Genomic DNA, 69,431 nt, shown 5'->3' with positions numbered 1-69,431 from the left:
CATGTAATCACAGCAGATTACAGATACTGCCCCAGGGCATGGTGATAACGTTATACTAAACTGATAAGTGAAGAAAATTTGGGGGTGGACATCTGCAGTCTGGCCAGGCTGTTGTGGCAAAGGGATGGGAACTGTGCTTTTTGGACCACACAGGGGGAACTCCTGAACCAGCATTGCCACCACTTGAAGAAGCCGTTTTGATGGGCTTGGTCCTCCCTGTTGTCTTTTGGTTGGGAGAATGCAGTTCACCGTGTGGCTGCAGAAATGTTTGTGCCACCCCAGGCGCGGGTGATGGAGGGAGGGCATGCGTGGCTGAGTGACGAGTGTGCCTGATACTGCTGGTGACAGAGCTGCGCTGACACAGTCATAGTGAAAACTGGCTGTGGAAGCTGGCCTGGCTGACTACAAACAAGTCACACCTTTGCAGTTGATGTTATTGTTCAGCATTAATCACCAATTTAAACATCTGCATTCTTTTTTATAGCTAGTACCTTGGGTGATGTATTATGAAATAGAGGCAGCTTCTGTCGTATCACTTGGTAATCCCTGCTGAAGTTATTTCAGCAGGATTTGCTTTGTGTACGTGGCCCTATGGGGGAACACAGTAATGATTATATATTTTTTTTTTAAGACTTTCAGTTTTTCTGTGTGCGTATAAACAGACTTCTGTCTCCTGTGCTGTGTTCAAGTCTTGGTATTTCTGATTCTGAATAAGGTTTAACTCTGAGCATAAGTTTCTGCTGGAATTGTCCCACTCTGTACCCTTGCCAGGTGAAATTGTGACTGGTGTTGTGATACATCATCAGAGCTGAGGAGGAGTGAAGTCTGTTGTGTTGTTGTGATCACTTCTCTGAGTGGAGATGATCTCTGTTCCCAGAGAATCTCCGTTACAGGCCTCGTAGCCTACACTGCAACCTCTGTTACTGTACTTTTTTTTTTTTTCCTTTTATACTACAAATTCACTTGTAAAGCAGGTTTATTTTCCATCACTGGAAGTGTCGAGATAACAGAAGGGATTTCCTTGTTTAGTCAGCCTTCACCGGTTGATAAATGCAAGGAAGGCGTGATGAATGGGACAAATGCCTCCGATACACGGAGGGCGTAGTCGTAATTCCATTAAAAATGCTTGGACCAAAATGCTATGAAATAAAAGTAATGTGTCCCCGGGTTAAATCTTTAGGGTTGCTGTTTTCTGGTCACAAAAAACTTTAAATGTTATGGCTGTGGATTGTAAGGGGACATTGTGAAGTTAATGTGGTAACAGTGTGCTAATTGTATTAATGCTGTTGCTCTATTAGCTTGCCTTGAGGGAAGAAAATGTAGCTTAATTAGTGGGTGGGATTTTTCCAAATCTTGGCCAATTCAGCTTTTTCTGTTATCTCCACTTACAGTTAAAAAGTAAATTGGCTTTTAGATGTTCCGTTCCTGCATTTTACTGGCCCGAGTAAACTGCAAAATTGGAAGTGTTTTCTTTTTGTTGATAACAGCTTGCTTTGTGGGTTTATGTCCCCAATACACTTCATGTTGACTGATGGAGTTTGCTGCTGTACGTGATACTACAAGCAAATTCATTATGAAATGTTAGCCCAAGCCCCAAAGGTGCCTGCAAGCTTCTGAATTTACATAAACTTGAAATCCTTGTAAAAGGAGGAAAAAGGTTACTGCTGTGTCCAGACCAAGATACTGACCAAACGATGCAGTGCTTGTGGTATTGCTTACAGAGTAGCATGGTGCATGGATGTGTGTTATCTGTGTTCTCCTTTAAGGAAGAGTAAATAGAAAGTTAATTTATTTTTCACATGCAAAGACAGCATTTCAAGGAGTCTACCCTGCCAAAGAGCTGACTTGGATGCACAGGGAAATGAAACCACAAAGCCTAACGTCTTTGCTCTGGCTGTAAAGAAAAGCCCTTGTGCTCCTTTCCAAGTACTTCAGATCCAACTTGCCATGACTGCTTCCTGCTGCAGAGACAAAAGTTAGATTTAAGTGGAATAAAACACCGCTTCTGGTAAGAGAAGCTCCTTTAGAGCATCCTAGTAATCTTACTAGTAGAAGTGGGAAACCTCAGTCTGTTATTTCAGACTACTGAGATGCTACTGCATTGCAAAATCACGCAGGGAAATCTGGTAACCTGGTGGGGGATATAGTTTGCCTTGAAACCTAAAAATGGGCAACCAGGTTGCAGGCTAAACATGATACCTTTTATCCAGATTCTCTTATCTTTATTATGCTGAGATGTGTTTGTTCTCTGAGCTGTAACTTCTGGGATCTGCGGGCTTGGCAAGATAACGGGCAGGTATTCATTGCAGGTTCCTGTTACAGAAATTCTCCACCAGAAGTCCTAGCAATGCTGTCTTTGTATGAGAGCTCTTGGGGGGACATGGGGGAAGGAGGTATCTTTACCAAATTAGCTAGTGCTTGGTAAAACTCTCAGTTTAGGAAAACATGCTCTAAAACTTAAAAATGGTGTTAAAGCAATGGGTAGGGGTAGGTAAAATGTTTTGGGGGGTGGTGGTGGTTGCACACCCGCTCCTTTCCCTCTCCAGCACCCTGGCTCTAAGGTGCTGTAGGTGCTATTTATTGTTCTCTGAAAAACGTCTTAGCTTGGCTTGAGTTAATGAAAAGCCTTTGGTTCTTGCTTGCTTCTGCAATTTATTTTGAGAGGCTTCCTCCTGGGTAGCTGAATTTGCTGCCCCGTGATCCTGTGACCATGTCCCTGCATTCAGTGTTGAGATTTGCACAAGTGTCTGATTGTTGCTTCCCTTTCTCTCTGCTGCCGCGGCTCCTCCCAGGGCTCACCCCTTCTCGAATTCCTTTAGGTAAGATATTCTTCAAGGCTGCTAAAAGATAGGGTGTGTTTTTTTTTTTTCTTTCTATGCCTTACTCTTGCAGATGTTAAAGGGGAAGCTGATTATTTAAGCCATGCCTACACTTTTGACACAGATTGAGAAACCTACCACAAACCAATGCCCTGTGATTGACTTTTATATCACAGTTGCAGTTTGCACTTAAATATTTGTGTGTACTGTCCTGTGTCTGGAAAAACTAAGTTCTGGGCTGTGACTGTTAAATAAGGGAGGAGAGGGCTGGCTCTTACCGCTTTGGTTGTCCGCAGCAGCCTGTGTGTGGACAGTAAGTGCTTAAGAGCCAGGGGTGTGCTGCTCTTGCACGGTGTCTGTTTAAAATTGTCATTTAACTCTTTCCTCCTTATTCTGAACGCTTCCGAGCAGCAGTTACTCCATCCGCCACTCGATAAGTATGCCAGCGATGAGGTAACGTAGCAAACACCCGTTGTCTCCTTAGTGGGGCTGGGGGGAGAGTTCAGCTGACTCCGTCGTTACTGGGTTTTTGGCTGTGACTTGTACAACTGGTTCCCTTCTTAAGCAGACCCCACTCGAGGTGTGGGGTAACCACGTCCTGCAGTTAGAGTAATTCAGGGTGGGTTTTTTTTTTTTACCCAATCTCATTTTATGGTTATTAGTCCAAGAACAACACAGGTGTTAAATGCAGCGTTGCAACTATTACCAAAGTCTAATTGAAATTTGCATCTTTCAGGGATTACAGTCCTTCTCTCACAACGTATGGCATGACCATTGCTAATTCCGAGATGAATCCTAACTTGAACCCTCTGTCTCCAGCCTGGAAGCCCAGTGCCCTCTCACATTCCCTTGTGCTGCATTAGGTGGTGATCTCCTTGCAGGAGAAATGACTGCCAGGGCTGGATGGGGCCCACAGAAGCCCTCTCTCTGTTCATCCTCATTACAGATTGACAGAGATTATTTTATAGACACAGGTAGAAAGTGATTCTTTGGAACCAAAATAACTTAGATGAGGCTAGTCATCTCCCAGTGCTCCCACAGCCTGGCCTGGGGAGAACAGCTCTGTGTGAGTAATCGCCCAGTCCCAGTGCTCGGGGCAGAGCCCTCCCCTGGAATTGTTTGCAAGCCAAGAAGCTTGTTATGTTGTCACACAGTTGACCCGGGTTTCTTGCTAGAAACAAGAAATCCTCCGAGTAACTTTATTACACTGTGGTTTTTATGAGTATTTTATGATGCAAATGATCACTCGTGTAGTAATCAAACTGCCCATACGTACAGGCACGTGGCCCTTCCCCTTCCTGCCTGTGGGATGTAATGTGGGAAACTGAAACTTCTATTTTAAACCCTTTTCAGCTTTTCCTTTCCATTAGTTAGGACAGCATGCTTTTAGTTGGAAGCCTGGTAAAACTTAAGAGCTAGTTTCTTCTCTACTTATCGTGCATTGATTCCCTAGTGAACTGGGACTTGTTCCCCTCGACGTTTCAGCTTGAGCAATTGAGTGGATTGCACGTGGTATAAATGCTTTCCTTCAGCGTTTGTATGTGATGTTCTTGTCTGATGTGCCCGAGAGATTTGTGCCAAAGGCTGTGCGGAGCTGGAAGTGTTCTGGGTGCTGCTTTCACTGCATGGGAAAGGCCAGAGAGCCCAGTCACGCTACGTGGTTTGATTTAATTAAGAACTAACTTGTCTTTATTTGTTCTTTGTTTTCTTTTCCTCCCCTTTCTTCAAGGAATTCTGCGACCTTCAAGTCATTTGAAGATAGAGTCGGGACCATAAAGGTAACAGTCTGCTTTGTCTTGTACATGTGTAGCGTGAAGCCTTACGCAGAAACTAATTGCTGCAATGTACGGGGGCAAATGGCCTCTCGGCTATCTGAAGTCTTTGCTACAGTAGGTGACCTTGACAAGGGGGAGTTGACTCGGTGTTCTCAGCGCTGGTTTCTCGTTATCCTAACTCTCTTCTCTCCTTTCAGTCCAGAGTGGTGGGCAGCAGGGAAAACAGCACCGATGGCCTCCACTCCCCCTCGGGAGCTGGGGACAAACCTCCACAAGACAATGCTCCTTTCTAGACCTGCCACGTGGCTTTGCACGGCTGTGCACGACTGCAAGAGCCAGCCCTCTCCCTCCTAAATCTTCACAACAGCAACAACATGCGAATCCAAGAAGGGGCTGAGAGCCAGTTGGGAGAGATCCATCATTCATTCATAGACACTGCTGCTGGATCTGAGTTAAATAAAGAGAATGCAAAGTTTTGTACACAAATAATATTTTACACTAAAGTTTGTAGATTAAATGTATCACTGCTGTCCTCTTGAGAGGGCTTGTAAGATGGAGTTTCCTTAAAGTAGCTCAGAAATGCCAGTGATGTGGATAAAAACAGGTTTTTTTTCCCTTGTCTGACATAGCTTGGAACTGATACATCTCCCTGAGCAGCGTGAGGAGGGCAGTTATTGGAGAAGCCAAGTGCATGGGCATCTTAGCTTCAGCTTCTGGCTACGGTCTGTGCTCTGGGCATGTTGTGCAGCTTCTCCCTGAGCTCCCAGGCTTCTCCTGTTACTGGTTTCTCTGGCTCCCATTGGAGTAGGCTGGTAAATGGGGTAAACAGTTGGGTTTGTTTTTTTTTCTGGGCTCCCGAAAGGGAAACTTCACTTAGCAGCTGCCTCGTTGTTACACTAATGCTCTAGCTTTAACAAAACTAAAAATCTTTATTTTTAAATGCAATGAACTTTAAAGAAATAAAGCTTGAAAACAAAACAAAACAAAATCGCTTTGGCATCGTATTAGGGAAATGCTGCCTTGGACTCTGGAACTGAATTGCAAGCCTTATATCACCTTACGCTTTACTCGTTTATGGTTTTATTTTATTTTTTTTCTATAGAGAAGACTGCAAGGGTTATAAAGCTGGATGTTGAGCACTGGAGTTTTGCATCATGCCGTAGCAGCAGCATGCTTATAAGCCAGTTCTTGTGTTAAATTCAGTGGTGCACTCCGTTTCCTGAGTGTATGAAACTTGCTTCTCCCTTCTCAGCTTATGCCTTCGTTCTTGGAGGAAGACTTTCTGGAGGCTGCTCGTGCCAGGGCCAGATCAAAAAGGCCAGAGCCGTCTCTGGCAAGATGGATACCACGTTGGAGGGACTCTGCTCTCTCTGGGCTCCTCCAGCTGGTACATCTGACTGTGACTGGACGGGTTGGCTTTTTTTTTTTGATTGGAATCCCCAGCTCTAATCTTGGTTTACAAAACCGGCAGAGAGTCATGGAGCTCAACCAGTTCCCCTGGGGGCTGGATGTTTTGCTCTTTTGACGTCTGACTTCATTGCTCAGGAGCCCAAAAAGTCTGAGTTTTCTACTTAGAGGCCTGATCTTATTCTAGGCGAGTGCCTCCACATAGAAATACCTGGAGTGAGCAATTCTGTGCCTTAGAGGCCAAGTGGGACTTACTCAGGTCTTTAGACTTATGTACATATCTGGGTAGTTTTAGTGGTTTATCACCCTGGAGGGACTGAACCGTCTCTGACCCTTCTTTAGAGAAGCAAGTTTTGACACTTATCTCCTGATTAATCTCCCTTTCCCCCACCCAGCCCTGCTCCCATCCCTCTGCAGACCTGGGGACACAGGATGACGTATTAGAAGGCAGATGTACTGGCAGTAGGTGGAGTGTAGAGTGTCGCTTACTGGTGCTCCTTGTTTGACTGGAACTGGCCTCCCCGCGAGGAGCGGAGCCAGTGAAACGGGGACTGCTGGAGCTTGGGTGTTGAACTGTTTCTCTAGACGGATAAATAGTGAGGAAACTTGTCAATAAAGCATTCCTTTGGGAAAAAATGGGGTGAACGTGCTTGTCTTGTTCTATCTAACCGTGCCGAAGTCCCCTCCTAGGTGTGTGTCATGAGCTTGTCAGGCAAATACCAACTGCCTGCGGTGACTTGAGGCGAGAAGCAACTGAAATAGTCTTTTCTATCCCTCTGGCTTGTTTGTCTGTCTCTCTGGATGCTTTCTCCTGAAGGGAGGTACTAAATAATATTTACGGTCTGACGTTTCCTTTTCGAGATGCCGAACGCCCTTCCAGAGACACACCTTGTGCTCGACCAAGGCCTAGGAAGCTGCGAGCCCACACTTTTCTCCTGAGTACCATCAGGTTGGTCCCTTTGCCGGCGCTGCAGGTGAACCAGATCTGCCTCCATCTCCCTCACGCTCGGAACGTGGGAGAGCAGGGTCGCAGGGGTGACTGAGGCCGGAGAAACTTCTAATGCGGAAAAGCCGCAGCTGCGGCGCTGGCTCGGATTTACGGCGCGATACCTCAGGGAATCGGCTTCTTGGAAGCTCTGGCGGTCGCTACTGATTGAAACAGCGTAGGGGGAGCAGCGAATGGATGACTGGAGTTGGGAGCTGCTCTCTTAAATTTGGAAGGGTGGCGGAGAGCAGGCGAATAGGTTGTGGGAGAGGCCAGCAGAGCTCTGTAGCTGCTGGGTGAGCTGTGCTTGCAGAGGAAGGATGCAGGGCTGGGTTTGAAGCATCTGCCTGATGGTGAGGGCTTGGTTTTGTTTTTGTGGGGTTTGAGGGTTGATTTGTTTTGTGGGTTTTTGTTTTGCTACTTCTGGAGTTAAAACTACGCATCTGCAGCTGGGTCTGAGAGCAAAGGGGTTGGTGTGATACCCCCCAGTCCCAGAGCAGAGAGGGATGCTGCAGGGAGCACCCAGGCTGCTGAGCTGGGGCCCTGAGCTCTGCAACAGCCTCAGGTCCGGGGGGATGCTTTGATGCTTTTCCACCTCCCGAGTCCCTTCCAGCAAGGGATCTCGGGGGTTTTGGAGGAAGGTTAATTAAGCCTTCCTTTCCTCGTTACAAGCTTGGCAGTGTTTTTGTTGCTTCCCGGTTTCTAAGCATGCTCCTGGCAGCTCTCGCGGATGCAAACCCCTGCTTTCCTTTGGGTCTGGGCTCTGGACTGCAGCGTCCCGTGCAGCATCCCTGCTTCCTTCCCTGCAAAAATCCAGGACCAGGAGCATATGAAGCCCTGGCAGCCTCCTGAGCACCTTCCTGCTCTGTTGTAACCAGAGGAGAAGGCTTTGACTGTGATATTCCTCTTCCTTTCATCCCTGGTGGGCCAGGGCTGCTTGGAGGGGCTCGGGGCAGCCTGGTGTCCCTGGGCGTCCCTCCTGCTGCCTTGGAGCCTGCAGGGGGTTTGTCCTGGAGCTTTTTCAGAGTCACTTCTCTCTCCTCCCTCTTTTTCCTGTTGCTTCCTTTAAATGAAGCATCCTGGTATTAAATCTATGCTAACGAGGCCAGTGACAGAGACCCATCAGCATTGGGATCTTCACAGGCAGCGACGGAGCCAGCCACCAAACCAGCGTCTCCTCTTTCCTGCTCCTCTGGTTTTACTACGGGATTTTCCTTTTCTTTCCTCATCCCTGGGGATTTTCTGGGCCTCCCCCGGCTGCTCCCGTGTTTTGGGGGGGGTCCATGCTGAGCGGACAGTATCGACTGGGGATGCGGTAGCCGAGGAGAGGCTTTTCCCACGGCGGTGCCACCTCTCCGGGGTGATGCTCCTCTCTCCCCACCCTTCCCGCTGCTGCAGTTTGTCTCTGGCAGCTCCGTGGTGTGAAGCACGGGGCCAGGTGACACGGGTGGCCCCTTTCCGCTGCTCTGCTGGATGGGTTGGGGAGGCAATTTGGGTCTGTAATTGGGCGAGCACCCAGCAAACAGAAGGGAACTAAGCTTCACCGGAGAAGGCAGAGCAGCAGGCGCTGCCGAGGAAGCCCAAAGCCACATTTTAGGGTGTGGTGACACATGAGAGAGACTCGGCAGTCGTCATCATCCCCCCCCACCCCCAGCAAGCACCCAGGGACAGGCTCACTCTCTTGTCTTGAAACCGAGACAATTCCCTGGAGATTTGCGATGTTTATCTCCTGCCCGTGAGGAGGAGGATGGGAGCCCTCATCCCAGCAAAGCACTGACCTCTCGCTCCTGGGAGCTTCCAAAACCCCAAAGCACGAGGTGACATGTGGTGGCCGAGCAGCGCAGTGTCCCCTGCCCTTGTTCTCGTTTTCTGCACCATAATCGCCTGGTTTGGAGAGTTTGGGAAAGTCCGGTGCAGGGCACTGGAAAGCCTGATCCTTCACAGGGAAATCTGTGTTATTTCAAAGCAGAGGGTGAGTGAGAGGAGTGCAAGGTGCAGGGGCTTCACGGGGAGTGGTGATGGTGGGGGGAAAACCAGATTGCTCCTTCCCACAAAGGGGGAACCGGCAGATAAACAGCAGAATCGAAAAGTAATTAATTGCAAAAAGTCGGGCGGAGTCACTTTTCCCTGCTGGCACCACGTCCCGACCCTCCGCCAAAACCACGGCAAGTGGGGTTTTTTTGAGGAATTTGACATCTCTGCTCGCGCGAGGGGTTGCACAACGGCTTCAGCGGCCGGGAGTTTGTGCTCGTCCCCCCGGGAAATCAGCTGCATCCCTGGCGTAGTGGGCAGCATCCAGAGGCAAGTGCTGGCCCAGGGCTACCAGCCTGGGGCCACTCGGCTCTGCCCGGTGGGTGCAAGCCTGGCCTCGTGTGGGTGCTGGGGTGGGTTCAGCATCTCCTCCTGGGTGCTGACTCCGTGCAAGGTGCCGGGTCGGTGTCGGTGTTTTGGAGCGGGGAGAGGTGCCGGGTGGCCTCTGGAGCATCAGTGCCGGAGCTGGGCTGGGGACGGAGCCTCGGCATCACCAAAGGAGGCCGAGGTGGGAGTGAGAAGACGACACAGGCGTGTGATTAATGGCGATGACTCCGTTGGCAAATGGGATCCACCATCCTTCATTTCTTTAAAACATGAGTCAGAGGCAGCAGACGGGAGGTCACAGGCCAGCGGGGGGGACGGTGGGACGAGCTGCGGTGCCCGGGCGGCGTTCCCACACTAGCACTGGGGTCACCCGCTCCGGGACACGCTAGATGGGGGAAAGCCGGGCTTTTGGCCGCCGGTGGGAAACAGCAGCATTCCCCAGGGAGTGGCAAGGAGCACCAGGAAACTTGAGCAACTGGAAAAAGCACTCAGGCTCTTGAGCTTAAAAAAAAAAAACGTTTTCCTCTAATTGTAAGCACTCATTTGTTCATTTAAAAGGGACTGGCTCAGCGCTGAGCCCGTGCGGGGATGTGCAGGCGGCAGGCTGGGCACAGCACCCCGAGAAAGAGCGCAGGAGATGAAGGTGCTGCACAAACCCCATTTAGAACCGAGGGTCCATGTGCACGAGCACGGGGAGGGGGGGGGGTGCACGGTGCCCTGGATGCCACCTGGAAAAGCAGCCAAGTCCCAAGTCATAGAATCATAGAATCGTCCAGGTTGGAAAAGACCCTTGGGATCATCGAGTCCAACCATCTACCCTACTCTACAAAGTTCTCCCCTACATCATATCCCCCCAACACCACATCTAAACGGCTCTTAAACACATCCAGGGATGGTGACGTGCTGGTGCTGTCCCCTGCCCTGCCAGAGCCCCCCGCCCCACTGCAGCCCCCTGCCCCACTGCAGTCCCATGCTGGGCCCCAGCCCTGTGCTCTCAGCCCCACGCTCAGCCCCCAGCCCCATTGCACCCTTCAGCCCCGCGCACGGCTCCCGGCCCCACGTTAAGCCCCCTGCCCCTCTGCAGCCCCATGCTCAGCCCCCAGCCCCATTGCAGCCCCCCTTTCCGTCTCCTCCTTCCCTCCCCGCCCAGCCTCGGCGATAGCACCGATTGCAGCAGACGAAAGACGTTACTATCACTCCCTGGTGGTCTAGTGGTTAGGATTCGGCGCTCTCACCGCCGCGGCCCGGGTTCGATTCCCGGTCAGGGAAGTCGCTTCTTTTTTTTTTCCCTTTTAACCTCGTTCTTACCATTTTTCGCCTTTTCCCCCGCCTTTTCCTAAGGCCCTCCCTACACACACACACACACACACCCCCCCTCCCCACCAACACCCACGTCGCGCGCCCCCCACGGCCGCGCGCCCCGCTCTGCGCCGCGCGGGGGTGTCGGCGGTGTGGCGGTGCGCAGGCGCGGAGCGCCGGCCCCTCCCCCGCCCGCCGTCGGCCTGGCCGGGTCCCGTTCGCTGTGTGGCGGCGGCTGAGGTAACGCCGCCGGGACCGAGGCGGCCGCCTCACGCCGGGAGGAGCCGCCCGCACCCCGGGGCCGGGGCTGCCCGGCCCCCCGCCGGGCCGCAGGTGAGGGGCGGGCGGGCGGGCGGGCGGCGGCGGGGCCGGGCCGCGGCGGGTGGAGGCCAAGATGGAGCTGGTGCTGCCGGCGGGAGGAGGCGGGGGGGGGGAGGAACGGGGCCGGGCAGGGAAGGGGGTTTTTGAGGGGGTGGGGGGGATAGGCGGCCGGCGAGGGGGCAGTGTCTCCTGCCCGCCCCCGGTGGCATCGGCTCGGGAGGGGGGGGGAGCGGCGGCGGAGCATCCCTGCCCGGCGGGGCGGCCTGTGCCACCCCCCCCCCCCCAACCCCGGGATCCCCCGCCCCCGGGAGGGGTGGAAATCCCGCGTCTCCCCCCAGCCCGCCTCCATCCCTGCGGCCCGGTGAAGATTTGAGGTGTGGGTGGGGGGGAAAAAAACCCAAAACCCCAAACAAAAGGGGCTGGAAAGGTGAATTCTAAATGAAAGTCATGGGCGGCGAGTGCGAGCCGTGAGTCACCGCCGCTCGCCCCGGGGACCGGGGGGGGGGGGATTTCGCATCCCCTCCCCTCGCCTTCTTCCGCTTGGGGTTTTTATTTTTTTTATATATTTTTTTTTTTATTAAAAAATATCATTTGTCGCTGCTCAGATTATGATGTGCTTAATGAGTGACGTATTAGCCAGGGGAAGTAAATCCAGCTTTTATCATGAGAAACTTGCAAAGGCAGCATAATTCTATTTATTCGTGCGGTGTCTTCTGGTCCTGGAATTAAGGATTCCGGTCAGGTAAAGCTGGTGGTTGGGAATGCAACTGGACGGAGCGGAGACAGCGGATCCGCCGATAACGCCTCGCTCTTGCTTTTATGCTTTATCGATATCTCGCCGTTACACACGCAGTGACACAAAGCCGTTGACTTTATTACCGGAGTATATTACCCTGATGGAGCCGTTTCTCCCTTGGAGAGCAAGGTGAAAGCCACCCGGGCCTGACTGTCGCCGTACCACACAGAAAAGGGAAGCCAAGCGTTTTTATCTCTCTATATATATTATTTATTTTTTTTTTAGGTTTGTTTTTATTGGGGCGTTAATTTTCCTGTGCTGTGAGACGTTGCTGTAGAGCTGTGTGTGCTTAATACTCTCTCTCCTGCGGTAAAGCTTAAAAAAAAAAACGGCATAAATTTGGTACATCACCTTACACCGGTATGGAATAATATAATTCTCCTGGCTGATGGTTGCCTCATGTCCTCGTGCTTATCTTAAGGAAACGAAAATGTTATCTGTGTGTTTCAATACCGTATTACTTTGCTGCTATTGAAGCAAAAAAAAAACTTGTAGGCCGCGTTCAGCCGGTGGCTGGCCATTTCACTGGGAAAATTAAGCTATCAAAAGTATGCAAATCGGAAAGGATTTCCTTTTGAAATGCGTCAGGATTGTACCTGTTTAAATTCTTGAATGGTAGCAGCCACCTTTTAAATGGAATTTATTCTTTTGACCACAATTTCAGTAGAAGCTTTTTCAAGTTCTAAGGGATCTGTTGGTTTCAGGCTGCTTCGGATCAGTGGTTGCGTTTCTGTTTGGTTTTGATAGAAGATGATAGAGTCTTAATCTGACTAAGGGATCCCGAGAAATAGATGCCAAATTCATGTGCATTAATGAATTAGCTCCAATAATTCAAGCATGCTGCGCTCTGGGAGGGAGAAAAGAGGGGGAGCAAAAGCTGGAGTCAAAGAGAAATTGACTTTAATGTATAGAGTGTAGGATAAAAGAAGTTTATTTTTACTGAGCAGCTTCCTGTGGTTTTCTTGTGGTGCTCTAAGGACTTCGGAGAAACTTGTCATGATGGTGGCCGTGCAGAATCTGCTTTGGGGATAACCCCGAGTTTGGAGATGAGATTTCCAGTCAAACAGCTTTTTATAAGCGTAAATAAATGCTTATTTCCCTCCCTTCTTTATTTCATCTTAGCGTTTGTCCACGGCGTTTAAATGAAAGGGGAGATGCTGCAACGTGGTCATTTTCCTCCTAGATTTTTGATGTCTTGTATTGATAAATTGCAGGCTGTAGGTTCAAAGTACTGGAGAAACCAAAGTAGAGATTTCTCAACTTCGCGGGGTGGCTGTGTGCTATATTTAACCATCTTTTATCAGTGAGTGTCTGAAAAAAAGTAATGACTTTGTAGTATGTTTTGTCTCCTAGCGGAGACCTTATATCCATGTTGATTATTCCCGAGAAGTTATAAACATCCTTCCAGCCTTTCCTGAATGCTGGGCAATCTGCCTCCCGCTCAGCTGGTGGGTTGTGTGCCTGGTTTTACGGCTGGGTTGCAGTAAGTTGGTGTGGTTTGTGGCCGAGGTGGCCCTGTCACCGACATGACGTTGGTTATGGAGTTACCCAAGGTGGCTGGAGCCTCCCAGAGACTTGTTTTGCAGCAGAGGATCAGAGCAGGAATGGAAACACAGCTGTGATACGGACAAGCTTTTCTTATCGAGCCCCGTGAAAGCATCCGTCAAGGCGGCGGCGGTGGTATTGAGATCTTCATACTTTGGAAAAAAATTGAGCGGTACCAGAATATGACTTGAGAACCTAATGGTATGAGTGCTGATTTTTTTGAGGCTTGTGGCCGAATGTGCAGGTTGTGCTGTTAGGGAGGTGGTAGTTGTCAGCGATGATATTGTTAATTGTCATATTTCTGCTCTTTGTGAGCTTCAAGAAGGATTTTTGTCTGTCTGTAAGTAATTTGGTATTAAGGATTTTGATAGCAAACACTAACAGAAGCCTAACTGGATTACTTAAGAAATCACGTTTTAGGTTAAATGTCAAAAGTTGTTGGTATGAGTCTTTCTTTTTTTTTTTTTTTCTTTTTTTTTTTTTTTTGGCTTTTATAATTTCGGTTGCTGGAATATCCTTTCTGGGGAAGTGGGCGCAAGTTAAGAATGGGAGGTGGTTCTGCAAATCCTATCTGCCTGTTAAACGACTTAATTTATAACAGCAGTACTGCAACTGGCCCGTGGTAATTGCCATATTTCCCTCTTTTGATCGGTTTGCCAGCGTTTTCTCTTTTTTAAGTATAATTGATGTTAATAACCAGATAAAAATACTGGTTTTGTATGTTTGGGAAGGGAAGGGCTTGGCAGAACTTTTCTGCAAAGCTTATACGTAGGACCGAGCCAGGATCCTCCCCGCAGCGTGCAAAATGGCATCTGCCAGCGTTTTCACTGCTCTCCCGTCAAACACGCAAGCACAGGGATTAATTTAAGGTAATTTTAATATACTAACTGATTTCCTTTGCCGTTAGATTTTAAGCCAAGCAAGTCGTCTTTGTTCGGGTCCGGAGCGGCGCCAGGGAGGGGTTGCCTGTGCCGAGGAGGACGTGGCTCTCTCCTGTCCCTTTCCACTAGCCAGCGGTGATTCCGAGGAGCGGGGTGCGCTGTTGGCGAGTCGCTTGGTTTCCGCGAGGTGACCCCCAACTTGTCAGCAGATGGCACGGAGGGGCTGCGGTGGCCCGTCCACGGACTCAGGAAATAGTTGTGTGGCCTCCTGTGCCGTGAGACAGATGGGACGTGGTGAAGGTCAGAGGGGTGAGGAACGTGGCTAACGCTGAGACCAAAGCAAAGCGTTGCGTTGTTGGGTGGTTTTTTTTTTTTAATGTGAAAAAGTTGTTTTCCTTGTGCTCCACTAATCGAAGTCATCTGAATTTAGCAATATTGGTTTAGAAATGTCCATGTAAATATTTTTTGCATATTTAACTCCCTGGCCGCCTGTCCTGGCCATCAAAGCTCTTCCACACGTTCAGGATCATTCGGTGAGCGGCTGGATGTTTGCAGAAGACAAGGTTTGGAGGGCAAAAAGGCAATCGAGGAGTGATCTTGGTGCCCCTGGTCAGCGAATGCTGTCGGCAGGTTGCCAACGCTCGGAATCTCTAAAGAGCTGTTTGTGAATTCTTACCATTGTTTTAATGTATTTTTTTATTTATTATTCTTACGGTTTTATTACTGTGTCGGCTACTATGTGGTGCTGCCGGTTGGTTAACCGGTCTTTAATCTTGGAAGACGGGAGTTTGAATGGTGCTGTATCCTAAGATTTACTTAGAGGTTCAGCTGAAGTATTTTCTTAATCGATAAGAACATAGGAGGCACAGTTGTTAGAAAGTGCATGTTTTAGCTTCGGAGGCACTTTGTTTCCCATTTCAGGCGGGGTAAACTGATACAAAAGAACCAGGACAGGCGTTCCTCAAACATAGTTTAAATATTTTTATTGAAGTGATAGTACCTATCAAAAAAAGTAGCATTTTTTTTTTCAGTGTGCATAGAATCGCTAAATAATAATAAATATTGGTGTTAGCTTGCGAGGTTTTTAGTGCATTATTGATGTGCAGGTTTTTCTCGGGAGAACGTGAATAAGGATGCTTTAGCGTACGTTCAAATTTCTTCTGTCCTGGCAACTTCTCCTAATTTGCACTTACTTTCTATCTGCATTGCACTAAAATGTGCCTTTTTAAAGTCCTTTTCTGCCTTCTTCAGTGATGCTGAAAGGCTTTCAGTGCCAGCAGAAGGGCCGACTGTAAAATTTCGGTAGGTTTTGTTTCCAGGTGCAGGTTTTTTCATCCCCTTGTGCATTGGGAACTGCTCGGAGAACTGGGAAGGGGTGAGGTGCACGGAGCCACGGCAGCTCCCGTGCGAACCGGGCGAGTCTTCTAGACCATAATTAACTTCAGTTAGCAACTATCATCTTCCCTTTCATAATCTGCTCAAATACTTTGTAAGGAGAATAGAGATTTTTTTCGATGAAAGGTTATCGGTTTTATTTCTTTTTAATAGACTTCAGTACCTTGATTTAAACATTGTTGGGTAAATGGTTGACCAAACAAAAAACCCAGTGGCATTGAGTTACCTCTTATCGGAGCACTTCTCAGAAACCTTCTTTTTTTTTTTTTTTTTCATGACGTGATATAAGTATGCTTTCATTAACTGGTATTTTGGTGATGGCCTGATGGCTTCTAACAGGTGAACGATGCCAGTAAATAATTCTTTAGATCTGATCGCAACGACGGGGAGCATCTCGTACCAAGTGGGGAGAAGTTGATAGAAGAGCACAAACCAGAGATCCAGCCCCCTGCGCTTCCCCCCGACGCCTTCTGGGCTTCCTCTTCCCTCTGAGACTATATCCTTATATATCTGTAAGAACAGCTTTTAACTGCTTGCTCTGGGAACGCTGCCCTACACCATCCTGCTTTGCTTTTGGCGCTCGCGACCTCTTAGTTTTTACCTGGTTTCATCTGTATGTTACTAAAGTTGTGTTAGGTGGCGGTGGTAGGGATTCTGCTACATTTGTGGCTTTTACAGGACAATCTGTAGAAAAAGCGACTATATCAGACCTATATGTGGATAATATTTTGCAGTGCAGGCAGGAAGAGTCCAAAGTTCACTGGTGTCATTACAGCAGCCGACTCTGCAGCTCCAGAAAGTAGGAACTTGCACAGGTTTTGTCTTTCCCCTTTTATATCTTTAAATTTTTTGGCTGTATTTCAAATGAAAATATTCTTTTTCCCTTCCATCTGTCATTACGTACATTTTTAGGTCTTAACAGGATTTTCTGTTACTGCGATGGTAATATCTTAGCAATTTTATTTGTGCTCAGAAATCGTTTGCAATTTCGTGTCATGGTTCCCGTGCGTGGTGTGTAACGTGGGCCTTTGACTGGGTCAGTCATTAAGGAATTTTCCTTATGAATCTGCTTCTCGTGGCAGGAGGATTTAGGGACACTTACTGGAAAAAGATAATTAGGTTTCAAGCTGCTTGTAGAGAGGAGAGGGAACTCGGAAGCCGAACTCCAAATGTTTTCCTGGGCAGTTCCCAGCGACAGTGTCTGCAATAACCTTCAACGTGCCGGGTGCGGGAAATTCGTTCTGCCAAGACCGGGTTGCATCAAGTGAGATATTGATAATTTCAGGTTGCTTCTAGTGCTACTTGATGGTATGCAATTAAGGGAATTTAAAAAAAAAAAAAAAAAAAAAAAAGTGAAGGAATGTCTTAATTTTTCTTCTCTGTAGTCATGATGTCAGCGTGAAAGTTGGCACTCCTGCTTCTGGTGTTTACAAGTAGGAGAAGGGGGATCAAGGGACAAAACGGGACGTGTTAAGATCTCGTTCAGATATTGGGAGCACAACAGCGTGTCTTTGGGGGACACGGGATGCTGCGGTAAGAGCAGGCAGAAGGGGAATAAAATTAATGAGCGTTGATGTGCTTTGACAAAGGGCGTGCGGGATCCTTGTGAAATCATCGGGGAATTGAAGCAGCGCTTCTTTCTTTTTAAAGTCCTGCTCTAGTTCCCGTCCACCAGGGACTGGAGATACCCAGACACAGTTCCCAGCTCGTACCAAATCCGAGGTGACCTGTTTCTCGGAAGCGATAACCAGACACGTTTCCCGCTCTAAATTTAGTTAAAGAAGCGGATTCGGTTACTGTTTGGAGCAGTGAATTGATTTAAGTTGCGGGTTTGTTCCGAGTTGCTGTTCTTTGTGAACTTTAGGAGGATTTTCCATCTGATCACTAACTAACGAGCTCCCTCGCGCAGGGATGCTGCTTCTCCGCACACACACGGTTCTGATGGGCGTCTCAAGGAGCTATTCTGGCTTGAGCGGTGGAAGAAAAATAGGCAACGAACCATGTCTTTCCTTCAGAAAGTTTCTTTTCTCATCCTTGGGAGTTGGATTGACAAATCATTAATCATTCTTTTGAAGGGCCTAGTGTTAATGCTGGGAAACAACGTTCTTGCTTCGAGGAGACCATTTTTATCACATAGCAAAATAAGCAAATGCGTATTGAACAGAAATGCTTTGCCTGGATGGTAATTAGTGAAAATACTTATCTTCCTTAGTAACTGTCTCACTCTTTCTTTCTTTTCCTACCAAGTTCCCAATTTCCACAGGCGCTCACTTCATTCTCGTTGGACTTATAAAAATTGCTTTGCTACAACGTTTGCTATTCACGGTTAATTTAGGAAAACCAGGCGAACAGAGTTAATCAAAAGGTGTTTGGAAGGTGCGTAGTTACAATTTCCCAAGCACAAGCAGGTGTTTCACCGAGTGGTTTGGATAACAGGGGCAACAATCAACACGACTTTATTTTTTATTACTGGTCCTGAAATGGGATATTTGTTGGATGAAATATCTTGGATGACGAAAACCCAGCATCTTCCGTAGTTGTCCTGTAATGTGCAATTCCTTACCCCGGTTTCCTGCCTCTTGTCTTAAAACCGCATTTCTTCCAGTGACTTGTTCTGTTGACGTCTTCTGTATAAAGCCCAGTTAGTTTCTCTTTCGTGTTAAAACTTATCTTCCTGTGATGACTTTCACTCTTCCTTCCTTGCTGTTTTGAGGCTTTTTACATATTTAAAAGCGTATTTAAAAGCATGTATATTTTTACATATTTAAAAGCATGTATATTTTTACATATTTAAAAGCATGTATATTTTTACATATTTAAAAATTACGATGTTTTTTTTAGGTATTATGTAAAAATAACCCTAAATAAGGAAAGGTGCTGTTTTGCAACTAGTTCCGTTCCTCTTAAGGATCTTCGGGAAGATGGACTCTTGGTTTGGGGGATGTGTATCAGAATAACACTGGTCTGACACTGCACTGACAGCATCACATCGTGTTTCCAGGATGACTGAAGAGACAACTGTCATACCCCGGTGTTCGTTAAGGTCAGAGGGAGGAATAAAAGCATCACATTCACCAAACCTGTAGGGTTTTATGGCTTTGTTCTCAGTTATTACTTTAGGTGGAAAGAAGACTGAGTGTGGTAATTCTTTACACTGAAACTAAAAGGCACGTGTATTGGAAATGGCAGTGATTAAATTATGCATCAGTATAATAGTGGCATTTTTGTTCTAAGCCCTCTGAAGTGGGATTCTGGTCTGAAAACTTAATTTCTAAAATCTATATGCGTTTAGATGATCAATTTCTTATTCCAATTATAATGTTAGAAAACCCAGTTACAATTAAAGTCTGGAATGGGGTTTTTCCTTAGCTGCCAGGTTTGCAAACAAAGTCTAGGGTCTGAGGTTCAAGCTGTGTCTTTTCTTGTTAATCGCTAGTGAGTTAGTGGGAAAATCAGTAGGACAAATACCGTTCTCAGTTGCTTTATTATTTCTAAATTATGGGCTCGCTTTATATATTTATTTTTTTTTAAGCAGCCATGAAATACTGTTGCCAGACTGAATGGCGGAACTGAGGACATACTTCATCGCTCAGTTTGCAGATTAAATGTATGCAGAGTGAGAGAACAGTGGAAATAAGTATCAGTACATTTACTGTAGGAGTAGTATTAAATAAATCTTTTTGTTGGAGAAACCGCACTGTACGGTTAGAAAATACCAAAGAGTTTATCTCCTGTAAGAAAAACGTCAGTTTAAATTAAACCCACTTTTAATCCAAGCCTGTGATTTGTTTGGATATTTCTAGCCAAATGAGCTGGTGGAGACAATGTACAAGCTCTTAGGTCCTGAGCACGTCGCAATCCAGACTTATTTAAACGTATGAATTGTATATTGGTTAATATATTCTTGCTGTGTTATAAGACTAGAGCTATGTTAGCAATGGATTTGTAGTGACTTTCTTCAGTGCTATGAAAATTGGTTTTCATTGCTGGGGAATAAATGTGCCGTCTATCCCAAGGTGCTTTCTGCTGTGTCTTACCGTGTGTTTACCTCTGGATGTGGGCTCTGTTTTAGTTGACCTAAGAAGAAATAAAAATATTTGCAACGGAGGCATGCCCCTCCAGCATCGCCCAGCCTGCAAAAGAAAAGGAATTTTGTTGTATTTTCCTGCCAGAACAACAAGTTTGTGTGATATAAGCGGTGCTGGTCAGTTCAGATTTTATCATGAAAACCTTAAATCTTAACTACTTTTATGCTGCTAAATGTCCATGTGCTGCAGAGTTGAGGGAGACAGGTACGAAACGCATCTCCTTGTGCCTTAAATAGTTTAAAAAAATGATTTTAAATGGTTTAAAAACCGTTTTCTGTAACATCTGACACTGTCCAGTGAGGAGGAATCTGTGGTATGAAGGTGACTGAAGAATGTTTGGAATGTCCAAAATAATTGATTCAAACAAACCATGTATTTTAGAAAATCTCTATTTACGACCTGTCGTTTCACCTGCAGCTTTTCCTGTTCTGTTCCGTCACTCCGTGTTGGTGCAGGGATATTCCTGATCCATGGAATTGCGGGGTGCGCTGTGAGGTTCTACGGTGGCTGGGGTTGTTGTCCTTAATTCGGATGAGTTTTTTTGTGGAAAAAAGCCATTTGTGGTTTCTCTGTCGGGTGGCGAGTTGTGGTCGGGGCAGAGGTTTCCCTGGGAGACTGGAGATGCTTTGGGTTTGCCTGGCTCGAGTTGGCGCTCACCCCGGCACGGTGTTTGGAATTTTGAATTCAAAGGGGTTTTATCCTACAGGCTGTGCCCTGTTTGTAACCAGGGGACCGCTTACTCCTGGGGATGTCTCCTCTTGGGGTTTTATTTTTTGAGGCTTAGCAGGATTGTGCAGTTCCTGCCAGTATTGCAGCTTGTTCATGCAGGGTCTGGCGATCCTAGAGTGGAAAAGAGCATGCAATTTAAAATAATGTTATTGTTGTGGTTATAATTTTAATTACAATTTCTGGAAAGGTGCAGTTTTGAGGGTGTTAGTGAAAGTTATCAAAAATGGATTTATTTTTCAAGCTTAAACATCTTTTACACCATGGATTTCTCTGTCCTGGCACGTTTTTCCCAGCTGCAGGAGCGAGTTCGGGTTTTGTTTGTGGTGCCTGGCCACCAGGGAATGGTGACAACGGGTGCCGTTCTGTCACCTGCCGATGCCGAAGCTCTGCTGACCCGGATTCCCCAGCTGCTGTCGGTGAGGCTGTGCCGGCAAATCGCCCCATCGCCAGATCTGCCTCAGGAAGCTGTGTCAGCCTGAATAAACCAGGTTGTTATTAAAAAATCCTATTTATTGCCGTCTGGGTGTCCCTACCAGGCACAGTGGTTGGTCACCACCAGCACAGCTCGTCTCCTCTTGTCTTGGGTGATGCTCACGGTGCTGGATGCAGCCTTGCAATTAGGAATGGAAAATGAGTGGTGGTTTGGTTTTGGGGCCTTTTTTTCCCCCTTTTTTTAACATTTCTGATCAGTATTCAGTCTCATCTGAAAAGAAGACAAGTCTGTTGTGCTGTTTTTGCCTTTGTTTCTTTATGGTTTAATAAATGAGTCTTTGAATGTGTGTTAGAAGCCTGTGTTTTTCAGGTTTTTTTTTTATGGGAGGAAATTAAAATGTTCTTTTCTCTGGCAGTTTCTGTGGGGAACTGAAATAATGAAATAGTGAAGTCTCCTCCCCGCTCTCCACAAAAAACTGGGGAAATAAGAGTTGAGCAATTAGGAGAAGACAGAAATTTTAGATGTGCTTAATTTTTAAACTTTGCAAAAGACAAAAATCTTTGGAACTAAGGTCTTCACAACTGAACTGAGTGTTGCTTGAATATTTATGCATCTTCTTAGGCTGGGAGGACCTGATCAGATACATGAGGTAAAAGTAAAACAGGGGGAAAAAAGTTTCTTTTCTGCCTGTATTTTTAAATAAATAAGCTTAATTTTTAGAGTAAAGCCTCGTAGATTACTAAAAACTAATTACCCCGTGAAGCAGAAAGAAAGGCTCTGACGTTACAGAGACAATTACATTGGATTCCTGGGGGTCGTATAAAGACATTATAGCTTTTCTTTTCCTGAGCTAGGTGCCTTGGTGGCTGGTTGTTTCAGGAAACTTGGCTTTATAAATTCTGCTGTTCAGTTCTGCTTGTTTTGTGGTTTTTATTTATAACTTTTTGAGAGGAAGATTTGTGTGCTTGGTGGGGGAAGAGATAACTATTAAAGAACTGAATGGCAGAGATTAATAACCTGAAAACAAGTGAAGTTTCTCAAAGGGATTTGATCGTTGTAGGTCAGGTTGAAGATACATGAACTACCTTCTGGTGTTCGTACAACCTGGTCTTAATTTTTGCTTTTTTTTACCCATTAAAACAAACTACTCATTTCAAAAGTCATTAACAGCAACTGTTCATGGTTGAAACTGCCAAGAGTGTTTATTTGACAACAGAGCAATTCCAATAATAAATTAGTTGTGATATAATTTTGATCTACATTTTGCAATTTGTGAAACCATACTTTTACATTATTTAGATTTAGGAGGGGGAGAGAAACCTCATTTACCTTTCCATCTGCCTCCATGACTGATAGCAAAAGAAGATGGGAACTTTCTCCATCTCCTGCTGCTGTAGCTGAGCGCAGAGAGTAACCTTCTCCTGCCCTCCCCTTCCAGATTAATTTCGGATAAATCTCTTTATCTTTCGCTGTACGGACCAATTTGTAATCTGCAAGATGTGCTGATGTCTGGGAAGATCACCAAGTCATTTCTTTTGCTTCTCAGGCTGCTTATATGGCTTTTTCAGATGTACTCTGTAACCTCACTTGGTTCCTCCTCTTTGACCAGGCGAAAACTGCTCGTTCTGTAAAAAAGTTCCTCTTAGACCAGTGTTGTCTCCGTAACCTGTTGCCAAAGTTGGTTTGATTCCTGTCCTTGATTCCTGATTCCTGTTTATTGTAGAGTTACTGCTTCGGGCAATGGAAATCTCACCCGAACCTACCAAAAGCAGGGAAGCGTTTGGAGCAGGTTGGCCTGAGGTCGGTGATCACATTTTGATGATTGATCCAATTTGTTAACCTTTAATCACACGAGACAACAGACATTTTTTTTCCTCTTATGATGTTTAAAAGCCTTTAGTTGTCTCACTACAGGTGTGATATAACAGTATAAATCCCATTTTTATGTGAATAAACCCATCTGTTTGTTCCAAGACATTTTCTATATTTCAAAGGTTTAATGCTTTGACTATACTGGTATAGTCATTAGCAATATGACTTTTTAAAATTGATACAGTTTATTAACCGAGCACAACTGGAGCCGTACATCTGCACTGATACTTTGGAAGAAGTTTAAGAAATTTCTTCTCTAGAAGAAATTAGTGGCATCGGTATCACTCCACCCACACTAGTGGGTTTTCTCCTTTTTTTTTTTTCTAGTGAACTTGTGTGCTATGAGTACTGACAGCGATTCCAACACTGCATACATTTATACAGAGAAAGAATTAAGAGTAATAATGAGGCAAGCAAGTGGAACTACTGTTTTTTCATAAATTTTTTTTACTAGCTGAGTAAGCAGATGTAGAGTTTTTTTATAGCCATATACAGTTTGTGACACTTGCACTCTGCCATATGAACTACTGTAATGCCATAAACAATAATTTAATTTTGCTGAAGGATTAAATAGGAGCAATGAAATCCTAAGTCGGGAATCCACTAAAAAAACCCAGGGTTTTAAAGTGTAATTCTTCTAGTCGAGGGGAGAGGATAGAAAATGAGAATCTAATACGTTACATTTTTTTCCCCCTAATACAGAAAACCTTCTGTAGTAGGTTTGAGTCTTACTCTTGTGTAGGGTACAAGGTCACAAGTCTTTATAACAGGTTGGTCAATCAGACTTAAATGGCTAAATTTTAATCTGCTAAGCTTATTAGAGAAACAACACTTGTATCACTGTGGTTGAGTTTGTCACAAGTTTCAGTGTAAGATTTCTTTGGTCGGTAACGGTGGATGTTACGTGGATTCGGAGTTGAATTTAGCAGAGAAGTTGTGTTCTAGATTTCATTTATTTAAAAGCTCTGTGGTTTGGTGGGGTTTTTTTGGTTGTGTGTGGGGTTTTTTTTTGTTTTTTTAAACTCATATTTTAGAGAATTTAATGACGATTTTAATGTCACAGTCTTTCACTGTTGGAGACTTGTCTTATCTTTCAAAGACAAATGAATTTGGCCGTAGTAAGATTATTTTATTCTTTTTTTTTTTTTTTTTGTGGGAGAAAGATGCGTGCATTTGAAATAAACTCCCTGGGTACTAGGTTTGCTTTACATCAGGATTTACATGTTAAAACAGAATGTTTTTGTGGACAGGAGTTTTCTCACAGGACCTTAAGCGAAAGGCTACAAACCGAAGAGCAAAATTTAGCTAAAAGGCTTTTGTGCTGTGATATAAAAAAATACATGCAACACCAAAACACGTCACTGTTGGATGCTTTAATGAAATGGTAAATATTAGTGCTTCAGTTAATAGGTTGATAATTGCTATTTCAAGACAGCTAGAGGAATGTTCATGAAGAGGACTTTAAGATAGCAGTAGTCTTCTGAGTATGTTTATTAGCCAGTTTGCTTTCCCTTCAGCCTTTTCACATCATTTTTCCATTACTCATTCATTTTGCAAGTGAAGTGAGGAAGTAAGGATTGAAAATAAAGACTTAGGAGTTCCTATTTTGTCTACTGATTTTTATTTTTATTTTTATTTTTTTTAATTTGCCTTAATTGCAGCATTCATTTTTTAATACTTGGTAACTATGATAACAGCTCATGTACATGATGGAGATGGACCATGAAGCAAGGCGTCCCGAAGATACTTACCTCTCTTTGTTAACAGCATTTGGAGCAGGATGGTGACAATGACATTAATAGAACTGTTAAATAGAAGTGGCTCTCCTGCAACTGTTAGAGGAGGTTGGGGTAGACAGAAGAAACAGATACGCCTTTTATCAAAGCGGGTCCAGCGGAGGGCCACGAAGATGATCAGAGGGATGGAGCACCTCCCCTATGAAGACAGGCTGAGAGAGCTGGGGTTGTTCAGCCTGGAGAAGAGAAGGCTCCGGGGAGACCTCATAGCAGCCTTCCAATATCTGAAGGGAGCCTACAGGAGAGCTGGAAAGGGACTCTTTGTCAGGAAGTGTAGTGACGGGACAAAGGGTAATGGTTTTAAATTGGAAGAGGGGAGATTTAGATGAGATCTCGGGAATAAATTCTTTGCTGTGAGGGTGGTGAGACCCTGGCCCAGGTTGCCCAGAGAGGTGGTAGATGCCCCATCCCTGGAAACATTCAAGATCAGGCTGGATGGGGCTTTGAGCAACCTGCTCTAGTGGAGGTGTCCCTGCCCATGGCAGGGGGGTTGGAACTCGATGATCTTTAAGGTCCCTTCCAACTCTAACCATTCTATGATTCTATGATCTGAGAACGTGTCTGATTTCTGTAAGGAAAAGGGAGTGATATCTCTTGCTTAGATGAAGAAAAGGTGCTGAGCACTATTTATGGTCACAGTATATGGGGAAAATTATAATATTAGATAAATCAGATTCAATGTTGTGGGACAAATGAGGCTGGGTTTGGTGTAAGCAAAATGGTTGACAGAACAGGCAAACTCCCTAAGCCTATTTCTTCATTTTTATCACAAAACTTATCACAATTTCAATGTGTGGCTGAATTTAGTTTCTATTTGTGTAGCTTTGCTTGCTTTTGTTATCTTCATCATTCTTTAATCTTGTCGTATTTGTATATATGTATTCTCTTAAACAATTATTCCCTTCCCCAGACTTTTTTTCTTTGAATTTCTGTGTTTTTTCGAACCCGGGTAACATCCATTAATCTTGCTTTTTAAACGCTTCCGTTTCTTTTCCGGCGTCTGTCCTTTCGTTTTTCTCTCCTTTTTGTTTCTTTTGTGAATATCATGTAATAAGGAGGAGGGGAGATATTTACGAGTAATTACAAGCAGGGTATTATGTGGAGCTCTGGGTCAGTGGATCTGGCCTCTGCTGAATAATGAGATTGGACGGGGAGATCAAAACATTCCTGAGTCACTAAATGGGAATTGCGGGTTGAAGAACCAGGGGGCCCTGCTGGTGGGGAGGATGCGGTGGGGAAGGGGTGATGGTGGCGCGGGTTTCCCCTGGACTTCGATTTTTTTATTAGTAGTAGTTCCTTTTGGAATTTATTTTGGTTGTGTTCAGTTATTTCCAACTGTAAATCAGGCTTTCTCCTGTTAATGAAATTTGTATTGGCGTGGCTGAGAGACTGAAGAAAATATTGCTACTTGCGTCTATATTAAGAGGAAAAAAATAATCTTCTGTATATTCTGAGTTCTGTACATCGCTAGGTATTGTATGTGTGTGCTCTAAAAAATAAAGACTTTTCTTCTGATGGAGTTTTGACGAGATCTGGGCTGGAATCTTGAACTATTTGCAGTTTCTATCCAGACATTGTATTTTCATTTACTTCACTATATGCCAAGTGCTGACTTTAGCAGGATAGCTTATTTTGTCAAAGGCAAGGAAGTATATTCAAATCTCCAAAGTCTATTTGGACTTTGCTTTCTTCTCCTGTTTCATTCATGGATTTCCACAATCCATACATTGAGCGTACTGTAGCTGGCTTTCAGTTTGACAATCAACGTTTCTGAAGCTTAGGTTGTGTCTGAAACAGAATTAATGGTAAATATAAAGATGGTCTTCATCTAGGAATGATGGCAGAGCTTATTTAGGAAGAAAAAAGGTTACTGTGCATCTAGAGATTGAAAGAGATTTACAATGCCCACAGGTGAAGCTGTTGGACTCGTCCATTTGGGTAAGTCCATCCTTGTCCTCAGTATCTGAAGAGTCTGGGCCATTATTCTGCTGGTCTCCTTACCATCCACAGCTTTCTAAAGATGGCTTTAAAAATGTTCTGTTGTTGATTACTTTGTGATCAACATCTTGTGGCATCCTGGGGTGCATCAGGAAGAGTGTGACCAGCAGGTCGAGGGAGGTTATCTTGCCCCTCTACTCTGCCCTGGTGAGGCTCCATCTGGAGCACTGTGTCCAGTCCTGGGCTCCCCAGTTCAAGAAGGACAGGGAACTGCTGGAGAGGGTACAGCAGAGGACCACAAAGATGATGAGGGGCCTGGAGCATCTCTCTGATGAAGAAAGGCTGAGGGACTTGGGTCTTTTTAGTCTGGAGAAGAGAAAACTGAGGGGGATCTGATCAACACCTATAAATACTTAAAGGGTGGGTGTCAGGAGGAAGGGGCGGGTCTTTTTTCAGTGGTGCCCCGTGACAGGACAAGAGGAAATGGGCACAAACTTGAATGTAAGAAGTTCCATCTAAACATGAGGAGGAACTTCTTCACTTTGAGGGTGGCAGAGCCCTGGAAGAGGCTGCCCAGAGAGGTGGTGGAGTCTCCTTCTCTGGAGATGTTCAAAACCCGCCTGGACACGTTCCTGTGCAACCTGCTCTGGGTGGACCTGCTTTGGCAGGGGGGTTGGACTAGATGATCTCCAGAGGTTCCTTCCAACCCCATACCATTCTGTGATTCTGTAATGAAGGAAGTGGTGGGCAGAGAACCTTTTATAGGTTGAAAAAATAGGACATTTTGCATCCGAGAGGTGGTCCACCCTCTAATATAGCACACATGCTGGGTGGGACAATTTAAATTCATAGCTTGCACGCTCCCTGCCTTTCATTTTTCAGGAAAAGTGCTTGGCAGTATCTGTTAAATGAAGTAAACAGATCCATCCACAGTAAGCTGATTATTTACTGGTTGGTTGGTTCATTCTTGCTCGTTTATGGATATGCTGCTCAGATCAAGTGGCTTCCTACAGATTGCATAAAACAATTTCTGCGGTCAGCAATGCCAACAGCTTACTGGGTGTATTCCCAGCGTCTCCGTTGGCCACACCAAAGCCTCCACGTTCGTGAAAGGCCTACATTTTAATTGAATGGGGAGTTTATTTCTCAAGCGCATTCAGGGCTTGTTCTTTGGAAGCTGTTGAAAGGGTTTTAGATGATGACTAAGCGATGACTTGCCGGGTGAAAGCTGCTCTGAAGTCCCACTCACGAAGTTTATTGTTCAGTAATCTAATGCATAAGGGACTTTGTGATTAATGACACGGACCAGATGTATCCCATACCTGCTTAATCGGAGAGATATTTTAATCTGTTGCAGTGATTTTCCCCTAAATTTTTCCATAGCATATCTAGCATTTCCTAGGCTCCTCTTGTCCATTCATTCTTGTATTTTCCTGTGATCTGCAGCAATCTGTCTCGTTTTGCTGTGACCCCTGAAAGAAGAGCTTTGTGTTGCTGGGTCGTCTCAGGTTCCCTTCCTCCTTGAACGCCAAAGGGAGACTTGGTTCTTCTTTGGGCAATCTGCTTCAGGACAGGGGAATGTGAATAGGATAGAACTATTTATGGTTTCCTTTCCTTCCTCCTTTCCTTCCTCCTTTCCTTCCTCCTTTCCTTCCTCCTTTCCTTCCTCCTTTCCTTCCTCCTTTCCTTCCTCCTTTCCTTCCTCCTTTCCTTCCTCCTTTCCTTCCTCCTTTCCTTCCTCCTTTCCTTCCTCCTTTCCTTCCTCCTTTCCTTCCTCCTTTCCTTCCTCCTTTCCTTCCTCCTTTCCTTCCTCCTTTCCTTCCTCCTTTCCTTCCTCCTTTCCTTCCTCCTTTCCTTCCTCCTTTCCTTCCTCCTTTCCTTCCTCCTTTCCTTCCTCCTTTCCTTCCTCCTTTCCTTCCTCCTTTCCTTCCTCCTTTCCTTCCTCCTTTCCTTCCTCCTTTCCTTCCTCCTTTCCTTCCTCCTTTCCTTCCTCCTTTCCTTCCTCCTTTCCTTCCTCCTTTCCTTCCTCCTTTCCTTCCTCCTTTCCTTCCTCCTTTCCTTCCTCCTTTCCTTCCTCCTTTCCTTCCTCCTTTCCTTCCTCCTTTCCTTCCTCCTTTCCTTCCTCCTTTCCTTCCTCCTTTCCTTCCTCCTTTCCTTCCTCCTTTCCTTCCTCCTTTCCTTCCTCCTTTCCTTCCTCCTTTCCTTCCTCCTTTCCTTCCTCCTTTCCTTCCTCCTTTCCTTCCTCCTTTCCTTCCTCCTTTCCTTCCTCCTTTCCTTCCTCCTTTCCTTCCTCCTTTCCTTCCTCCTTTCCTTCCTCCTTTCCTTCCTCCTTTCCTTCCTCCTTTCCTTCCTCCTTTCCTTCCTCCTTTCCTTCCTCCTTTCCTTCCTCCTTTCCTTCCTCCTTTCCTTCCTCCTTTCCTTCCTCCTTTCCTTCCTCCTTTCCTTCCTCCTTTCCTTCCTCCTTTCCTTCCTCCTTTCCTTCCTCCTTTCCTTCCTCCTTTCCTTCCTCCTTTCCTTCCTCCTTTCCTTCCTCCTTTCCTTCCTCCTTTCCTTCCTCCTTTCCTTCCTCCTTTCCTTCCTCCTTTCCTTCCTCCTTTCCTTCCTCCTTTCCTTCCTCCTTTCCTTCCTCCAAAAGTATTATGGTTTTCTTGATGGAAATTTGTCCTGGCAACACGAGCTGGTGTTGCTCTACAGTTTAAGTGGATGAACCAATTTTGGTGCCAGATAGAGTGGCCTTAGAAATGGCATAGTGGCGTCCAGCTGCTCCGTGTGCTTGCACGTCTCCTGCATCTCGGTGGCAGCGCTGTGAATAACTTGTGCTGTACAGACAATACTGCTTTTCTATTGAAATTAAAATAAATAAATAAATAAAATTGATATTTATTTGTCCTGAAGGCATCTGGCATCAGAACACCTCTCTGGGCTGGTGCGGAGTCTCTCTGCTGTGGTTGTCCTTGCCCGGTGCTGGAGCTCGGTGGCTCCCTGGCAGAGTGGGCTGCTTGCCCACTGCTCCTCTGCTGGAGCCGGCCCTCCGCTCTCTCGGCTAAGCTGCTTTAGCAGTCTCTCTCTAACAACATTACAGATTACCAGGACTGGAAAAACACGCTTCTCTTGTTCTAAGTACAGATATTTCACAAATGCCTAAGTTGAAAAAGTCCAAAGTCTTAAACGGATAATGGTTATTAGAGTTTCTGTGTGACTGCTATCTTTATTTTAGACAAGTGCATGTCTTTCACATGGGAAAAGGTTTGGGGAAAGAGGCTGGAGCTACAGATAAAAGCACAGAGCCCTTGAATCTATACTTCAAAATATTTGTAACTTACTTTGACAGATAATCAATTCTAAAGGTAAGTATTTACATTATGGAGACTTACTGTAGCGTGAAATATTTTGGACAGTAAAAATACTAATGTTTTATTCTGGACTTTCATGTCAAGGTGGCGTTTGAGTGAAAGCGTAATGAAAATACGTAAATGCAGGGGTTAAAATGTGTTCTCTGGTGCCAGCTGGCCGTGTCGTGGGAAGGTGTGTGCCTGTTAAATGCATCCCAGCCACAGCATGATTCCGCGCTCCTGCTGGCTTCAGTACTTACCTGCTTGAAGGGAAAATTCTATATGAGTATAGAAGGTTACGTTTCTGTCATTTCACTTCCATCTTGCCTTTAGCATATTACAAAGGATTGTTAGAATAAAATAATGTGCTGATAACTTTGCAATGAGCCCTCAACATATGAGTTAGTAAACACTTGGTTTGCTTTTGTTTTGTCTTTAGGAGATTCAGTTTGAGAGGTGTGTGGAGGCTGTTACCAGTTACCTTAGAATATTCGAACTAGATACCAGGTAAGTAGTGTATTTTTTTATTTCTTGTAGTTAAACAAAATCCACTCATTTAAATGCTAAATAACACTGAGGAAGCAAAGTTCAAAGTTTCTTATAGAAATCTCTAACACCTCACAAAGCCAAAATTAAAACATCTCATATTTTTATTGATAGCAAAATCTTGTATATGTTTCTCTCCTCTCCCCTTTAAAAGACTTTTTTGCACCCTAGAAAAATACCAGATTGTGAGAATGACTCTAGATGAGTCTGAGACAGATGGACAGGATGCGGAGGCCAGTGGTGCTATTTCACTTTTGTGATAAATCAATATTTACTAAAGTGTTTTCTGGCTTGGTGTTTTTATTTAGACTTCTACTAGTAAATACTTAATTTAGTTTAAGTTTAGCACCTGTATCTAGTCTGCACTGGAAATCTTTGAAAAACTAGTAATTTTAAATTTAACTGGCATTTTATTTTACCACTTCGTCAGTAACCAGAAATGATTTGCAGACTACGAATCTTTCCTAAAATACTTCCTGAAGGCGTATAATAAAGCATCAACTAGACATAGTTTTTGTAAGAGCTGGCAAAACATCATTTCCAAGCCTGGCTCTTCAATCATCTGCTAATATGCTCTTAAAACTGTCATTGCAGAGGGTTTGAGGGCATTACAGGTAGTTTGGATTAAGGTTCCTTGCAAGGTTGGTGCCTCGGTGGTGCTGGGCTGTGCTGGGACAGCAGCCCACCTCTTCCTCCTGCCCAGCAGTGCCAGCGTGGCTCTCAGCTTGGCTTTCCCAGCCCTCTTCCTTCTTACCTGCTCTTCTCAGGGATTTCTCTGTTCTCTGTGTTACTGCCGATGGGTGAAAAGACTCAGAAACTGGTTTTGTTCTTCTGGCTTCATCCAAACTCATGTCAACTTGGATGGAGAGTATCCATTAAGGTTAATGAACCTCCATCCTCCTATGTCTAGTGGGTAAGTAGCATTTACCGTGTCAGGAGGTGGTGGATTTTGTCCGTTACAGCAGGATTTCACTTTATGGAACAACTGTTTACAGTCAGATTCCCTTCATTGAAGATAGATACCTCACTAAAATTGTGAACAGCATATCTTTAAAGGTCTGCACGTCGGTGCGTGCATTCATGGTGTGGTTTTGCACTTAGGAATAACCAGGTATTAAGAAAATTAAAATTCTGGTGCAGATTGTACCCCAACATCCTGCTGTAGTAGTATTTTTAAAGTTAACGTTGTTTGCCTTCCTCTGCCCCTTCTGATTTTTATCAGTTGAGCTGAACAGCCACAACTCTTTTAAAAGCAGTCTTTCCTCCAGTGAGAAATTCGAGTGAGCGGCTGTGCCTTTGTGACTTACACGGGAAAATACACAAAATTAATTGGATATGGGACAAGCGATATTTTAGGCCACTTGGTACTTGACAGTTTCCGCAGGTTTGTTAATGAATAAATATTTAATGCTTCAGCCTTGAAGTGAAACGAAAAGTACCGCTGTTAGCCTGCGTTCGGCTGCTGGCGACGCTGGAATGTTGTTGATAGTGTCCCTTGAATTCGCCCTCCATCACTCCACTGGTGCGAGGCGGTTCTTTCTCACAGGGATCCGACTCCTGGGATTCAGTGTTGTTACACCCTCTGCTCCCCACAGTGTCAGTAACCTCCATCCTGCCACACTCCTGAGGGTGTTTTCTTGGAAAAGCTTGGAAAAGTTAAATTCTTTGCAGCATCTTGTGGTGGGGTCAGATAAGTTTTTGTCCTCCCTGCCTGCTTCTGCTCATACCCTTCCTGCTGCTGGCTTTCACTGGGATGTTCTGTGAGTATTTAACTCCTTAAACTGGCAGAGAACTATTCATTTTTCTGGTCTGTAATCATAGTTTGCCATTTTGATGAGTTAAATAAACTTATGAAAGGGTCAGCAGAGCTGGCAGAAACTAAGATATCACCAGTTTCATGAAACTCAATAGGATTCTTTTGGGAAGCTAGAAAGAAAATTAGTCTTTCTAAAGGTTCAGTTTACCATTGGTGTATTTAAAATGTTAAGGCTGGCTGCCATATCCCCTGTCGGCTTTAATCTAAGTCTTTTCAGCAAGGTGGTACCAATGACACTTACCTGGTCATGCTGAAAACAGTCTCATCTTCTGGTAAAGCTGAGAAATGCAGGATGTTCTGGTACACAGATGGTTAAAAACTGTGCTGTTTAATCCAGGGGATTACCTTTCTTCAGAGCCTTCTGAGAGAAACCTCTTCAGGGCATCCTGCTCGGTTAGAATACATAGCAGATGGCTTGTTGCCGCTGAATACAACGCTTTAAAAATACAGAGCAGCTTTCAGTATTGGGAATTAGAGCCACTTGTAAAAACAGTAGGATAGATAATATCCTGGTTTGTGAAGTTCTCTGAACTTAAATAACTTGCACCTTTATTGTCTGTTCCAGTTTTGAAAAGCCAAAGGTTGCATTCCTAGTAATAAGACTCTCCTGTTCCCTTAAATAACAAACTTCCCAGATGAATTCCCATTACCACCTTGTCCTCCACTCTTCTGCCAAGGTCAGCATCTCCATTTCATACCAGTTTTGGGAAATAAACGCAGACACCCCATTACACCGAGCTGCAGATGCCTCGAACTATTCAGATTGAAGCGATTAAAGATTGCAGCAGTGTGGAATTTTATTCCTGTGCCTGTCTCTGTTCTTGACAGGCAGCCTGCAGACTGATAAACATCGCCTGGATCAAATTCAATTCGTGTTTATTAAACAAATTGGCCCTAATTTAACAGTGGAGATTTTATTAAGCAGAACACAGTGTATACCTGCGATCTGCAGCATCTGTGCACCAGGGGCACGTTGGATTGATTTTAAAGGAAGCTTGTTAATGCTTAAATAGAGCTGCAGACTTTAAGCACCACAAATGTTCATAATGCCCTCGAAACTCCAGTTTGGAGCAATACCTTTGGAAGAGCTAAATTAGCATGCACAATCTTAACTGTGATGGTTTGGGGTTTTTTGTTTTTTTCCCCCTGACTTCAGATTCATCCCCCAGGTCCCTGGCAAGGAGCGATAGTGATGGACCCGCTCCCCTTGGATGCTGCTAATGGGTGGCTGGTGTGACAGAGCTGTGGGAGAGGGTTTCTCTCCTTGGGGGGCTGCGAGGACACGGTGGTGGTGGTGGGAGAGCAGGAGAAGCTGTGCGGGGAGCCAGGGCGGCGGTCGGAGCAGGACCCTGTGATTAGCTAGATTACCAGAGAGACGTCAGGATCATCAGTCTTTGACCTCAGCACCGGGACCGCTGGGGTGGAGGGGGGTGGAAGGCTGCGGGTGGGAGAAACACCAGGCACAACCCCCCGCAATGGCTATCCCCGGATGTGAGATTTCTTTCCTGAAATATTTTTTTTTCCTTTCACGGAATCACGTTGGGCCCACATAAATGAATCAATTTTATTGAGTGCTGCAAGACATTTCCTCTCCTACAGAAACCTTTTGGTAGCTGAACAGTATCCTTTAAAAGAAAACAAAAGGTTTTTTCTCTCCCTACCTACACATTCACCTTCCAGATTTGGGCTGTATTTTGAATTCTTAGCCAACGCAGTAGGACTTAGACCTTTTGTTACTGTTAATGATAATTTATAGCTTCCTTATTAGGTAGCCTGTAATTAAACTTAGCAGATCTAGCAAAGAAGGAAATTAGATGAGGGTTTGCTGGTTTAGCCGGTGTATTCCAATCAAAGAAACTGGTCATAGTGCCCAGTGTTAAACGAATCTGAAGTTGGGGAGGCCAAACGTGGGAGAGTAGTTAAGGGTAGGCTCCGAGATGGGCAAGAAAGTTGTAATGTCTTTGTCCACGTCCTTCCACGCTTGTGTGGGCGCGTGATGATACCCACGTGTGGGCACAAACAGAACGGTGGGTTCTGTGAAGCGTCACCAACGCTGTGAGGTCACGCCAAGGACCAGGCGGCGCAAGATGCCGCGTCCCAGGGTGTTTCTTTCAGGTAGCCTTTCAAAAGCTGACATTATTAACTGCGTTATATAAGACAAAGGGTTAAATTAGAAAGTCTGGTGCTTTAAATATCTTTTTCAAAGGCCACGTAATCTGGTGTAGGCTAGCTGTAATGACATAATCCAAAAATAGCCTGTAGTCTTCTCCTCGATGCTCATCCTTGCTGCGGTTCTGCAGCTAAAGAATGGCAAAGGCTAATCTGCTAAAGGATGGGAGAGGGCACAACGCTATCTGTCCATAGCACAGCACAGGGGAGACCTCTAGGGTATTCCACATGGGAATTTGGAGCAGAAGGTTAATTCACGTTCAAGTGGCATGATTTTAACTAGGATATGTGTTAAAATGTTTGATCCACAGCTTTAAATTACGAGAGGGGAGATCTCCTCTCTCAGCGGGCAGGCATCCCCTCTTCCATAGCGGGATGCACGGGCATAGTCAAAGTGGATTTTCCTAAAGGATTCTGCTCGACCTGGTGGCAGTGATAAGGTGGGAGGCTGAGGTTTTGGGAGCTGCGTGGAGGTTTGGGTTGTTTTTTATTGTAACAGAATGTCTGCAATTGAAAATGCAAATGAAATAACTTATCCCTTTGCAAGTGTGGTGTGAAAAGGCAGCCTCCACGTAATAGCAACCTTATCTGTTGTCAAGTTGTTTTCATAGGTATTATCACAAATAAATTATCACAATATTAAAACTAAGAAAGAAGATGAAGTAGCTTCTACCTCAGCTGTTGATTTGGGTTTTTTGGAAGGAAGAGTTGTGTATATAGAGTAGTGATTCTAGGGTGTTCTAGCGTGCCTGGTAGGTACTTTTTCTTGTGCTGAAACACATTTTCTTGTGCTGAAAATGTAATAGTTGTTTTCACTGATAATTCACTGAGTTTTGTAACTTTTTAGCTTCCACATATGTTAAGAGCTTTTTCTTTTCAAAGCACATTTTTAAACCTTATAAAAGATGATTTTTCACATGGAAACTCTGGTTTCAAGGCTGATTTCATTAATGAGGTCTACATTCTTCTTTGTTGAAGGGTTTCTTAATCTCTTTTTTGGCAGGGGCTGGTTCTCTCCTCAGGTTAGTTCGAGATGGCAGACCAGAGGCAACGCTCGCTCTCTACCTCTGGAGAGTCATTATACCACGTGCTAGGCCTGGACAAGAATGCCACTTCCGATGATATCAAAAAGTCATACAGGTAAATTTTCTCGTTTTATGCCTGTTGTCCAATAGCACAAATAGCTTTAATGAAGCGTGCAACAGATGGCGTGTTTATCTATAGGCTCCGGCTGGTTTATCTAACCTTTTGCAAGACAAACATGCAAGAAAACCAGATGAAAACATGGTTAATTCTTGCAAAAATTGGTGTGGAAACATGCCTAGGCTTTGTATGTAAGTGCTTTGTGCTGTTAAATTTTTACGTCTTATCTCCAGTAGGTTAGATTCTCAAATACACAGTATCAGTCTGAAAGGTCTTTATCTAAAGTTGAGCAGAGTTTTAAGACAGTGTGATCAGAATTAAATTCTTTGTGTCACGTAGCCTTGTGTCTGGCTGACAGAGACCACGGGCGTGCAGCATCATCATCCTTCACTTCCAATTCGGGCACAGTGAGGTATAAACTAAAGATGCAAATACGGATGAAAACTGAGTATCAACAATGACTTTTTTTTCCTAAAAATCCATCTGAAATTTCTTATTGTATGTGAAGTTACTATTTTTAAAAGAGGATTTTTTACTTTATTTAATTTCTTAAACACATGAAATAGCTTCACATTGACCAGATAAAAACAAAAAAACAAACAACGAAGTTCTGTAACATCCCCCCTTCCTACACTCCCCCAAAATCTGCCGATATGCGGTTGCTTCTTCACGTTAAGTGTGAGGTACAGTCATTTGTGTTTCACACGTGGCAGTGCGTGCAGCGTTACGCTAGGGGTCAGCAGTGATCTTTACTTGAGGATACTCATGTTGGAAGTCGTTTTCTTTTAGCCTTTAACGTTTACCAAAACTTTTTCCCTTTCAAAGTTACATTTTAAGACTGATGGCAGCTACATGTGAAGTCTCTGAATAAACTGCATTCACAGATTCTCAAAAATTAGCTCTGTCTTCCTGAAACCTCTAAGTGGAGGTTTGAATCTGTAATATTCCAGCCTTAGCAACTAGAAAATAATTTTACCTTCTTGGGAGAAAAATGGCACAGTTTTTCCTTTGGAGGAAGGACCCAACTTGATCCTAGGGTGAAATGTAGCTGCTTCATACTTACCTGAACCTTCATCTCATCTTTCCTCTGCTGCTCCTTTGCAAAAAGAGGACTGGTCACCTCTTGTTTTCATTCCCTTTCCTGGCCTGGGGGCTGTGGGGTTTGTGTACGTGAAGGAAATGGGAAATGAAAAATATTTACCTGTTACAGCCTGATAGTAGCTAAGCCCTTTCCAGGTTTGTATAACTTCCCTCTAATTCTAAAAAACTCTTGATTATTTCAGTCCTCGCTGAGGCTACGGCATTAGTGGCAGCCGTGGATGTTATTTACCCAAGCAGCAGCATTTGCAGCCTGTTTCAAGTGCACGCTCCATTTATTGTTTGAATGCTGTGATGTATTTGCATGCGCATCCAAATGTGCGCTTGCACAAATCTTGATTTTGTTTGTCCAAATATTTCCTCACTGTGAAGTTGTCGTGCAAATGTCTGCAGGCTTCTAGTGTATTTCTCAAATATGGGACTTTGCGGCAATTTTCTGTAGGAGAACAAATACCTTTTTTGATGGAAGAGAACTGTTAGCATACAATTCTGTGTCATATTTCTACTTGGGAGCACAAATGGCAAAAGAGTATTTTTTTCTAACTAGGTGTTTGGCCAGTTATTTCTACTGATCTCTGTAAATCACCTGGGCCATGTCAGAACTAGCAAATTTACCGATGCTTCATCTGATTTTTTTTTTTTTGTGTGCTGTGTTCAGAGACCTCCAGGGACTGTAAACTGCTGTCATTTAATTGTAAGAGAACTCACGTGGTTAGGGGAGGGAGGTACGTTGGGATTTCCTGATATCTTGAAACTCTGAAGCTTTTTTCTATTCGAGAAAGCCTTGAACTGAAAAGTGCTTTGTTCCTGCACAGGAATTGGTGAATTAACCACAAGTCATTGTCGTCTCTATTTTTGTGCTCAGACTCTGCAGGTCAGCTGTGGCATCTTGCAGTTATTTATTCTCTGCTACCGTATCTTAGACTTGTGGTGTGTCTTTTTTCTCTTAGCTTGGTCTTTGCTTTAGCAGAAGCAAAACTTACTGGTGGAAATTGCTGGAGCTGAGGGGTAAAAAAAGAAAAAAGAGCACTGCTTTTCTTCAATGTGTCTCTTTTTTTTCCATTGGACTTCTGAGGGCCAAATCCAGCAATCTGAAGTCGGTCCTGTGGGCACATCTAGACAGTGCTGTAGCCTTTTGTTATCATCTAAGGAAGAATCATCAGGGAAGTTGAATCAGAGGTGAAGGAAACCAGCTGGGACTTGAAAGTCTCCTTTGAGTGACAGGCTATGGAATTAAAAAAAAATAAAATCAAAAAGCCCAGGAAGCCAAATCCCTGTTTTAATCTATAACGATCTCTTTTTTTCTTTCTGCAGGAAACTTGCATTGAAATATCATCCTGATAAAAACCCCGATAATCCAGAAGCGGCAGAAAAATTTAAAGAGATCAATAATGCACACGCAATATTGACCGATGCTACAAAGCGAAACATTTATGATAAGTATGGGTCTCTGGGTCTGTATGTAGCAGAACAGTTTGGAGAAGAAAATGTGAATACGTACTTCGTGCTATCCAGCTGGTGGGCAAAGGTAAACAAAACTGCAAAGAGAATTTGTTCTGGATTAGCATTTGAAACTCTTCAAAAGTTCCATTTGATAATCGTGCTTGGTTTTACTTTTGGAAATTGCTGAATCTCTGAGAACTGGTAGTTTAACCTTCTCTTACTGTTTTGCAGTCTCTGGTTCAGAAGTATTTTCTATTATCTCAGTGATACAGGCCTAATAAGAAAAACTTACATTACTAAGAGACCTTGGACCCTTCTGACATGAGGGATGAGGGTTTGGGGGTTATTCTCTTTGGTAATACCTAATAAATGATTTTATAAAAGGAATTCTGACTGTGAACTTGAACTCACGCAGGAGATCCTGGTTAAAAATATGGCCACGTACTCACTGAGTTAATGTCAATTCTTCAACTTTCTCCGATTTGAGAGACTCCAGGTTATTTGCTCACCTGCCCATCCTTGGAGTTTTGGGCAGCAGAGGGAGTACCACCAGTACACCAAAATCACACTGCCAGCTCGTCTTTCCTCACAAATACTTTCCAACAGCTTTTTGCCTGCATTGCATATGTGCAGGAGATGTAACAATCATTGTATAGACGCCTTCTGGGAGTCTTCTGCCAATACCAAGGCATTACTCTCTTTTATTTTTAAAAATCAAATGATTTTTAAGCATAATTTGCTTCTTCCTTTTTAAGCAATACATTTTAAAATCACCATATTCACTCAAAAGTGCAAAAGCCTATACGTTGCACGTTACACATTTTTCATACTGAAATTGTCCAGGCTCTTGCATTTCGGAGTTCACGCGATTGCAGTCTGTTTGTGCAGAAAGTATTAAGTAAAAGATGACGTGACTGTGAAACTGAAGCACGAAATCGTAACTGCACCAACTTATTTAGTGGTGTGACGTTGTTCACAGTGCATCGTGGCTCCTTAAAACCTTCCTTGTCTTGACGTTTAGTTTCACTGGTCAATTTTTCTACCCTTTGCCAGCGTCGTCTCCGTCTCATGCTTCCCCTGCAGTAAGAGAATTGGAACATCACCGTGCTGGTTTGCCATTTATGAAATGATTTTTTTCAAACAATTACACAGTGACCTGTGTGAAAACTTTAATTTTGCTTATTTTTCACTGTGATAAGCACCCGGCAGACGTGGTTTGCTTTGAGTTGCCTTGGTAGCACCCAGCCTCAGCACCCGAACTTCGTTGTGGGGCTGAGCTTTGCAGCCGTGCCCACAGCCTTGGGTAGGTCGAGGTCCCTGCTGTGGGTGCATCACGACCTGTACGTCTGCTAACCAGTGTGAGTCCTTTCAGGGTTATTTACACAAGCTACAACCTGTCCTAAACTATTGTACCTCCGGATTTTAATACAGATACACTTCTTAGTTCTGTATCTTCTTCCAGATGTAGCAGAATAGTCCACTTAAACCAAAATTGTAGGAATTCTTCAAGCAGACCAGGTCGGCAGTATTCACCTGAGTGTAAAATGTTGCGAGTCGTAGCCAGTTTTGTACATATTTTTAAATATTTCTTGGTGATGAAGTAGCAAACTGTAGCTCTGAAGTTTTGTCTCTACATGGCTGTATTTTTGGCCTCTGCTTTCCATATCTGAGTCGCTCAAACTCGGTGATCGTGGCTGGTGGGCGCAGGTTCTGAGTATTTCTTTGTCTCCTGTCCTCTGCAGGCCTTGTTCGTGTTCTGTGGGCTCATCACAGGCTGCTACTGCTGCTGCTGTCTGTGCTGCTGCTGTAACTGCTGCTGCGGGAAGTGTAAACCCAAACCTCCCGAAGGGGACGAGCAGGAGTACTACGTCTCTCCAGAGGACCTGGAGGCACAGTTGCAGTCAGATGAAAGGGGTAGGTAACAACGCTGGGAGATTTCCTTCCAGTCCCTAAGGGGGCTATAGGAGAGATGTGGAGGGACTCTTGATCAGGGAGGGGAGCCACAGGACGAGGGGTAATGGTTTTAAACTGAAAGAGGGGAGATTTAAATCAGATACTAGAAAGAAATTCTTTGCTGTGAGGGTGGTGAGACCCTGGCCTAGGTTGCCCAGAGAAGCTGTGGCTGCCCCATCCCTGGAGGGGTTCAAGACCAGCCTGGATGGGGCTTTGAGCAACCTGGTCTGGTGGGAGGTGTCCCTGCCCATGGCAGGGGGGTTGGAACTGGATGATCTTTAAGGTCCCTTCCAACCTGAACCATTCTATGATTCCAGAACAAGCATGAGTCTCTGAGCAAGAGACTTAGTGTGCTGGGCAAGGGGTAATGCTTGATGTGGAGAGACCAGCGCGGGTCTGTGGTTGTAGCTGATGGTGAGGGGATACTGATGGCACAAGAGTTACGTGGGTCATGCTGATGCCGGGGACATAGCTGCTGAGGGTCTTCACTGAACTTGGTGGGGTCAGCTTCAGAGCAGTGGGTGACCATCATTGAGCTTCCTTCCCACATGGCTGGAGTAAGATACCAGCCAGATATGGGTGATTCTAGAAAGGGGCTTTTTTACCGCAAAGCACAGAGAGTGTCAAGGCAGTTCTGTTAACTGTGTCAGGCGTAAAGGAAATGGGACTGCTGCCCTAGTAGCTATACCTAATGCTGTTTGTGAATATACGCTGCTATTTCTGTAGAATTAAACCCATCATTTAAAAAATTGTAGAGCCTTGTGTATGCTCCGGTCATGTTTTTAACGGGCATTGCTGGATGGTGGACAAGGATCAGCTGCTCTCACCTGAAGGAAATATAATAAATATTCTACGTGTAGACTTGAGTTGAATGGCATTGTGTAGACTGAAAAACAGTAAATTAACATCATGCTCTTGGAGGAGCGTAAAATTGTGTTATCAAAACATGGTAGGGAGATGTAACTTCTGCTTTGACTTGTTGTGCTAAACCTTTTTTGTCTTCGCTTTCCAGAGGCCTCAGACGCACCTATTGTGATACAGCCAGCATCAGCCACAGAGACGACCCAGCTCACAGCCGACTCTCACCCCAGCTACCACACTGATGGATTTAATTAAGTTAAGGAAACACTATAATTAGAGTGGATTAAAAAAAAAAAAAAAAAATTACATGGCCAACTCAACACTAGAATCATGAACATTAGAAGTAGAGAATGGGGAGGGGGAATAATTCTGCTACAGTAAGAAGGCAGCTTTCCAACCTGCCGAAAGTATTTTGTAATCCCTTCGGCCTTTTGTCACCTTTCAGTGTCGTATCTTGATGATACGTGAAGTGCTGTAGCATGCAGTATTTAAAGCAGTTTAGCTACGGTCTTATTTGTTTCCTCTCTTTTTTTTTTTTCCTGTTTTTTTTTTTTTTTTTTATAGCATGTATGGAGTTATGTTAAATGTCTGTGGTGTAATGTATTGAGTTGTCACAATATAAGTGTGATGGAGACATTCTGCATTTTAAGCAGTGGTACTGGCCTAAAAATGAGATTTTTAAAAAGAAAAAGTTTCACAGAAGCCACTATTCTTCCGTACAGCTGAGCTGTTGAAGACCTTTAAAAGTTCACGATTTTCATTGGAGTGCAACAAACCCATTCCTTTATTCCTCCTTCTATTTCTGCGTCGTTACCTAAGCAAGTTTACAAAGCCAAGAACCAAAAAATGCCAGTCCTGCAGAGCTGGAATTCTCTATAATGCTGGTTTTCAGCTTAAATAAATCTACCTTGAAAAATAAGAAGGGAGAGTTTCCAATCTTTGAGCAGTAAATTGATGAACAGCTCTTTACATGTGAGGCGATCCTCAGTGACAATGTAACCGCAAACTGTAGTTTTTGTCACAAAACCGGCTGTGAATGGGCTAATTTGGTGGTGACAGGGGTGGGGGGGGGGGTTTAAGGTCAAGCACAATTTTGCTTTGGTTCGAGTTCACTCATTTTCCTGAAATGCTAAAGACCAAATAGCGCAGCTTTTTTGAATGCATGAGAATCTTAAAGTGAAACTGGTGAATTGGTTTTCACTGAACAAGGGAGTAAAATGCAGACAGTAGGCAACAGCAGAAGTGTTTAAAAAAAATAAATGGGTTTTAAAGAATTTGTTCTAATAATTTGAGATTTTAATAGCCAAATGGGGTATTATGTGTCTTTTTTTAAAGCTTTTATAATGCACTAGACCTTTAATTTTCTCATGAACGTCTTTGTGGAGTACTTAAATGGATTTTTAAGAACAGAACACCTTTCTTTGTGTTTATATTGTATGATTTGCACATTGTCTTGCATTTAGACTTGTTTACAGCAGTGTTTTTCTTTTCCTCGGAACAACTATGGGAAAACCATTGAAAGGTTTCCTGTACTGTTCTGAAACCAAATCATGTTGGAATACTGCTCTAGAAACTGTGGTTTATTGCGATATAACTGTTAAAAACAAGCATTTTAGGCAGCTGCTGAATCGCTGGTCTGTTCTGGTGTTCATAGTCTTGCTTTAGAGGATACGGAATCAGGATCTAGAACAGCTCCCAGAGAACCTACACTCAGCACTTTCAGCTGTTAATTAACTCTTTAACTTGTATCTTTATGGTTTTATATCACAATGCCTCTGCTCTCCTTTGTATCCCCCATCTCCCCCTTCCATTTTTCACCTATTTCTGTGGAGAGGCTATTTTTTCCAGCCTTCCATCCTGCGGGAAGGTTGGCTCTGAAGGTCCTGGTGTAACTTTTGAACGGGGTAAAGCGCTGGAAGAAAACCGTCAGAAAATGAAGGGGGCTCTCCTGCCACAGAATCGTTCTGAATATCTTTTCCCGCTACCTTTGCATGAGCTGAAAATGATGGAGCACATAAAAATCTGACGTGAGACCCTGTTAGACGTGCTGGGTAGAAGAAAATGTCCTCAACAACGGTCTTGATGCTGAGTGAGGGGTGTTTGCAAAATCAGATTTCTCCGGTTGTTGCCTGCGTGTGAGCTTTTTGCAAATCGGCGTGCTTGTGGTACCACATCGAGTCCCCAGAATCCCAAAAGACATGTTATTTTTAGTTAACAGGCTAGATTTTGGTAGTGCGCTTGTTTAAGTCATTTCTTTCTCGTCCGTGGCCCTTTTAGACCTGGAACTTGGTGGTTTTACTGGAAGATACTTTTAACTTTTTCTGTCTGGAAGCTCTCTTGGGTGGCCCTGAGGACAGTTGTGTATGTTTTGGCTTGAGGTCCTTATTTAATTGAAGTCATCGTTTGACCTCTTGGAATATAAGCAGTTTTTAGGCTTAAAAAAGTAATGTCACATCAGATGTCCTTGTAGATTTTTGCCTGATCTTGATGTTGAATTGCACCCTGGAATACGCTTGGATATCTGCAGGCTTTGTCTCCTAAACGTTCACTGGGTAAAATTGCCCTGATCTGTGCAGATTATGTTTTTGCTTTTAAAAAAAAAAAAAAAAAAAAAGTGTTAGGGGTTTTTTTTGGCTTTGTAAATGGGCGCAGTTGCTCGGAGTGACTCGGTAGAGTGAGGAAAAGACTGTGGTTTGTCACACTCCGTGTCCCCGTGTCCGTGGAGGTGGGTACCACGAAGCTGGTTGTTTCGCTTGTTGCTCCGCTGGGGAGCAGCTGTAACCCCTGATGCTGGCGGCTGGTCGTCGGTGTTGATTTGGAATAATGCTCTTAATTTCTTAATGTCTTAACCCCTCTGGGCTACTTCCCCTGCACTGGAAAGGTCGTTGGGAGGTGTGTGAATGCACCTGTAGTGGCTCCACAGGCTCCTGACATCCGAAGTGTGGGCAGCAAGTGAGGGTTAGAGGCGATACCTCTAACTTGCTTGGGAAAAGATGACATCTGGGATAAATTTGCTGGTTTAGATCTTGGCTCGGCAAGGCACGAGCCTGAGAGAGAGGGCTCTCCTGTCGGCTGCGTCTGTGGGAGCTGTGCGGGTAGTCAATTAGTCTGTGTGCTGTTACGTGCCAGAGTGATATGTCAGGTGCTCCAAGGGAAACTACTCTGAGATCCCAGTCACGGGGAATGACAGGAAAACGCATTTTTAGATGAATATTCATGGGGTTTTGAAACTGTTTTAAGTTTGCCCATGTTACTCTATAATCTCTGAATTTAATATTGTGTATTAATGTAGTTCTTCTTGAGCTATATGAAAGAGCTATTTAAACATCGCTTCTTTAAACCAAAACTTGCGTGTAATCAGAAGATACGTAGCTTAATGCCCGCTGCTCTTGTAGGTGAGGTACAGGAGCATCCCGGGCTCTGATACAGGTTGCACTTCCAAATGGCCAAGTTGAGTCGTGGTGAATGCAAAGTTGTATTGGAAATAATGGTTCAAAATTTGGTGCAAGAAAATCACTCTGCAGCTCCGAGCTTGGGCAGCTGGAGCCACAGCAGCCCGGTACCAGGCTTAATGCAGAATGTTTCCTTCCAAAATTAAACCCGAGCACTGTCGATCTCTGTTCGGCGCGTTGCCAGAATTAAAACTTGAGCTTTGATTGGGTTTTTTTTTTTTTTTTTTTTTTAAGTTTTTTTAAAGTCGTATCATTTTTTTACACGTTGCCTGAGACCTCCATTTCAGCCACCTCCATCTGGCTCATCGAACCTCTTCAGCATCAATTTTCTTAGCGCTTGTAACTCCTCCTGACGAGGAGTATCAGGGGAAAATCCGATCTGGAGAGCTTCCGCTGGCTGGTGTGAAGGACCATGGGCTTTTTCCCCGAGCTGTGTTGCGTGGAGAGCCATCGGTAGCTTGGGGTGAGGAGGGAAAGCCACGGCTTGGCTGCAGAGAGCGCTCGGGTCCCGTCCCTCCGGAGCTGTGGGAGAAGGAGGTGGTGCTGGACCTGCCCCGTCCTCCATTCCCAAGGCACTGTGGTACAACCGGTTGTACACGCTTCACTTGAAGTGAGTGACAGGGGCATTGCACCCGTTAAATGCCAGTTTCATTTTGTTCGTGGTGTTTGTAAGAAATTCTTAACTATTTATCTGTATATACATTTGTTTCTGTAAACCTCAGTGGCGTCTGAGAGGGTGTAGGTTTCCGCTGATGCCATGCAGTGACGTTGTAGAGCCATGTTACCTTTTCAGTCTTATTTTTAGATTTTGTAATATTTTTAAACTGCTTTAGATATTAGTGCTCCTGGTGTTCTCCAAACGCGATGCTGGTGGAGGCAGGGGTGAGGGCTGGGGAGGAGGAAGGCTCGGGCACGGCACGGAGAAACACAGTGTCCCGCAGTCCTCAAATCCCTCTGTGTCAACCTAAAAACACGACAGGTGTAACCAGGGCAGGAGCCTGATGGAAAAGATATTCCTGTCCCGTCTCTAGAGTGGTTGTGTGGTGTCGAGGGACACCAGCGTGCTTTGGGGGGGGTGTGTGTGTGTGTGATATTGTTGTCCCCTACACGCTCCTTGGGAGAGGTACCCGCTGTTCTCAACTAGATTGTGCCCTTCGTCTGTGCGGTGCCCGTCGGGAGTCTCCACATTTCCACATAATTTAGGGAATGCGTTTGCGCTGCGGGTTTTCCATCCCGGTGCGAATGGATATCGGCGTCGTGTTTAACGGGAGATTCTTGCCAGGTGGTGAGGGAGGCTTTTGCAGCCCCCGCCTGGTGTTAATGATTGTGGATGCTGTTTAAATACGCATTAATCTTCCAGCACTGAAACGTAACCCCCCCCGGTACAAGTGTTCGTAGCATAAGGTCGGTATAAACTTAACACGCTTAATCATCTGATGCCGCTTCTCTGCATCATAGTGGAAATCATCTAGTTTGTAGTGTGTCATTACACCAACAACTGCTTAAAATACCTTGAAAGAAGTGGAACTGAGAGCTAACGAGGTGGCAGGAGATATGTCAGTGTTCAAGTCCTGCAGGAACCGTGGGCTGCTCCGCGTCCTGGGCTGGGAGGCTGACAGCTTTCGGGGACTCGGCAAGACTGAAATTCCCGTTTCCTTCCGAGAAGATGCTTTCTTTACCAGAAGAAACTGTGGGAGGGAAGCTGTATGTCCTCTGACGTTCGCACAAGCCAAATGCCATCAATCTGGAAGACAAACCTTCGTTTGGAAATCCAATGCCAACGTGACGTGCACGGTTAATTTTGCTGTTAAAAGGCTAGACGCTGGGAATTTCTGGTGGTTATATATATATATATGTATATGTATAGAGGAAGCTCGTATATAAAATGGCCATTCATTCCTGAGTGCTGTTGTCGTCTCTGCTCGCTGTCCCCCACAGCAGCCCTGTGTGGGTGCACTCCTGCCGTCTGAGAGCGGTCGCTTGCCATAGCCCTTCTGAAAATTTAACAATTTACTTGAATTCTGCTGGTTGTCCCTTGTCCCTGGCCACTCTGGCCGGAGTGGGGCTTCTCCCGCTCCAGCGTTCCTGGAGGAAGGCAGGGAAACCCAATGGTGGCCAGGAGGGCAGGGGCCATCTCTGGAATGACGTGGATTTGTGCCGGCCGGTACCTGGGGCGTTTTAAACGTGGGCGACGCGCTCATCGCTGGAGGTGGGATAGAAAACATCGATTTGGGGTGGGTTTGGTTTTTTTTTTTCCCCTTATCCTAGTTTTCACCACCTTGTGCTCTCCAAAGTGGGACTGGCCGAGCAAGGTCCCACCCCGCGCTGTAGGCTTTGGATTGCAGCATCATGTGTGTGTATCTATGTATATATGCACATATGTATATATTTATACAACGGGTCTGCGCCTCGTACTTGCTGCTGTTTTTTTTTTTTTTCTTTGGTGGGAAAAACGTGAAATTTGGCTCCAAGTCCTGCTGTGAACTCTCAGCCAGACAAGCGGAAGGGGGTGAGTCGTGTCTGTGTGTGTGTCTCTCCAGAATTGTGCTCCTTTGTTTGGGGTTTTTTTTTTGGTTTTTTGTTGTTTGTTTGTTTTTTTTTCTTTTCGGCTGCGGGGGAAAAAGCAAAGGGGGTCTTGTGGGGGTGAAGTGACTGGGGGAAGGAGAGGCTGGAGGGATCCTGTTGCGCACAGACTCGGGAGGGAAAATCAGCCCTCTGCTCCCGGGGCCGTCCCTCCTTGCCCCAGTGGGCTCCCCTTTGCCCGGCGTGGTGGGTTTGCACGTTCTGGTGCGGGGACTCGCTTTACAGCGCTCGCGGGTTGGATTCGTTAGGACTTGGAGTTAATTGCAGGTTGTAAAACCGAAGGTGTGGGGGTGTAAAGGCACAGCGAGCGCACCTGTGAGTTCTACCAAACCTCCTCTGGTCGTGCTGGGTAGAGCCCGCAGCTCTCCCTGCGCCTTCCCTTCCAGGGGCTTCTCCTGCCAGGCAAAACATGGAGGGTTCTGCAGAAACGGGGGGACACTGGTGGGGGGGATTCCTTTCGTTCTGTTTGCATCCGTGGCGGTGGATGAACTCTGAGGTTTGCCAAGTTCCGAACACTCCGCGTTCCCTCGCCTGGCTGCTCTCTGAGCCCGGCGCTGCCATTCTTTTCCTTCCCTTTCCTCTCCTTCCTTCCTCTCCTTCCTTCCTCTCCTTCCTTCCTCTCCTTCCTTCCTCTCCTTCCTTCCTCTCCTTCCTTCCTCTCCTTCCTTCCTCTCCTTCCTTCCTCTCCTTCCTTCCTCTCCTTCCTTCCTCTCCTTCCTTCCTCTCCTTCCTTCCTCTCCTTCCTTCCTCTCCTTCCTTCCTCTCCTTCCTTCCTCTCCTTCCTTCCTCTCCTTCCTTCCTCTCCTTCCTTCCTCTCCTTCCTTCCTCTCCTTCCTTCCTCTCCTTCCTTCCTCTCCTTCCTTCCTCTCCTTCCTTCCTCTCCTTCCTTCCTCTCCTTCCTTCCTCTCCTTCCTTCCTCTCCTTCCTTCCTCTCCTTCCTTCCTCTCCTTCCTTCCTCTCCTTCCTTCCTCTCCTTCCTTCCTCTCCCTCCCTGCATCCCCACCTTCGCCCGCCTTCCCAGAGCCGGGTGTGGGTGCTTTGGTTTGTGTTACCGCAGGCGTCCGAGGCGGTTTACGTTCATTTTGCATGTGAGCGAAGGCCCTGAACGAAGTCATTCACGGTGGGGTTTGGTGGTGTTGGCCTCTTTTTAGGGAGCCCCGGGGGGGGGGGGGCGGGGGGGGATGCGCGGAGGATGCCGGCAGAGAACGCGTTCTGCGTTTGCCCTGGGCTTCGCCTCGGGCAGGGTTGGGGTAGGGGGGGGAGCCCATCTTTAAAAAAAAAAAACAAAAAAATTGTAAAAACAAGAAAAAAAACCCCCAACAACCAACAAACCCAACCACAGTGGAGGTATAAATGCATCTGAAAAGCAATTATAATATAGACATATATATATTTTGTTATGTTACTAAAGGACCATACTTTGAATTGTATGTAAGTAGACGTGGCTGTCTGACCTTTGTGGGTTGTAACACTCGATACTACTGAGCTCCTGTACATACACGCGGTTACGGCAAGAAGGAATTATTTTATGTTTTAGCATGGTAATTTGTGTATTGTATGTCTGAATATAAACTAAAATAAAGATTGCTAAGTTATCGGAAACCACTGTTGTAAAATAAATGTTTTCAATGCAGAAGGGCGCGTCGGCTTTTTTCTTTCCTGATCTGCACGCTGGAATTTGTGACAAGAGGAAGGGGCCGAGGGATGGGATGAGGCTCCATCTGGAGCACTGTGTCCAGTTCTGGGCTCCCCAGTTCAAGAAGGACAGGGAACTGCTGGAGAGGGTACAGCAGAGGGCTACAAAGATGATGAGGGACCTAGACCATCTCTCTGATGAGGAAAGGCTGAGGGACTTGGGTCTTTTGAGTCTGGAGAAGAGAAAACAGGGGGATCTGATCAACACCTACAAATACTTAAAGGGGGAGTGGCAAGAGGGTGGGGCCAGTCTTTTTTCAGTGGTGCCCCGTGACAGGACAAGAGGAAACGGGCACAAACTTAAACAGAAGAAGTTCTACCTGGACATGAGGAGGAACTTCTTCACTTTGAGGGTGGCAGAGCCCTGGAAGAGGCTGCCCAGAGAGGTGGTGGAGTCTCCTTCTCTGGAGATGTTCAAAACCCGCCTGGACACGCTCCTGTGTAACCTGCTCTGGGTGGACCTGCTCTGGCAGGGGCTTGGAGGAGATCATCTCCAGAAGTTCCTATCATTCTGTGATTCTGTGACGTGGTGCAGTGGGGTCATGCGTGGAGTTGGGTGGGACCTTCTCCCCACTTTTCCTCCTTCCCCCGCCTCCGGGGGCTGCAGCAGAGAAAAACCCCACCACGGTGCCCTGTGCCCTGGGAGCCCTCCCCAAACTCGGTTTAGCTCCATCTTGCCCCATGGCAAGGAGCGGGGGGGCGGGCAGGGGCTGGCAGGCGGTGGTCCCCACACAGCTTGCGGTGGGAACGGCTGCTCCGGGCTGCGTTTGCAGGGAGGGGGCAGGAACTGGGGTGATGGGGGGGTCCATGCCCCGGCACAGGATCCAGAGCGACAAGGGAGGGGGCCAGGACCCCTTTTTGGGGGGTGGTGGTGGTGGTGGGGCTGTGATGCTCTTGCTGCTGATGCACAGTCGGGAAAGCTCTTACATGGACACTCGTCTTCGAGAGCCACCAAGCTCAGGTTTCATTAAATTTTGTCCCAAACTGCCAGCTGTGACACTAAAAAGGCACAAGGCAGGGAAACGGCGGCTTTAGGGTCCTTTCGCAGCGACACTGGAGGAGGAAAAGCCCCGGCTGGGTCTCGGGGTGCAGCTCCCAGAAAACCCTGTTTGTCAAAGCCGTGTCCACCCCGGGAGGGCTGGGGACAACTGGGGACACGGGGCTGCTCCGGCCGGAGCTCGCCGACACCCGCGGCCGGTGCTGGAGCCCTCAACGGGGACAGAGGAGCCACCAGCACCCGCCAACCCGCTGTCCCCTTGCAGCGTCCCAGAGAGAAATGTCCCCTAAACCACCACCCCCGGCATGGACCCACACACCCGGCTGTCCCCACGCGTGTCCCGGGCTGTTCCCTGAGCGCTTGTCCTGCCTTGGGCTGCTGCTGGCACCTGGCACCCTGCGAGCAGCAGAAATCCTCCTCCTCCTCCTCCTCCTCCTCCTCCTCAGCTCAGCCGATCCCAGACCTCCCCCCCTACCTCCTGCCCCAGCGAGGCCCCAGCTTTCTGGAGAGGGTTAAAAGCGCTTCGGAGCTGCTCCGGCTGCCTCAGGTGGTGTGTAATTGCCCCTCCTTTAACAAACTGTTCCTCCCTTTCCTTGCAGGAATCACTGCTTTTGTGTATTCCTTACCTTTTTTTTCATAATGGGAGAAAAATGTACCTTTAGAGGAAAAAAAAACCCCAACGCACTCAGCCCACAAAGCCATCACGGTGCATTAGCAGCGCGAGGAGATGCTTTGTCCCACGTAACCACCGGCTTCAGAGAAGATCAAACTTGGTTGGAGGGACCCAAGGCTGCTCGCTGGGATATTTTTGGTTGCCAGCACTGGAGCTGCTGCTGGTGCAGCCCTGGAGGGAGGATGAGGGACCTGCAGGTCCTGGTGGGAGGGCTGGTGTCTGGCTGTATGGGTGACGGTGACAGGCTCGTGGGTGGTGGTGATGGGGTCATGGGTGATGATGATGGGCTTGGGGATGGCAACGGGGTCATGGGTGACGCTGAGCACTCATGGGTGATGGTGATGGGCTCATGTGGTGGTGATGAGGTCATGGGTGATGGTGATGGGCTCACAGGTGGTGGTGATGAGGTCATGGGTGATGGTGATGGGCTCACAGGTGATGGTGATCCCTCATGGGTAATGGCCATGGGGTCACAGGTGATGGCAATGGGCTCACTGGTGACAGCAATGGGGTCATGGCTGATGCTGATCACTCACAGTTGATGGCAATGGGCTCACAGATGATGGTGATCACTCACAGGTGATGGCAACAGGCTCACAGGTGATGGCAATCCCTCATGGGTAATGGCCATGGGGTCACAGGTGATGGCGATGGGCTCACAGATAATGGTGATCACTCACAGGTGATGGCAACAGGCTCACAGGTGATGGTGATCCCTCACAGGCTTTGGTGGGACTCCAATGCCACATCCCAACCAACTTAAGACCTGCTTGCAGGACTACAGCCCCTCTGTAGCAGGTGCTGCCCCATCCCCAGGGGCTGTTCGTGCAACCTCACTCCTCATTGTGCAGCTGATGGTGGTTTTTCACATGAACACACACACATGTGCATCCTGAGCTCCCATGGCTGCTGAGTGATGTGGCTCACGCCTCTCCCGCACGAGGAACTTTGTTCCTCGTGCGGGAGAGGCGTGAGCCACACCACTCAGAGTATTTTATGCCGGCAGCTTTGACCCAGGGACGCATCTGGGATTGCTCCGGTGTTTTTGGGGAGCCCTAGTCTGGGTCCACGGGTGGTGGTAGGGACCAAGCAGTTCTGGAAGGAGAAAAGCTGCTGGGTACCCACAGTTGCTGCAACATCGGTACGTCAAAGCATTCCCAAACCCGGTGTCGGTAAAGGGGATGGATCCAGAGGGCTCAAAAATCAGGGATGCTGCATAAATCAGGAGAGCAGAGGAAAGGGTCACCTTTGCCAGCCCCATGGAAGGCTGAGGGGGGGGGTTCTGGGGGGTGAAACACAAGATCACAGCGGGGGGGGCAGGTGCGAGGGCGACTTTAATGCACAACAGCGAGAGCAAACACGCGGGACGCAGCGATGGGGACCCTGCCGGGCAAGTATGGGGGGGTGTCTCTGGGCACAGCTCCAGCCCCCCTGCTGGGGGGCAGCACATCCCCCCCCGGCCCTCCCTTTTTCACTCTGCCATGGCTGCTCGCTATGGGGTCGGTCTTCTTCATTTCTCCACCAGCCCACCACCACCCCCCCTCCAAGGATCCTCCCTCATTTTCCTATACTCTGCAGCAAGAGCTTATTGCTGAGCGCCTTCTGGGCCAGTCTCTCCTCCCGGGACATCTCCAGGAACTCGCGCAGGAGGTGGAAGGTCAGATCCAGCGAGTTGGGTTTGCCGTCTCGTCTCTTGCCGGTTTGCGGCGCCCGCGGGATGCGGGGGGCCGGGGTGGGCTCTGCCCCATGGGGCTGGCACAGTCTTTGGGGTAGGGGGCCAGCGGCAAGGACCGGGGGTCGCGGGGCTCCCGGCCAGGGCTCCCAGGTGGGCTTTGGGGCCAGGGTCAGCCTGCGGGACGGGCCCCGGGGCCACTGCAGGGGCGAGCAGGTCTCCGAGGGCAGGAAGAGCAGGACGAGGACGGAGGCAGCCGAAATCATCCTGACCCGCATCGCAGCCGCTCCTGGGCCAGACGCCTGCAAAAGCATCCCCCCCCCCCCAACCCCGGACCCCCACATACCCCTGCTGCGGTCAGGCGGCTTCACACCATGGTGGGGACCCCAACCCCGGGGATGAGACCGCCTGGGGATAGACACCCCCCGTCACGGGACCCACGGGGATGGGACCCCCAACTCCACAGGTGGGACACCCCCTCCTCCCCTGTCCCTAGGACAGGACCCTCCTGGGGACAGGACCCCCCCGGGGGCTGGACACCCTCCCACCCCAGACGGGACACCCCTGCTCCCGGGATGGGACCCACACCCACACACCCCACCCCCACCCCCCCCCCCGGGACGGGACACCTCGCCCCCACCCCGGGACGGGACCCCGCGGGACCTGGGACCCTCGTACCCCCGGGACGGGACGCCCCCGGGGACAGGATACCCCCCACCCCGGGCATGGGACCCCCACACCCCCAGGACCGGACATCTCCCCCCGGGCTTGGTGCTCCCCTCCCCGGGCCGAGACCAGCCGGGGGTCCTGGGGGAGGGTGGGGTGGGGGGTGGCTGTCCCGGTCCCCCAGCCGCGCTCACCGCTCGCCGCCGCTCCGCCCGGCAGGACGCACCGCAGCGCGCTGCCCGCCCGGCACCGCGCTATATAGGGGCGGCGGGGGGATCCACGTGACCGCGCTATAGCCGGGCGGCGCGGGGCGGCTCCCCCCCCCCCCCCCCTCCGCACCGCACCCTCCCGCCACGTGACCCGGAGAGGGGCCGGAGCGGGGCCGGGGCGGCCGGAGCTGTCCGCGGTGCTGAACGGCCGCGGCGGGGAGGGGGGACGGACGGCGGGGTGCGAGTGCGGGGGGCACGGGGGGGACACCGGGGTACGGGGGGGCGGAGAGTCTGGGGAAATGCGGGGGGACACGGGGGTATGGGGCGGGGAAGAGTGCGGGGGGGACACGGGTGTACTTGGGAAGGAGGGAGGGAGATTTGGGGGGGCACACTGGGTAGGTGGGGCTGCAAGTCTGGAGGGACACGGGGGTATGTGCGGGTGAGAGTCTGGGGGGCACATGGGGGTACATGGGAGTACGTGGAGGGGAGAGTCTGGGGGTACACGGGTGCACATGGGAAGGAGGGAGTGATGGTCCTGGGGGGGACACGGGGGTACCTGAGGATGGGTGTCTAGAGGGACACGGGGGATTGTGGAGGTGAGAGGGTGAGAGTCTGGGGGGGGACACGGGGGTGCGAGTCTACAGGGACATGGGGTTACACGGGGGGTACATGGGGGTGTGAGGGTGAGAGTCTGGGGGGACACACAGGGGATCGTGGGGGTGAGGAGGGTGAGCGTTTTGGGGGCCATACGGGGGGGGCTGTGGGGGTGTGGGGTGTGTGTGCAAGCAGGCACAAATGGCTTGAGGCATGTTTCTGTGTGTCAGAGGAGCGGGGGACAAGTGTGTGTGTGTGTACATGCGTGTGCGTGACGGACTCTCTGTGTGTAACCCCAGGGCCATTGGGGATGCCCCCTGCTCCCGTGTCACACCGGGACGTGTTTCCAGGCACTGGGACACAAATCCACACTGGAAACCCCCACGGAGCACTGTGGTCCCCGTGGGGCCGTGTGTGCCCATGGCAGGGGGCACGCCGGGGCACACTCAGGGCCGTGTGTGCCCATGGCAGGGGGCACGCTGAGGCGCACACGCGTGTGCAGGGTGACATTGCACAGGGAAAGCTTTCCCCGTCGGTGCCGACGGCTCCTTCGGAAGTTGCCCGGCAAAGGCAGCGAGTGCCCGGCACCTCCGAGTGATTCATCTCCTGGCATCGTGCAGGTGAAAACTTCACTTCAGAAGCATAAATGTGCTTCTGGAGTGCAATTTCCCCTTTTTTAGCGGGGTACAAAAGGCACGTCCTTCCCGCGGCCGGATCTCCCGGTACAGACACACACCTCTGGATGCGCATCGGGGTCGGAGGGATTCAGCCGCGTGATTCATTCGCCGTTTCCTCCTTCCCTGCTGGAGCTTCCAGCGTTCGGCACTTGGAGCTCAGCAATCACTTCATCTCGCCGAAGTGCTGCCGTCTCTAAAATTAAAATTCCCTCGTGAGGAATAAACATTTCAAGAGAAGGGGAAAAAAAAAAAACCCACCACCCCAACCCACATTAAACAGAACTTGAATGAATGACACCACACACACACACACACACACACTCTCCCATCCTTCTCCAGGTCAGGAGACTCCTGAAAAACAAAGGCTCTGCTGCTGTCTGGAGGGTCACCGGGAAGGGCTAAGGGGATTTGTGGGGATGGCAAGCTGGGGGTCCCCCGCGCCCCCTCGGCTGCAAAATAACTCCCAGCAGGAGCAACGTGGCTGTCGGGCGGGGGGAGCATCCACCTCCCACTTGCTGTGCGCGGTGCATTGTGTAAGTCCTTTTCTTTACTGAATCATCGAGAACCGCTGCAATTTCCAGTGCTCCACCTGAGCCTGCTTTTCCCTCCGTCCCCCGAAGCCTGACCCCGTGCCGGGCGCTGAGCCTGTCCCTGCCACGCTGGCAGGAGCCCTCAGCCCGGGGCTGCTGCTGCCCTGCCCTCAGTTCCTGGGGCATCTCCCAGACTGGTGGGTACTGAGGGCAAATGTGACCACCGTCCAAATCCCAGGAGGAGAAGGAGGACTGTGGATGGAAGGCTGGACATGAGCTGACAGTGTGTGCTGGCAGCCCAGAAAGCCCCCTGCATCCCGGGCTGCATCCCCAGCAGCGTGTCCAGCAGGGCAGGGGGGGGATTCTGCCCCTCTGCTCCGCTCTGGGGAGACCCGCCCGCAGTGGTGCCTCCAGCTCTGGGGCCACCAACATCAGAAGGACATGGAGCAGTTGGAGTGGGGCCAGAAGAGGCCACAGAGATGCTGCGAGGGCTGGAGCCCCTCTGCTGTGAGGACAGGCTGAGAGAGTTGGGGGGGATTCAGCCTCCGAAGAAGGAGAAGAGAAGGCTCCAGGGAGACCTTAGAGGCCCTTCCAGTCCCTAAAGGGGCTCCAGGAAATCTGGGGAGGGACTCTTGATCAGGGAGGGGAGCCATAGGACAAGGGGGAATGGCTTTAAACTAAAAGTGGGGAGACTTAGACTAGATACAAGGAAGACATTTTTTATGCTGAGGGTGATGAAACACTGGCCCAGGTTGCCCAGGGAGGTGGGGGGTGCCCCATCCCTGGAGGTGCTCAAGGCCAGGCTGGTGGGGGCTGTGGTCAACCTGATTGAGTTGAAGATGTCCCTGGTCACTGCAGGGATGTTGGACTAGGTGGCCTTTAAAGGTCCCTTCCCCACCCAAATCATTCTAAGATTCTAAGCAGCTCCACCAGTGACTGAAGCCCTGGCCCCAGCGAGCCCCAGCCCCAAGGGGAAATGGAGCTGCCTCCCCTGAGCTGCCCGAGTGGAGGCTCCCGGCATGGTTCTAGGTCTCCTCCGAGTTGGGCTGGGACTTGGTGGGCACTGGTGCTCCCCTGCCTACCCAGCTGCTCCCTGCCGGGGGGGCAGCGTTGGTGCAATGCAGGCAAGCAGATCTGGGGCTTATTTTTAAGGCCAAGCACGGGGCCAGGTGACCCCAGGTGACTCAGGGTGGCAGGAGCTGAGGTGGCAGAGCCAGGTACCGACAGCCAGGGAGCCCTCGCTGCAGGGGTGGCCAGTGTTTTGGGGCTGCTCTGCCCTCCAGCTGCCGTGGCTGTGCCCAAGTGTCCCAGCGGCAGCGATTTTGGGTGCTCCCCTTCATGTGGGGCTGGGTGCTCTCTGCAAAACTCCGAAGCATCCTCCGTGGGGCTTTGAGGGCCACCCCGGCTTGGGAAGAGCGAACCAGTGGCTCTGGACACGGAGAGCCGCTCCTGCACTGACACCCTCAGGGCTGGGAGCGGACGTGGGGAGACGCAGCTCGGTTCCTCTGTCACCCCCGTGGCCAGCACCGGGGCTGGTAACGCTCTAGACCACTTTACTTTCGGTCTGTGTTCATTAGGATTAGTCATTTAATTGTAGGAAAGACAGTGAATCCGACAAGTGCGTCTTGTACTCGTGTTTTATTTAGGAAGCGCAACTAGGAAAACTTAAAAAAAAAAAAAAAAAGTATTTTTTTTCCTGCTCCCTTCATAAATTACTGACACATTCAGCGCTGAAGGGCCCCGCGTGCTGCCTGGGGATTCATTATCGTCACTTTTAGGGATGTCACTGTCTCTTCCTCTACTCAGGAGTGCGAGGAGCGACGTGTTAATGATGCTTTCAGGGATGCCAAATTCGCAGAGGCATGAATCCGGCGGCCTCGCAGCTGGTGGGAGTCAGAGAGGCTCCTAATTAGGCGCTTTTAGCGTTGGGAGCCTTCTGTCTCGTGAACACCGAGTGGCACATGGCAGCCGCTGCTTCACCGACCGTGACAGCTTCGGCGCTAAAGCGTGGCCAAGCTTCCAGCAACTTCTCCTAAGGAATGGGTGGGATTTGCCGGCCACTTTGCTCCTTGGGGGCTGGTAGCCACCCTGGTCCTTCCCCGTTGTCACCACCAGCAGTGCTGGGGTTCACGCGTGTATTCGGTGAAAGGTTGCAAAGCTCCGGTGCCCCTCTCCTCCCCTTCGTCCCCCTGGGTGGAGGGGGGTGGCCGTGGTGCCGGTGGGGGCCGGCGCTGCCCGTCCTGCTCTGGAGAAGGCGTCTCATGGGCTGACGAACCTGAGATTGACCCTTAAGTTTCACCATTCTCAGGTTAGACAGTCCTCGAGGTGCCCCTCGCTTGGGCAGCCGCCGCACCCCTTGTCCTGTGCTCCACGTCCCATGCCCCACGCCATGCGCTCGCCCAGATCCCCCTCCAAACCTTTGAGGAATTTGGAAGAAAAAGCAGAGAAGCAGCCCCCTGGCTCTGCCTTCCCCCAGCGGCACTTCAGCTCCTCTCTCCATCCTGGCTCGACCCCTGGGCTCTGTGTGGAACAGCCCCTTCCCAAAGAGGTGCCGGTGGGAGGCCATTTTCCCCTGGGTAAGGGGGTGTCTGGCAGGGATGAACCCCTGGACAGGGGGACAGTGCGGGGACGGCACTGGGCTGGCTTCCATGCTTTCCCCCTCATTCCCACCATGGCGCATTGCCGGGACGGCTCAGGGCAGCACCCAAGACCGTTTCTGGGCTCGGTGTCCCAAAGAGGGTGCTGAGAAAGGCCAGAGGAGGGACCTGTCCCTGGGGATGCAGCTGTGGGCCACCTGAATGGCCGTATCCTTGGGTTCAACAGCCGGTGGTGGTTTTTTTTGTCTGTGTGATCAGGTGGCAATGGCACTGGTTTTATGGTGGGACGTACCTGATCCTCCTAACTTCCCCGGCCACCCAGCCCGGCGCGCTCCCATGTGGCCTTGGACTCACTTGATCGAAATTCCCACTCAAGCCAAACCGCTGCAGCACAAGGGCATCTCCTTTGGTTCAAACTGGACCAACCAAAGGGCTTTGCTCCTGCAGGGAACTGGTCGTGGCCCTGCAGGTTTTGCAACTGCAAAGCTGAGGGAAGGAGAGGGCTTGTGCTGCACACACAAGACTTCTCCTTCTCCAGCCACTGAAGTGGACAGCAGGAGGTGCCCAGCTTCAGGCACGGACACAGAGAGAGCGGTTGGTGCGAACCATCTGGGGAGAGACTCGTGATCATGGAGCGGAGCGATAGGACAAGAGGGAACAGTTTTAAACTGGAAGAGGGGAGATTTAGATGAGCTATTAGGAAGAAATTCTTTGCTGTGAGGGTGGTGAGAGCCTGGAACAGGTCACCCAGAGAAGCTGTGGCTGCCCCATCCCTGGAGGGGTTCAAGGCCAGGTTGGACAGAGCTTTGATCAACCTGGTCTGGTGGGAGGTGTCTCTGCCCATGGCAGGGGGGTTGGAACTGGATGATCTTTAAGGTCCTTTCCAACCCAAACCGTTCTATGATTCTATGATCTCCAGCTAAGCTGTGTGCATGGGCTTAACAAGGTGGGGAAGGAGAAGCAGGGATGGTGACGGCCACCATGACCACCAGCTGGGCTCTGCCCACCCCACACCATGCTCCAGAGCAGCCTGGGCTGCGTGTGGTCCTGGGTTTGGTGGTGGAGAAAAACTTCGCCATTTACCTCGATGGGAGCAGGGAGGAGGGCAATGACGTGAGCGTTGGCCCTTTGAAATCCTGGCCCTACTTCTCTCCTGTGTGGATTTTAAAAAAAAATAGATGCATGCCTGGGCTACAGCCTCTGGGTGAGCACACGATGGGGGCTGTGCAGAGCAGGAAGGCTGTGCGCCTGCTCCAATAGGCATTGGCTGCATTTCTACATGTGTAATGAGTTGGGAGCAGTCTCAGGGAGGGAGCATGTGGAGCAGCCCGGCTCTCCTGGTGCAGAGGGCTGGGTCTGGTTGTGTGGGGCAGGGTACTGCGTTCCATGAGTCTGGAGGAGCTGAAATCACCCAGCACTGGTGTTAAAAGGGGACACTGGGGCCCAGGGCCACAGTGCTTCTGGGAGCTTGAAAGAACCACCTATGGGGCTGCAGGGGACCGAGAGGGCTGGGCTCAGAGGGGTCTGCACTTGGTAGGGGCTGTGGGGTTAACTCTGCTTTAACCATCTTTGAGAGCTGCCCGTTCCTGGAAACACCTCCAATGGAGAGTCTGCCTGCACCCCAGGAAATCCTCTAGCACCTCACTATCTTCAAATTGCCTTCATGTTTAATGCCTTCCCTCTGCTGCGATTCCTTGGGCCATTGGCATCCAAAGTAGGGAAGCGCAGACCTTCCTTCCCTGTGGCTGCGGATGGCAGCGTCCGTGTGAGTGGCAGGAGCGGCAGAGCGTGGCTCTGCGGGGGATGCCCTGGATTTCAAAATCTGGTAACACAAAAATCTGCCCGTCTCTGCAGGTAATGGGGGGGGAGTTTCCCATTCGGCTTCCTAACCCTATGGGATGCTGCAAATCGCTTCTCTGGGGAAGGGGATCTCTGGCTGCCATTTCCGGCAGCCTCGTGGCAGAGCGATTTGCCCTAAGTGCGAAAAAATGAATGTTAAAAGCCCATCAATTAAAATGAGTGAACTATCTACAAAATCAAAGGGAAGGATTTTTTTTCAAGTTCGGCACCGACAAGCTCCACGCAAGATGTCGGAGGGCCTAGAAAGCTGTCAGAAAAAGGCACAGAGGAATCCGTGATCCATTTTCAGCCCCTTTCTGGATTTCTTGCTTCGTTTGGGTCCTAACACACTCCCACGTGTATGGTACCGACTGAGCCAGATGCACCTCCAGGTACCCCACATGCTGCCAGGAGAATCTATGTCAACGGAGTGACTCGGGATTTGCCCGGGACCAAAAGATAAAAAGAAATCTTTCAGGCAGAAACTAAGGGGATTGCAGAGCCACAGCACAGCTTTATCTTCTCAAATAACTCTATGGGAAATCTGTGATCGGCTTTTGGGGGGGGTTTAAACTTTGCATTATGGGCTTGAAAAGACCAAAAAAGGAGAAAAAGCCAAACAGAGTAACTTTCCCTGAGCAAGGTTAAGTATTAGTAAGTTTGGGATAGAGCAATGAAGGAGCGGCAGACTCCTCCCGACTTCCCCTGTGGCGAGAAAGGAGCCAAGCAGAAAGGCGGTGAGGACTTCCAAGAATAACCAGAAATCACTTCTGCAGAAGGGAGAAAAAGAAGGTGCAGGGCAGCCCCTGCCTTACCTGCCAACCCGCGCCGTCCCCGGGGAGAGGGGCCAGAGCTCAGTCCCGGCCCCTCTCGCCTGCTCTCCTCCACCCTGCCACCCCCACGCCGGCTTTTATGGCCTTTCTTGTCACCCGGGCTGAGTTGAGCCAATTGCCACACTTTCTGCTGGCTTCCTGTTTGTTCAGCGCGAGCGTCTGTGGTAAAATTTCCATTACACGCTGGACAGACAGGGCGGCAAAGAGAAGTGAAGCAAAGAAAAGAAAAAAGAAGAAAAAAAAAAAAAGAAAAAGAAACCCAATTCTGTGTTTTAGTGGTTCTCTCGACTCATTTGAAAATGAGAAAGTGTCCGGGTGCTGTTAGATAGAGGGGGAGGTGAGGAGGGATGCCCTGGCTGCAGGAGCTGCAGAGCAACCTCCAGTTCCCAGGTCCAGCCTGAGCATGAATCTGCCCTGGGTTCCCCCCTTCCTGTCCCTGAGGGGATGGAGAGGTCCTGTTCCTCAGTTCAACGAGGAGAAGACTCTCAATTTCCACCCCACTCACCAAAAAAAAAGCATGTTTCCCAAAATGGTCCCTCTCTGAATGGAGCCAGAGCACAAGGCAAAGCTCTGGCCAGCCCTGACTGAGGGCTGTGGCACGTGTCTGCAGCCCCTTCCACCCCAAAAGCCACCCCAGCTCGGCCGGCAGATTCTCCATCCAGGCCAAACCTGGAGTGGAGAGCACCTCCCACATCTCACAGCTCTAAGAGAGCAGATCTGGAGGGGAGTGATTTATTTTGATCTTTTGTTATTCCTTGGCACGCCCAGGAAAGCCATTCTGGCTGTAGGACAGAGGAAAACAAAGGAGAAGGTGGAAAACAGGCTGCCATGACGATAACGGATGCTACCAAGGGATCCGGGCACATCTGAAGCAGTGTCCCTTGGTCTGGAGGGCACAGCACATTTTTGTGGGGCTGGAAGAGGGTGTGTACGCGGCAGGCACACAGCTGTGGGGCAAGCTCTATATACCTTGCTACCTCTCCAAAGGGTGATTTCCATCCGCTGTTGCAGAGTCTCCGACACCTCCTGGTCTGTGTTTCTCCCTCAGCCCCACCACTGCCGTGGGCTGCCCCTGTCTTACCCCAGCTTTGTGCTGTGCCCACCTTCAGAGGGTGTAAAACACCTGCCATGTGCTGCTTTCCCAACTGAAATGGGTGTGAGTGGTGGTAACGGTGGAGGGAGGCAGCCTGGTGGCTCAAGGACCTGTGTTCGGTTTGCTGCCTTGGGTGGGACATTGCTTCCTCAGCATCCCTTTCCAGGAGACCCTGCGCGGCGGCAGAGGGGCTGTGGAGCTGCAATCCCAGCTCTTCCCAAGCTCTGTGTGTAAATGCCGTGTTATCCTGGGGCAAAGCTGCAACACTAAGAGCTTGCTGTGGCCCTGGGATGTGCATCTGCATGAGATCCCTGTGGTGGGAACCATCTACAAAGCCTCCTCAGCTGTAGCGCATGTGTGCGTGTCCCTCTGCACCAGCAAAGGCAGCGATGAGGGCAGGAAATGCCACAGGACCGGCACCAGTGGTCAGTGGTGGCCATTTGGGGGGTGTATTCAGCCAGCTAAGTGACATCCCTCAAACATGGCTCAGAGCTGAGATCCTGATATCGGAGCAGCTCCCGGGTGCAGCAGCTCAGGGTCCTGCCGTAGCAAGTGGAGGTCTCCATCTTGCCTCAGCCCAGGCTCTCCTGTCAGTCGCCTTGGGACGAACACCCGCAGGGAAGCTCTGAGCCCCTCTCCTTCCCTCCACACTTTCCTTTCAAGGCTTCCGTTTTCCTCCTCGTTCATGTCAGAGGGGGTTACCCCAGCCTGGGCTGCTCAGGGACTAAGCGGTACCTGTAAAAAACTCGTTAGCGTGGCTCAGCGAGCTGCTCGGAAAGGCAGCACTGCTCAAACCCCCCTTTTTCTTTTATCACAGCTATTGTTCTCATGAGAAAGGAAGGGAGGGGGAGACTTGTATGTTTTTTGCTTTTTTCTTCCAGTTTAGTAAAAGCAGAGAAGGGACACTCGGGATCCAAGATTTCCTCCTCTGCTCTGGTTGCCTGTGTTTGAACATCAGTGTCTGATGCGCTGCTATCTCCCTGCCAAACTCGGCAGCGGTAGGATGCTCGGCAAATCCCGGCATGGCAGAGACGGGTGCCCAGCTGGAACCCCACGTCTGCAGCCCGCACCCATGGGTGCTCTTCGCTAAACCTGCCCTTCCCCAGTACAGCCTGTGGTGCTGCAGAGAAAAAAATGACCGTCAGTTAAATAAAGTGACTCTCTCAATAGCGATCTTCCGGCTGTGGAGTTCAAGCATGCTGCTGCTTTTGTGCCTAAGACTCTGCAGTTTATCGGTCATACAAAAATATTATTTCCCGTTCATTAGTATTGAAACAATTGTGGCAGCCAGAAGAGACATGAAACAGCACAATTTTGCAAACGTATTTGCTGGGCGCTGGGAAACGAAACAGCGTCGGAAAAGCTCCTGAAGCCCTTGCTGCCGCTTTCCAGGGATGTTGCACCGAGTTTCCGGGCGTATTGTAATTTTACTGGATAATGAACTGTATAAAACACTAGGGATAAGGCTTAGGAAAAGAAAGCCAGATGAGCTTGGGCTGGCTGCTAAAAGTTACCAAATGTGTGCGTGCAAAGCTCTGTGATGGCCGTTAACCAAACTCCAGCATCCCCAGCCCGCTGTGGGCAGAGCCCTCCAGACATGCGACTTCCCAAAGTGCCACACCCTAAAATCCCAAATTCTGGAAGCTTAAGCCGCAGACACTGCGGTGGACCCCGGGTGCTTTGGAGCTTTCTATTGAACTCTTTCCCAACCCTTTCTTTTCTTCTTGCAATTATTCAGTCTATGGGTTAATGGGGTCAAATATATCTCCAGCGTGCATTTGTTGAGGCTGAATAAAGTCTTTTAAACGTCTTTGATTTTTATAAAAGTCTCTGTGGTGAGTGAGCTTGACCGAGGATTGCTTTCGGCAAGAGACAGCGCGAGTTTAACTTAAGGTGTTGGTGAAAAAGTTTCCAGTGGCACCAGGTAAACACCTCAGTGCATAACGTGTCGGATGTATTGTCTGATCGCTGCCTCGAATCCTCCTCATGCAACAGCTTAAAAATACCCCATTTTCCATTGATGTTCTGATACTCGCTTCTGAAAAACCGCCTCTGTTAGCAGAGCTGGGTTTTTAATGCAAACCCCGCCAGCGGCTGTTTGCAACAATTTTTCCTCATTTATAAAACACGGAAATTAAGCATTTTTTTTTTTTTTTTTTTTTACAATTGGCCAAGATTGTACCCTGCAGGGCTGTGGGATGGAGCTGCCGGGTCCAGCGAGGCAGCAGCCGGGTTGCTGCTGGGGCTCGTCAGCGCAGCCCACTCCTGTGATGAATTGCCAAGTTCTCAGATGAGCGGTGGGGCAAGCACGCGGGTTTCAGCCCACAATTTCTGCTTCTCTTTCTGTACAAATGGGGAAACAAGCGGGTAGCAAGCTTGAAAGGAAAATGAGTTGTTTGTTCTGACCTGATTGATCACTGGGTCGCTTTCCAGCCCCACCAAGCCCACGAACGGGGCAGCCACCAGCCCTGGAGATGGCTCAGGCTGTTACCTCGGGTAGGCAGCAATGACATATCTCATCTATTTCAAAGAAAACCAAGCCCATCTGCTGCAGAAAGAGAAAATACAACCTGAAAGTTCTCCTCTCAGGTGCTCCTGCCTTGAAATGAGTGTTTTTTTCTCTTTGATGGTCAAACAGATATTGTTCTCGGGGGTTTTTTTTTTTCTTTTTTTTTTCTTTTTTCCTCTTTTTTAACCGCTCCAGTCTATTTTTAGTGACGAGGGGATGGTGTTCAAGAGCCTCTGCTGCTGGTCAGATCAGCTGCGGTTTGGGTCGCTCCGGATGCTGGGCAAGTCAGGCAAAGCCCATCCTGGTGCTGGGTCTGCAGGTCCTGCCGAGACTGGGGGTCCTGGGGTGGTGGAGTGGGACCCCGACTCCTGGGATAGTGGAGTGAGACCCCATCTATGGTGGGGCTGAGCCCATGGGCAGCTCCTGATAGCCATAAATCAAATGCCTTTGGGCGTATTTTTGGCTACTTGAATGGGAAAGAGGGAAGTGTGGCATTGCCTAGGTGTGTAATGAGAAAAAAGGATTTATTTTTTTTGTTTGTTTTCCTCCAGCTGTCTCCAGCATCTCCATGTTTTGGGGGGACACTGTGGCTTCCCCAGGGGTGGATGTCATGCAAGATGTCCCCGTGTCCTGCATGGTCCTGGCCGGGCTGGTCAACAGAGGCAGCAAGATGGAGCTGGAAGGTCTGGGTAGTGCAGCACTCATCCATGGCAGCCCGGCACCACGCCATGGCTCAGTAAAACACCACATTTGCTCTTTTTTCCACTTAAAATGGCGTGACCCACATGGGGCTTTTTGGGCTGGGGAGGAGAGCGGTGCTGCAGCAGCGGTCACCCCGCTGTGATGCAGCCTCATGGCCGGGGCAGTCTAAGGGAGCCATAGATCGATATCTTGGCAAAAAAAGAGTGGGGTTTTTTATTCTCAGTCTCACAGCCCCAGCCTGCGAGCGGCCAACATGGCCAGCGCTGGGGAGCACGCCTGCCTCCCGGCCGGGAGGGCAGAGAGGCAGAGGCGGGGAGAGGAGCCGCCCGCCTCCCACACAGTGTTTCCGACCTGGTGTGTTTGCTGCCAACAGTTTGTCACAAATAAAAGAAATTAAATCTTGTAGCGCTAGCAATGGCGAGGTGGGGGAGAGAGGCCTGATGGACCCTCCAGATCATGGCCACAGGAGGCTGAGGGGATCCAAGATGGCGCCATGGCCCGGGGACAAGGGCGACGGCGGCAGAGACAAGAGCGATGGCGGCGTGGACAAGGGCAATGGAAGCAGTGACGAGGCCACCTAGGGTTGAGGCCACCAACCACAGCATTTGCTGCTAAACTCACCATTGCTGCCTCAAGCAAGGCGCAGAGAAGGAGGGGAGGGGAAGACGCCATGTTTTCGGGTGGCGGGAGCAGCCCGCCCTGGGGGAAGCGTTGGTGTGGGCGTGTGACTGGTTTGCTGAGGTAAAATACGGCTGCGTGGTGGCAAAACCTGGGTTTGGCGGGACAAAATGTGGATGTGCTGGGGGAAAATGTGGATCTACTGAGGTCAAGTGCAGATCTGAGGAAAAATGTGGATCTGCTGAGGGAAAGCGCAAATCTTCTGAGGCAAAATAGGGATCTACTGGGGAAATATGCAGATCTGCTGAGGAAAAGCGTGGATCTGAGGAAAGACGTGGATCTGCTGAGGGAAAGTGCAAATCTTCTGAGGCAAAATAGGGATCTACTGGGGAAATATGCAGATCTGCTGAGGAAAAGCGTGGATCTGAGGAAAAACGTGGATCTGAGGAAAAACCTGGACCTGCTGAGGAAGAATGCAGATGTTCTGAGGAAAATTATGGATGTTCTGGGTTAAAAGCAAGAATTGCCCTGGATGCAAATGTCTCTGCCAGAAGAACCTAAGGTGCTCCCGGTGTGGAAGAAGGTCCTGGAGACCTTTGGGCTGTGTGGTCCCTGTAGCCATGCGCATAGGACAGGGTGTAGGTCACCTGGACCTTAATGCGGTGGCAAGGGGGACCATGCCACACTCTGCAGTGCCATCATGGGTGTGCCAGCCACTGGCCATGGGTGCTGGGGACTGCCTGGGTGCGTGGGTGGCATTCAGCAGCCTGGAAGTGCTGCAAAACAAGACGTGGCGGTCTGAGGCTCTGGTGATGCCTCCTCCTCCCCACAGCCTTCACACCCCAATTTTTGTCTTCCTCTCCTATGGCTGAGTATCCCACAGCTGCTGTCTATGTCCATCACAGGCTCATTGGGGCCATGGGATGGTCCATGGGTGCAGGACATCCTCTGATACTCTACATGGTGGGTCATAGCCCCATTGTGTCCAGTTCTTCTCCATCCACATAACTCCTGGGCTGCTTCCTACATCATGTCCATCAAGGGCTGTTATCAGGAGCCCAGAGAGGCTGCACCCATCATGTTTCAAGGAGTTTGGGTGTGTGGACTGGGATGAAGGATGTTGGGGGAGAAGAGGTGCTTTGTCCCTTACTCCTCCCCAAGGAAATATCGTGGGATCCCCACCCCCATGGTCGACCCTGGGTGCAAACCCTGCTTGAGATACACGTGATTCTGTGGGCAACACCACTACTCAAACAAGGTCTGCTGGAGCTTTATGCATGAAGGATGATGGTGGCATTCATGGGGTTCAGCATGGTCTAGAAAGAAGATACTGGGCTCCTCCAGCACTGAGCTCCTGCCCTGGGGGCTGCAGCCCAGAGGAAGGACTCCGGGTGCAGACCTGCTCCTCCATGGACCTGGTGATGCTGCTGTCCCTTGTCCCACCACTGCTCACCTGGTGCCCCAGCCAAAAACCCCTGTGTCTGCCTATCCTCCTGTGTTTGTGCTTATGAGCTCTCCTTCCACCTACGCAAGGAGCTATTTTTAGCAGACACTAATCAAGTGTCAGTGCTGGCTCTGAGCGTGCCTTTCAAGCCGAGGGCTCATGCTTTCGCCGAGCACTTGCAGGAACTCAGGCGTGTGTTTTCTTTTAAATTTAGTGGAGAATTTATACAACATGCCGCAGAGTGGTGGCAGCTATTTCGGGCTCATCAAACCTGAGCCCACACTGAGTTATCACCAGGTGACTCTCCATTTGGGCAAGAGCCTGGCAGAATACTCCCCTCCCGGCCCCGATCTCCTCGCTGCTGGCTGTGCCTGCCTGTCCTAACCCCTCGGGAGCCGGCTCCGAGCCAGGGATGCCCAGCCAAGGGGTAGGTTTGCTCCTCTTGGCCCATTTATCTCCAGCACAAGGATGTTGCGCTGGTACTTTGAATCACACAGGAAAGGAAAATACTCTGTGTTCAGCCACAGGGGTCACAGCCTTCTCTGACTAAATCCACCTCGTGGGGCTGGCCGGCTCCTCTTCCGCTGAGGTTACTCTGGCCTGCTAACAGCTTCCTGGAGACCGTTACGAGACCTGCTCCTCACCACGACTTCAGCAGCTCTGATTCAGCAAGAGCACGCTGGCGTTCGGGCAAGCTGTGTTTCACTTTGGTTGCTGAACTGAAACAGGGGCTTGGTGCTTCTTAAACTAAAGCGTGATGTGACACGAGCTGAACTTTTCTGTGCAGATATGAAGAGCTACCCCTCCTCTGGTACCAACCCTTCACTTGGATCCAGACCATGGTAGCTCCTTCCTGCTCCAAGGCAGGAAGAAGAGGGAGCTGGGGAATTGGAGTGGTGGGTTTTTCTCCTGCTCACAGCCCTGCTGCAGGCAGGAGACCTGAGTCTGGGGACCTGGGTCCCTTGCAGAGAGGCCACAGGGTGCTCTCTGGCCCCACCAGCTCCCATGAGACGAAGGCACCGGACAGAACGAGCACATCCCGTAGGGCAGGCTCTCCTTGGGGCATAGGAGCTTCATTGTTCACTGAAGAGAAACAACAACCAGCACAGAAAGAGAGATGTAAGAACTGCTCCAGGGCTGCAGGGTCATCCTGCTCCTCAACAGCAGGGGCTCGATCTCCTGCCACCGCTTGTGGCATGTCCTCACCCAGGGCAGCAGTCCCAAAGGGCTGCGGATCCTTCTGGGCACCCCCTGGGGCATAACAAAGAATGACTCCATTCAAGAAAACCAGAGAAAAAATTTATTATTTTTCTTTATAAAATATCTCGAATAAGTTATATAGGCAAATATTTAAATTAAAATAAATTAACTCCGCTCTATGCCGGGACACACGACTGTCCACAAAGTCAAACTAGGATTTATGTTTCTTTGAAAAAATATGCCCTAGATCTCCAATGTAAGATTTGAAAAAAATATCTATGCTTGGTGAGGAGGGAGGAGGAATCTCTGCGATGGACAGAAGGGGTTAAGGTGCGGTGCTGAAGCTGCCTGGTGCCAGTGGCATTTCCACATCCAGCTAAGTGCTAAGAGCATCTTCATCGTCGCTCCAGTCAGGAGGAGCGTCCGTCCCAAAGTACCGATCGCCAAAGTTCCCTGTGGGGAGAAAGAGACGTAGCTGAGGTGCAGCTCTGCAGGGAGCCCTGGGACCTGTCCTCCAGCCTGCCCTCGTCCCGGCCCGCAAGGAAACAAAAACAGGTTGATCCAACAGCTTGAACAGCTCTAAAACTCATGTAGCAGCAAAACTGGAGCAGCCCGGAGGCTGTTTTAGCACCCGGTGTCAGGGGTGTTTCCTGGCACAGCAGAGGTGAGGACAGAAGAACGGGGTGAGCTTGTTTTGGATGAGCTTGTTTAAGGCAACAGCTTAGGGAATGCGGTGGGCACAGGTCTGCTCCAGATGTCCCAGCCCAGCTTCTCCATCTGGGGCCAGAGGAGGCTCATGGCCCGTGGAATGACCCCCTCTGCCAACAAGGTTACGGCTGCCTGACAGCTCGCAGAGCATGCATGTTGATCCCAACACCCACGTGGCAGCAGGACCCGGTAGAGGCGATGGGTCCACGGGTAAAATAAGGCCAGATCTAAGCTTCTGCTGACAACCAGGGCTTCATCTCCTCTGGTGAGTGGGCTAGAAGCACTGAAAATTCCCCTGCAACAGTTCATCCCTACCCAGATACTCACCGATGCCAGGGATTATCCGGAAAAGGTCATTCACCTTCTTGTCCACAGCTGTGGTGATGATCTTCACCCGGGGAAAAGCGTAGGCGACTGAGTGGACACCCATCTCCGCCATAAGCAGGGAGAGGAGGAAGATCTTGTCTTCTGGGACATCATGATCCTACAGGAAAGGCACAGAGACATCTTGGAAATGCACGGGCTGAGGAGCAGAAGAAAGGGTATCTAAGGCATGGTACAGCCCATGCTTCCGGGCGGCAGTACTCAAGGGCCTTCCTGGGGCCACCTTCTCTCCTCCCTCCTTCGCGACCAGCTGGGGTTACTGGGCACAGCACCAAGAAACCAACTAAATCCAGGCTCTTACTACCCAAGGAAGGAGTGACTTGGTCAATGCCTGGTCACAGAGTCACCCCATCTTGTGCTCCTTCATAAGGAGGAGACAGATTCAGCGCAAAGCCCCTCAGCGTGGCTGCGGTGGGTGTTTTGCACGTTATTTGGGGGCGAACCACCTGCCCTCTGCAGCGTGCCCCACATCCTCCGTACCAGCAGCACCCGCACTGCCATCATGGCGGCTGCGCCCGTGGAGACCGTGCAGTCCATCAGGATGACGTGGTCTTCGCTGATGTCCTTCGGCAGCCGCAGGTAGTGGAGCTGGACAGGGGGCAGAGAGACCAGCTTAGAGGCTGCAGGCTCAAGACGAAGGGAACCACCCAAGCCCTTCTCTTAGAGAGGTGAAGGATCTTTCACACCTCTCTATCTCTGGGACCCCAGCTGTCCCCTTGAAGCCAGGTGCTGGTGCAGACTCTTGGAGAGCAAACCAGCCCCTGTGTCCACAAACATGCTGGCAAAGCCCACTGGAGAAGCTTTCAAAGCATTCACTTTCTGAGCGCTCACCCCCAAGCCAAGACCAACCCTCTTATCGCTCTCAGGAGACACCCGAGTCACTCCCTGCCCGCAGGCTAATGCCAGGAGGTGCCCTCGGTAGCCCAGGGCCACAGGTTTTACCTCCGGCTCGCCCGTG

The 69,431-nt window shown here is 48.8% G+C and overlaps 3 protein-coding genes and 1 non-coding gene across 18 annotated transcripts in view; 3 read left to right on the top strand and 1 right to left on the bottom strand.

Moving 5' to 3' along the window:
• TPD52L2 (TPD52 like 2) overlaps positions 1 to 6,644 on the top strand; it is a 16,620-nt gene extending 9,976 nt beyond the window's left edge. For 4 of the 11 annotated variants that reach the window (XM_074157726.1, XM_074157718.1, XM_074157727.1 and 1 more), the window contains 2 exons: positions 4,549 to 4,597; positions 4,792 to 6,638. In XM_074157726.1, coding sequence (XP_074013827.1) covers positions 4,549 to 4,597; positions 4,792 to 4,887 — 145 coding nt within the window. In that variant the 3' untranslated portion in view covers positions 4,888 to 6,638. Of the gene's footprint in view, positions 1 to 2,792; positions 2,820 to 3,230; positions 3,273 to 4,548; positions 4,598 to 4,791 lie in introns of all 11 variants that reach the window. The other 7 variants (XM_074157721.1, XM_074157723.1, XM_074157725.1 and 4 more) reach the window with 3 other exon arrangements.
• A 3,897-nt stretch (positions 6,645 to 10,541) lies between these two features.
• TRNAE-CUC (transfer RNA glutamic acid (anticodon CUC)) lies at positions 10,542 to 10,613 on the top strand. The gene has a single exon. It is a non-coding gene; the product is annotated as a tRNA-Glu (tRNA).
• A 19,254-nt stretch (positions 10,614 to 29,867) lies between these two features.
• DNAJC5 (DnaJ heat shock protein family (Hsp40) member C5) lies at positions 29,868 to 41,709 on the top strand. The gene is made up of 5 exons (XM_074157277.1): positions 29,868 to 30,276; positions 35,304 to 35,440; positions 37,856 to 38,069; positions 39,727 to 39,898; positions 40,950 to 41,709. Exons 2-5 carry the CDS (start codon positions 35,334 to 35,336, stop codon positions 41,051 to 41,053), a joined length of 597 nt encoding a protein of 198 aa, XP_074013378.1. The 5' UTR covers positions 29,868 to 30,276; positions 35,304 to 35,333; the 3' UTR covers positions 41,054 to 41,709.
• Positions 41,710 to 67,460: 25,751 nt separating this feature from the next.
• Positions 67,461 to 69,431, bottom strand: part of UCKL1 (uridine-cytidine kinase 1 like 1) — a 19,515-nt gene continuing 17,544 nt past the window's right edge. For all 5 annotated transcript variants that reach the window (XM_074157489.1, XM_074157490.1, XM_074157492.1 and 2 more), the window contains 4 exons: positions 69,416 to 69,431; positions 68,954 to 69,061; positions 68,417 to 68,573; positions 67,461 to 67,834 (listed from right to left, as the gene is read on the bottom strand). The exon at positions 69,416 to 69,431 is cut by the window's right edge and continues 107 nt beyond it. In XM_074157489.1, the coding sequence (XP_074013590.1) occupies positions 67,758 to 67,834; positions 68,417 to 68,573; positions 68,954 to 69,061; positions 69,416 to 69,431 (358 nt within the window). In that variant the 3' untranslated portion in view covers positions 67,461 to 67,757. The remainder of the gene's footprint in view (positions 67,835 to 68,416; positions 68,574 to 68,953; positions 69,062 to 69,415) is intronic.

This window comes from Numenius arquata, chromosome 12 (genome assembly GCF_964106895.1).
Source record: "Numenius arquata chromosome 12, bNumArq3.hap1.1, whole genome shotgun sequence".
NCBI lineage: Eukaryota > Metazoa > Chordata > Aves > Charadriiformes > Scolopacidae > Numenius > Numenius arquata.
The sequence above is the reverse complement of the archived record's forward strand: the minus strand, read 5'-3'. Positions and strand labels throughout refer to the sequence as shown.

Excerpts from the sequence above, each read along its gene's own strand:
- DNAJC5 (XM_074157277.1), top strand. The coding sequence starts at position 35,334 with ATGGCAGACCAGAGGCAACGCTCGCTCTCTACCTCTGGAGAGTCATTA. Across the intron at positions 35,441-37,855 it reads GATATCAAAAAGTCATACAG|GAAACTTGCATTGAAATATC; the intron begins GTAAATTTTCTC and ends TTCTTTCTGCAG. Across the intron at positions 38,070-39,726 it reads TATCCAGCTGGTGGGCAAAG|GCCTTGTTCGTGTTCTGTGG; the intron begins GTAAACAAAACT and ends TGTCCTCTGCAG.